The following is a 65,780-nucleotide window of genomic DNA, read 5'->3' as shown; positions in this document are numbered from 1 at the left end:
ACCCTTGAATGTTGTAAATGCAATGTTGACCTCAATGTAATTAGGCAAATCTCCTCTTAGCAGCAGTTGTGATGCGTATGCGTTAAAAACGCATGTGTTAATGCCACGTGTGAACACACTATGCAGCAAACACCCACCTATATAGAGAGGGCTCTATGTAGGTGGATGCTCTCTCCATACACTCATTGCTGCAGGTTTAATGAATTATATTATAATTAATAAAATAATTAATTCATTATTTTTTACAATATCTAAACAATTTATTATTATAAGGCCATTCTTGAACAGTGCTAAGAAAAAAAATGTTTGGGCAATAAGATATAAACAAGCTTTGTAATAACGGGGAAATCCAGCCTAATTTATTGGAAAATGTATCATTTATATAATTTATCCAAGCCTTGCCGAGAGCTAGTTTTGTAGTGTATTGAAAGCTAAAGTCAGCGAGGTAAAGATAGGAGACAATATGGCCTTCTCAATGGTTGGTCTTTTCAGTGGCTGTCCAGTTAAAAGGAGAAATGGATGCACATGTAAGACAAACATGTACTGGCTTAAAATTGTCAGAAGAACCCATATATTTCATAGAGACGATTAAAAAACAGCAGATGCTTTCATTCTCACATCAAGTCTGTTAAATTTCTTGTTTTTGGACAACAGAATTCAACCTAAAAATACAATGTTTACACCATAGATTACAAAAGATACAGATCCCAGACAATTATAACTCACTGTGAAAAGCTATAAATATATTCCATATATTGAAAACAACAAACTTTATGCCACCTCTGCTTTCCAAGCTACAGATGTAACAATTGTAATGTATTGTGCAGTTCTACCAGTGTCACATTACACTGGAAAGTAGAAAAAAGATGTGAACGTAGTCTTACACTTTTACACTAACAAGTGAGCGGGTTTGTAGAGATTTGGGTTTAACCAAACTCTTGGACCCAGACTTGACCCTGAACATGAAACTTATTGAAGTCAATAGTGGAAACGAATTTTAACACCAATAAATGGCTGTAAAATGGAGGTAGTATGGGGTAGAGGGCTGAAAATTGTGGTAATAACAGAGCAGTTACCCTGTAAAAATGGGCTAGAGAAAGTACTTTAAATCATAAAATAAACATTTAAATAAACAAAGAAATAATAAAAAATGTTAATGCTGTTAAAGGTAAGGTATGGTTAGGGTAAGGTTAAAGGTATTTCCTCTCATTGTGGTTAAAGGAGCTCTGGTTGTTTAGACCCAGTTATTCTAAATGTAACAATGGAAAAGCCACACACCCTTCCTCTCATTTTGAATCCAACAAATGTGAAATTTCGGGCTTGAAGGGAAAAAAAACCCCGGTACTTACCACCTGCACTCCTTCATCCGCCTTCTCTTCTCAGCTTCTGCTTGCGCGCACCTGATATGATGTGGTGGTGAAGGCGGCTGATTACATTATAACAAGTGCGCACAGGCAGAGAGCATAGACATGCCTCTAGCAGTACTGCCAGGAACCTGAGACAAGAAGTTAGCCAGAGCCGCGGGTTCATGAAGCCAGAGCTAAGTATTGACTTAATTACTTTTAATGGGGATGTGCTGGGGACATTTCAATGTGGGGAACTGCTGGGCACACTTTAAGGGGGGCTCTGCTGTGGACATTTCATTAATGGGGGCTCTGCTGTGGACATGTCAGTAATGACAGGGGCTGTGCTGTGTTCATTTCATTAATGGTGGTGGCCATTTTATTAATGAGTTGAGGCTACTGCTGGAAATTTTATTAATGGGGGAGGGCTCTGCTGTTTACATTTCATTAATGAGGGGAGGCTGCTGGATATTTTAGTAAAATTAGAGGTTGCATTTCCCACCTTAGGCTTATACTTGAGCCCAATTTTTTCCAATTTTTTTTAGCTCAGCTTATACTTGGCTACCTTACACTCAAGAATGTGCACTATGTATAATTTTCTTTCTCACAGTGAAAATGCCAAAGACAAGGGAACATTATAGGTGCGTGTGGAGGGGCTATAGAAAAAGGGGTATCATACTGCCCCCTTTACTGTAGCCCCCTTATCAAGACATTAAGGAGGATACAGAAAACAGAGTAGGTTACAGAAAAGGGGCACTATAAATGGGGGTTACAGAAATGGGTGCAGCTGCTGGAAAAGAGGCATTTTAGATTGGAGGCTGGGGTGCAGCGAGTACCCGGATACAAAACAGTTTGGGACCAGTGCCATATGTGACCTGACTTGGATAAAATTGGTACTAAGAGCACTCTTTAGGGCTGAAATAAGCAAATACACTGGATGCTTGGGGTCATGACACTGTCAAGCTACAAACCTATTGTCAGGCTTACGGGATGTGGATCCACTGGACCACTGCAGACGATGACTCAAGCCACTACCTGGGACCGGAGTCTAAGTGGTACCCGGTTTTCACCAGAGCCCGCCGCAAAGCGGGTTAGACAAGCTGCGGCGTGGTACAACCAGGTCCAAACCGGGGTCAGCAACAGGAGGTCCAAGCAGAAGGGTATGGGAACACAGCACACACGACAGCAGAAGGGTACACGGGAACACGGAGGAGGTCAGGCAACACAGGGACAGACTATATTTATCTACTTCTAGCACACAGACACTCACTGCCTATTGCTACTACTAGAACGCAGACACTCACTGCCTATAGCTTCTACTAGCACACAGACACTCACTGCCTATAGCTTCTACTAGCACACAGACACTCACTACATATAGCTTCTACTAGCACACAGACACTCACTGCCTATAGCTTCTACTAGCACACAGACGCTCACTGCCTATAGCTTCTACTAGCACACAGACACTCACTGCCTATTGCTACCACTAGCACACAGACACTCAAAGCCTATAGCTTCTACTAGCACACAGACACTCACTGCCTATTGCTACTACTAGCACACAGACACTAACTCCCTATAGCTACTACTAGCACACAGACACTCACTGCCTATAGCTTCTACTAACACACAGACACTCACTGCCTATTGCTACTACTAGCACACAGACACTCACTGCCTATTGCTACTACTAGCACACAGACACTCACTGCCTATTTCTACTACTGGCACACAGACACCCACTGCATATAGCTACTACTGGCACACAGACACCCACTGCATATAGCTACTACTAGCACACAGACACTCACTCCCTATAGCTACTACTAGCACACAGACACTCACTGCCTATTACTACTGCTAGCACACAGACACACATGGCCTATAGCTACTGCTAGCACACACACATGGCTTATAGCTACTGCTAGCACACAGACATGCACAAGGTAACAAGGCTTAGCAGTAATTGACGTATAGTAATGGGAACGTATAGAGCACAAGGAAAAAACTTATTAATGGACTATTTAATATGCAAAATAGGCACAATGATTAATAGTTACAAAATGGTAAAAAAAACCAGACATACATAAAAGCAAACAGCAAAATAAAAAGGGATAAAATAAAGAAAATACAGACCTCTAGCGAATTGGAGTGGCATAGAGATTCGCGGTGGAGAAATAGTGAAAACCCTAGAAAGTCCTGCGGCTCAATGCATCTCCATAGACTAATGAGAACTGAATGGTGGCATGTTACTTTTAACTAACCACCTAAACACCTAATCCATCCCCTTTCTTATGTGAGAGGGGTGTGGCTATACCGTAATCAGGGTGGAAAGATGAGGACATATTTCCTCATTATGTCATAACTTCTCCTAAGGGTCTTCTGAGAAGAAGATATGCTCACCACCAGGGGCGTTGCTAGGGTGGTAAAAGATCCGGGGCATGGGCCCCAATGCACATGTATCGAACTTTCAGTAATGCCCACTCCTGTACATGTGTGGTTGGACCTATAACTACTGTACCTAACATATACAGCTCTAGAAACCACAGGAGAAATCCCTACCTGTTCCATCCAGTGACTGCAGGTGATATGTTCTCTATCTTCTCCATTAGGCCCAGCATCACCACGTCTCCTCAGCCACGTGTCCTCCTTGTTGAGTTCACCACACAGACATCTTATGTTCTTCATTGTCCCTGCATCTTGGGCCCCTAACAGTGTTATCCTGCTGCTACCCCTAACACTCTACCGCCTTTATTGTAAGGCCCCTTTCACATACATGTATGCTCGCTCAGTCCAGGACTGCTTGCAGGGGAGGTGCAGGGTTGACCGCTCCTCACATTCTCACGAAAGATCTTTTTTCTGGTGACACACAAGTGTGCTCACTGTACTGTGAACAATGCTCTCCTATGGTGGCCGTATGTTAGCTACTGTTCATATAGCTAGCATACGGCCAACACATACAATCATGTGAAAGGGACCTACAGATACACAGAAAGTCCTCCTGAAAATACTGTTATTACAGAAATAAATGCTTCCTAATATAACATATTGTAAAAGCCATAAAACATATATATATATATATATATATATATATATATACATATATATATATATATATATATATATATATATATATATATATCTTTAACTGTGGCCCCCCACTAATTTGCCCTCAATATGACCCTAAACTAAATGATGCCCTGCCTAATCATGTCCACATAAAGGGGCAGTCTGCACACTCCCCACTAAGAAGTCCCCCTCCAATGTCCACCAGAGCCCCCTGCAATGTCTAAAGAGCCCCCTGTTATGTCTTCCACACACCCCCCTGTGATTTCCAAAGAGCCCCCTGTTATGTCCACAGATACCACTCTAATGCCCCTCACAGCCCCCCTGTAATGTCCCCCACAGCCCCCCTGTAATGTTAAAAAAGCCCCGTCTAATGTTCACCACAGCCCCCCTGTAGTGTTTCCAGAGGCCCCCCACAGTTTCCCTGTGATGTCCCTCACAGCCCCCACTAAGAAGACCCATCACAGTTCCCAGTAATGTTCCCCCACAACCCCCCTAATTTCCTCACAGGCCCCAGTGATATCCCTAGAACTCCCTGTGATGTCCTGCACAGCCCCCCGGTAATGTCCACAGAGCCCCCTCTAATGTCCCTCACTAAGAATACCCCCCACATTTCCCAGTAATGCCCCCCCAATGCCCCCTAATTTCCTCACAGGCCCCAGGAATGTCCCCAGAGCCCCCTGTAATGTCCCCCACAGCTCTCTATGATGTTCTCCAGAGCCCCGACTAAGAAGTCCCCCAAAGCTCCCTGTAACATCCCTACAGCCCCAGGGATGTCCCCAGCGCTCCCTGTAGCCATCAGCATGACTAAGTCCTCTGACTGTGCCTCTCTCCCCTCCCCCACTGCATAATAAAAAAAACAAAAAAACGCTGCCACTCACCTCCGTCTCCTCAGGCTTGTTGCTGTTCTCTGCAGGACCGAGTCGCGGTGACGTCATCACCCGGCGTCTCCTGCTCCTGGCAGCTGTACTGAGCTGCTTGAAGCAGGAGACGCTGTGTGACGGAGCCGATGGCTCTGTTGACCATTACAGGGTACAGAGAGGGGAAATCTGCCCGGGCAGCAGGAGAAGTGTCCTGCTGACCCGGGACATTCGGGGCACAAGGCAAAAGATCCGAGGCAAAGGCCCCGGATCTTTTGACCTAGCGACACCCCTGCTCACCACATTTCCCTGCATGAATTAACAAATATAAAAATGGTGTAATAGCCATTTACTTGGTTCCCTGCCTCTGAAATTGTTAGTGCTTTACACCCAGGACTGTTAGAGGATGCTGATCCAGATTTGTTGACCAGAAATTGAAATATTTTCTTTATGTTTTCTTTGAAGTATAATTTTGCGATATCCTTAAGTAGCCATCTTAAGGCACATGGCTGGCATCACATGCAAGCTGGAGTCATGTTGTCTGGGTCAATTAATATTGTATTGAAGGCACAGAGGAAACCAATTACCAATTCTATTGATTAGGGAAGGGAACTCACAGTGGGGGTGGGGGCAGTTGGTCTACAGACCATGTGCTAATTATGTTTTCTCATAAGACATGACTGGCAGATACGGTGCATTCCAATCCATAATTTATGACATGCCAGTTTATAAGATTCCGCGGCATACCAAGTAGTTCCTATCATGTCACAAATCTGTTTTAGTTCTGCCCACATAACTCTGATATTATTTGTACACCTTGTTGTAGGAAGCTGGACATGATAATGCTTTATGGTATAGCTGTATGATTCTGAAAATGCTTATTATACTAACACTGGACATGCACTATAGCAGTCTATGATAGCCTTTAATAGGGCAATTATTTCAGTTTCCACCTTTTCCTAATCACAAGTTCCTCTACCGGCCTTACTGAGAAGGACAATGATTAATTTTTTCTAAATGACTGCCTGTCTGACCGACCCAATCAAGATCAACAGTTGCTCCCTAGCTCTGTTTTTTGTCTGTAATGGCGCCTGGACATGTAACTGTGCCTCTTATACTACAGGGTCACATGTCCCATCTAGCCAATCACAGCTATGCGAAATGTGGGTATGGCTGTGGTTGCTAAGAGGCTGCCCGCCTTTTCCCTGAACATGTACCTAAAGTTTGAAGGACAGCCTGTTGTTAGTCTCCATGGTTGTAGGTGCCAAACCCGCCATGCTCGGTTCGGATGTGAACTTTGTGAAGTTTGGGTCCACCTCACGCTCCTAGCAATACTACCAAAGTATAAAATAAATCACCTATTGGAAAGTATTCAAAGTATTCATAAATCTGTTGCACATCTGAATTCACATGATGAAACAAATTTAAAGGACACTTGTGATCAGGTCACTAATCTTGTCACCACTACCTGTTGGAGCAGCACACAAGGATTCCATCCCAGCCTTTATCTAGTTACTTCAATCTAAAACGATATTTTGTTTATTATGTAAATTACCCCGGGCACACTCCCCCTCCTCCCCCTGCTCATGTCTGTGTGTAATGTATAGTAAAGCATTGCTAGTGTCTGTGCTTTATCTGCTGCATGTGGGAGGCACATACATCAGCTACACATGAATCTGACATGCTATGTTCTCCTACACACATATGTGAGACACAGACATAGGCTACACAAGTACATGACACGACTACAGTATACACATGTTAGAGACACAGACATCAGCAACACAAGTACCTCACATGTTCTGCTATACACATGTGTGAGAGACAGACATCAGCTACACAAATACTTGACATGTTCTGCTATACACATGTCAGGGACACAGACATCAGGTACACAAGTACCTGACATGCTCCCATCTACCATACACAAGGCTGCATCCTAGAGTAGTTGAATTTCTTATACACACTGGCTGCCAGGGGCGTGTCAGCCAGAACCAGAAAGCACATAGAGGAGCCAGCACCAGGAGTGTCACATCATTATACAGGCTGTCAGTCATGTGTATAGGAGTATTTCATACACACACAAGCTGCAGGGGGTGTGGCCACCAGAAGCAGTAAGCCCATGGAAGCAGCACATAAAACCAGGAGTGTCACATCATTATCATCATTACGGTGCAGAGGTGTGGAGGCTATATGAAGAGGACTCACGGGCTGAGCCCTCTTCTTATAGAGGTGGGGTTTGCTGCATATTGCAGCAAACACCAACCACAAATTCCCGCTACTGGTGCTAGCACTGTTTTCTGGTATTAACAATTCCGATACTGCTGGCAAAGCAGCCAATGGCATTTTAAAGACATGAGTGTCTCCCACTCATGAAAAAGCTGGATAGGTCATTTGCATACAGCCTTTTTTACAGGCACGTAGAGGGAAAATGTAGGGATGTTTTCTAATGGCAGTTTATGAAAATATATTTAGTTTTGGGGGTTAATTTGCCTAACAGGTTCCCTTTAAGTGGAGTGGGTTGGCAATATTGTTGCATATATCCAAGTGCACCAAATTTGCGTCATTTGTGTGACCTTTTGCCAACCCACTCCACTTACACTTGATTTATCATTTGAATCCAGATGTGTGACAGATTTATGAAGTGCAATTTTTCAAAAAGTCATAAATTTAGGCACATAATAGGTCCAATAACATTGTGTCAAAGTAGAAACTTAGGAAATAGTTGCGCCAAATTGGTAACTTTAAACTATAAAGTTACATATTCACTGCTGTTATCAAGCGGTCTCATCCACTGTAATAACTCTAATGTCCAAAAGATCTCCTAGACACTCTAAAATAGTTAAAAGGCTATTCTGATACAACTGCCCTACTGTTTCCTACTCTGTTCTTGGATGCTTTCTCCTCTTAATACAGTGTTACATAGTGTCACTATCTTAATTTTTTTATTCTTCTTTCACCTATTGTATATACTATTGATAATCAGAACTAAAATTCTGGTCCTTAAGGTATTTCCTTTACTGTTAACCTACATGGGACCTGGAAGTTGTTTTTTCAAGTTTATTGAAAGAGAACCTGCCAGCAGAAACACACCTAATAAACCACTTCCCTGCCTCAGACACCCACTGTGGCTGTGATTGATGTACCTGCATCCTTCAGGAGACCCAAAGTATGACACCCATATACTGGGGGGGGGGCATGTGTCATTGTTTTTTTTCTTTTTTGAGTTTTTTTTGGTGGACAGAAGTATATTTATGCAAAAATTTGCAACTTTTCATCTGCCTGGTAAAGTTTTCCAGTGCAGCACCTGATTCATCATTATAATCCGTGTATTTATATTTGAAAAAGTCCCACATTTTTGCACAAAAACCCTACTCTCCTGTTGGTGTAGGAAAAAAGCTTAGAATGTGTAGTAGGATTAATGTGAACAAGCCCCCCCCCCCCTCCTCAAAAAAAATGGACACAAATTTACAGACTAAAGTTAGGAGGGGAATAGAAGAGCTTGAGTTCATGTCTGAGCTTTCCACTTCCATCTAACAAATTTGATTATATCATAAAAAAGTTGATTTCCTTGACTATGCCACCACTTAAAGAAGACCTGTCACCAAAATTTTACCCCACACATCAGTAATACCTGCTAGTAAAGGGTTAAAAACACTCACCCTAAAACTTAAAATAATCTGCCACTGAGTCACTGTAACTTACTTACAGCCGTTTTTCTGATAAGCAAATGAATATATAAAGTCAAATTGTGACGAGAAGAAAAAAGACAAAAAAAGCGCTCCTTTATACAATAGCTATTTCCAGATGTGTCCAAAAATGTACAAGGGCAGCAAACCTCATGTTGTTGTGCTACTAGAGGCACAACTTTTAAGTAGCACTTTTTTATGTTGGGGTCCCGTCACCTCAGCATTGAAACATTTGCCAAACAGACTCAATATGGATCGGACATTGTTTTGGCACCTAGAAACTTCACTCAGGATGACAGGAACTCCAATCCACAAATAACATCCAGCTTTTATTTATATATTCGATTAAAAGTGACAAAACAAAAAAATATATAAAAACATGATTTTAAGAGCACCTTTTGTGTCCGGTCTGGACATTTTGTCAGGGTATAATGTCCAGACTGGACATGAAACGCCTAGGTTGCTCTTAAAATCATGGTTTTATAATATATATCATATAAATAAAAGCTTGAACTTCACACAAGCTGTCATCCTGAGTGAAGTTCACTCCAAATCCAAACCATATTGAGTCTGTTAGGCAAATGATCCTATGAAGAAAAGAGTCACAGTTTCTCCAAGCTGCCAATTAATCACACCTCCTTCTTTTGATTGACAGCTCAGTGTCTCTTCATATCTCAGCTTGAGCGGACAGATAGTCGTCTCCCTGTCCACTTCCTGACCTTACCAGAATGCTGTCCCTCTCACCACATGGTGTATATAGCAGTGAGCACTGTGTGGGAAACTGCAGATATTCCCACCATTTCACACATTTCACAATCGGTGGAGCCAAGTGGCAATGGGCAAAGCCAACATACACATAGGCAGAAAAAGTTTGGGGAACAATTGTACTAATGGAAGGTGGCAGGTTTAATCTGGGACCCCTGCACTGCAATCTTCAAGACAGGCACAGGTAAGTAAGGTTTATTGTGCCTGTACTTGATGTACTTCAGCCCATAAAAGGAACATGATACAGAAAGTTTTATTCAGCTTGATGAAATAAAAGAGGTTAATTTCTGCTGGTAAGTTTCCATTAAACAGCACCATTTACCACTAACATATCCGCTACTATCTAAAAACAAATACTCAGAACTAGTAGCACAATATCAATGTCTCCTCTTGTGTGCTGCCAAGAGACTAAACTCATTTCTCATGGAAACATTTACATCCAAATGTCTTCAGCTTAAAAATATTATTTTCCTCCTCCCTTTCCTAATTTTGGACACTACCAACATGCCAACACATGCCCTCGTATCCTGATTCTTGACTCCCTCTCCTTCCTGTTTGGCCTGTCATTATACAGGCTGGCAACATATCAAGACACCAGAGCCTAAACAAACTACTTCTGCCCATTCCTATGACACAATTTTTTCTCATACTGTATCCTGCTCTTACTGCATACTAAGCAGCAAACTTCAGAATATTACAACTTTTGCACTACTACTTGGCCTCCTGATCGTTCTACCATTACACAACCTTCTCCTTCCACCTCCTTAACCATTGACACCCCACCCCCATATTTTGTTTCTTATATTCAGGACCTCTCTCTTGGAGAAGATAGCTGTAAACCTTAAAATGGATTAGCTGACAATTGTGCTATATTAGAATCTCGGGTATCTATCCTTTCCCCTTTACCCCTGCTTTGTAGTGTTTTATGAAATATGTAAGCATCCTACAAGCCAAAATGCCCATCTCCACCTTCATTTTAGACCTGACTGCTTTTTGTAATGGCTTATAGATGGAAAGAATCTTATTATATCGCACTACTTTTCACCAACAATCCTTATATTTTATTCTCATGAATAGTGTTGAGCGGACCTGAACCGTAAAGTTCGATTCCCCCGCATCCGACCCTGAACTTTATTGGAAGCTCAGATCCAGGTTCAGCTTAACGCCCCCACCTGCCAGTAATGACCACAATAGCGGGTGTTAACTCTTTATAAGGCCTCTTTATAGGCATTTAAATAAATGGAGCACAAGTGCAGAGTGATGCCACTTGGGGAGCATCGTTTCTCCCCCAGACAGAAACATATTTTTAAATTTTGGGTTTGGCTTTAAAAAATTTTTAAAAAGGGTTCACTAATTCACTGCTAGTACTTTATGAAGCAGTTATATGTTTTCCTAAACAGGTTCCTTTTATGGCCCATTGTGGTGACATCAAACAGAAAATAAACTTTGAATTAAAAAGCAAATTAACTGCCAGAAGTCAGAGGCAGAGAGCTCAGCGCTATTATGTCAATGGGAGATTTATCACCACATTGTCTGTTTGTCAAAAGCTGCCACATCTCTTGAGACCCCTTTCACATCCCTGCCCATGGCCCTGCCAGGTCCTTAGTGGCAAATAATATATTAAAACCTCGGGTATATAAATGCCATTGAAAACTTAGTATGGGGTATTAGCAACTTATTATACTTAATAAGCCATATGGTCAAAGAAAAGAATGAGCTGGTTATAGACTTAGAACAAGGAAGGTATCAAAAGCCACAAACCCCCATATCCAATAATCAGAGCTTCTTTAAAAATGCAAAAGGGAAGTAAAATCTTTTTATATATAACGAATATGTTATGAGTCTTCAAGAAATTATAAGCATATCTGCCTTTCTATTGAAGGGACATTAATGAGTCTTGATTACAGAACATTGCCAAAAATAGTTTTTTGCAGTTTAATAGGATTGATGTGTCATTACCAACACTTGGATAGATCACATTAATGAGTTAGGCACAAAAGCTGGAAATATGAAAATGTTTAAAGGACAGTGTACAATTGCATGCTAGAGCAAGGTTTATAATTGCTTTCTATGATGTCTTTGCATCTGAAGCATAATCTTACTGACAAGTTCAGTGGTTTCAGTATGTTCCTTCACCAATGTACAAATGCTTTTCAAATGGATGTTTTGGTTCACAGGATCCATTCAGTGATCAAGCAAGGACACATTCTGCTTTATTGTGCCATGTTTTCAAGACAAACATCATAAGACAAAAAATTACTTAAAAATACAAGAAGTAAAGTTAACTGTAGTAATAACCAGTTACTAATAATTCATATAAACAACAGAAACATAACACAGGCTGTCCCCTGGTTACGTACAAGATAGGTTCTGTAGGTTTGTTCTTTTTTTGGCCTCTGTGATAATTGGATTTTAAAAATGTTGGAGTGTCAAAAAAAACAGGATTAACAATAAAGCTTAATTGCAGACACCTTTGATAATTGTTAAAGACTTTTATTGTAGTTTAAGGCAAAAGTACAGTAAATTAAAGAGTGCCATCGTTTTTTTTTTTTTTTATTGACAGGGACGAGTGAGCTTTTTTATGAGATAGCTTTAGTTTCTATTGGTACCATTTCAGACTAGTGTATACAGAGTATGAGTGACTTGGGGGGAGGGAGTTGTTGCAGAAAAAACCCAAATGGGATTTTCTATTTATTGGCAATTATTAAACTTGGTATATGTATAATCTAAACAATAACACTTTATAATCTTGGATTGAAACATACATGGGTCCCTGCCAGATGTCAGCTCACCAGAGCAAACAAATCTTAGGCGTGCATGGTGAACTCTGTACATGTAAACTGTGCTTTTGGTACCTGTTATCACTGAAAAATTAGCTTGGTGATGACAGGTTTCTTTTAAAATGTTGTCCGATACAATATACACCATGAAGTATGCTCTACATAAAAATCCAAAAAACAATAGTAAACTTAACTTTACCGGCTGCTGGGGCATTATTGTGACTACTTGGGGCAAGCACTGGGAATACTGGCTACAGGGGGAAAACACAGTGGTTATTGGAGACTGGGACTACTGGTTACTGGGGTCAGGCACTGGGAGTATTGGCTACTGCGGGGCAAGCAATGTGACTAATAGCTGCCAGGGGCTGCAGGTGTGACTATGGGGCTGTTGCTGTGACTACATGCTCCTGTCGATGGCTGTGACTATTGATTACTGTTCAAGTGGAACTGTGACTGTTAAATGCCATATTAAGGCACTGTGACAAAATTAGCTACTTTGGGTGGGCACTGTATTTATATTTGCTACTCTATGGGAACAGCTTTGCTACATTGGAATTGAGGAGCCTAAAATGTTTTACAGGTTCCCCATGTATGGTCTTTACTTCGTATGAACTATGCCCTATTGTTTATTTTGTGTAGTCCAAACCATGTAATAGTCTGTAATTGTGCTATCATTTTATCACATGTTTGTGAACTGTATGTTTTAAGAAGTGTTAATAACATTTGGAATATATTTATGGAATGGTGAAGTATATGACTAATTGTTTTGAGAATTAATTTATATTATACATTGAGTCTGGTATTTACTACAGTACGTTCTGGTAATGTACTTTTTTCTTCTGACCAACATTTCTGGTACTGTTTTTATGTACTATACTTGGTTCTGGTGCTGTAAATGTGTACAAACATGGATTGCATGCTGTATTTAATCTAAGTTTTGGGCTTGGTTGAGGTGCTGTATTTATGTATAGAACTTGGTTGTAAGGTTGTATTTATGGTATGATCATGGCTCTGGTGCTCTATTTAAACTTGGTTCTGGTGTTGTCAGTGTTAGACCTTCTGCTTGTCAGACCTTCTGAGTCTATGCAGCTAACACAACTTTTTTATATGTATGGTTTGGTAAAGGGGCTGTATATGTGTATATATGAGTTAACATGTTAATTAAATAATTTAACATAAAAAGGGTTAATTTTATTAGTATACTATAAAGTACATTTTAAATATTGGAATTGTTGATTAGAGTAGGTATCATTTTTACTTGTGCCCCGCGTAATGACTTCTTGATCCCACCCCTGAGTACAAATTTAGTTAACTATTGCCAAATGTATTTTTTTTATAAATGTCACAGATTAGGTAAAAGGGTTGTCATCTCCTGGAGTAGACAGGAATTTTTGTGAGGCACAGCAATGACGCCAGTCCATTTGGTACAACTGGTCACAACCTGTTTTATTTTCTTTACAAGCAACAGAAAGACAAAAGTAAAATAATGCAAAATAAATAAATGCAAAAAAAAAGTCTTTGGCCATCTGGTCACCCACTAAACAACAAGCTCTCCCGAACTATCAAGAGGTTATGCCTAATGCGCAGCCTCCCTAACAACACACAGTAAGAAAAGCTCACAGTAGTTTTCCTAGGTGCAGAGAAAGCCCCCGTGCTTCTTCAGTGCTGACCTTATATAAAATCAGCACAACTGTGGGTAATAGAGTAATAGAGACAGCCCAAACCCCAGGCTGTCCGGATGGAGTGGGACCCACCCTCTTTTCCTCACTTCAGTAACACAGGCCCATTTATAGTGTACCAGAGAGCAATTCCTGCAGTTGGGCCTGGAATGGCACCTGTACACAAGTGGTATTTTATATGTTTTATGAGGTAACATGTTCTTATGTAAACTGTGTTATGTATTCCTTGCAACAGTGTAATTAGTAAGCAGAGAATGGGTTAAATTGAAACTACACACAAACTGGCAACAGTGGCACCCGCAGTCTGTGGTGGGGTCTGCTTTAGGTAGTGTTAATCAGGGCGGAAGCAAAAAATTGGACAGATAGGTGGCGTGTAGACATGTACTTCAAGGACTTCAAAGGACTTAATCATCATAGGGAAAGTCTGGATTACAGGGCCCATCAGCCACCTACTCATATTGATAAACTGGGGTTTCAGAAAACCATTTTTCTCTCCATACACCACAACAGTAACTTATTCACAGCCACCATTATTAAGAGTTATATTCAAGTGTCTTGAAGTTATCTGTAAAATAATAATTGCTACACCACCTCCCTCCTTCTATCCCTGTTGCCTGGTCCATCTGCATCTCACCATCATCAAGGGCCATCTTTCATGACAGTAGTATTGGGGGTTGGCCCCAGGGAACAACAGGTTTACATTGTTGACCACAGCAAACATTGGTGCAGTCCCCCTAAAACCTCTACAGTGGCCCCAGAAGACAGAGATTAGAGAGAAGTACCAGAGAGTAGTCTGTTCCCTTGGAAGCCCTCATGTCCACCTGAGACTGTGACAACTCAATGAGTAAGTCCAATGTGCACCACAAGGCCCAGCCATCCCACAGGTAACAGCAACACTCTCACCCTGCAGGTCGTTGTATCCCCTCAACCCAGTGCTCAGTGCTTTACACACAGTGGAGAGAAACCTAAACACCCACAGTCAGCCACTACTAGAAGCATCATCCTTTCATTCCACACCCCAGCACACTGCATATAGTGGATTTCATATAAAACCCTAATGCAGAGAAATCTGCAAAGATCTGGAGTACAAATCCTGGTTTCTTTTTAGCAATATGTAGATGTGAGGAATCTTAGGCAAATATATACCCAATCTACAATTTCTCCAGACACGGTGTCACGTAAAAAAGCCATTTGGATAATTTGTTATTTTCTTTCCATTTTTCCCTACCTCACTAAAATAATTAGTAATAACATTAGGTAGCACACATCTAATGCAGCAGCTGCCATGCAGGTGCACTCTGTGAATGATGGGGCCTTGGCACAATACCTTGCTAACCTTGTCTATACTAAAATGTAATTTTTCAGTGATCCCAGCTGTTGCAGTATAGGTCAGTTGTGCTATAAGCTGACATCAGCTACAGATTATAATAAGTTCTTGTGCTGAGCATTCTGTACCTTAGCCATCATCATACTGCCAGAGTGGCTGGCTATTGCGGCCTTGGGAAGGTTGTGATCACGGTGCTTGGTATAGCGACCGGAGGGCTGACCTACAGCATGGCAGGTCTCAAGCAGGTGGTGCGTGCAATAAATATGGAGGGAGAGGCTTTTGTAAAGGTCTCTCCCTGGGCAACCCCTGAGGTGTCTGTAGGATGAGTCTCTGGGTGATGGATGGGGAACCCATGGTGGTAAACAGCTGTATCCAGGAATCAGATGGAGGTGACGTTGTGCAAATCAACTTGCAGTTCTTTATTGAATGGCAGGCAACGGCCAAAATGATGAACATCAGATTCCTTAAGCTGGAAAGGTCATGGAGAGCCGGTCCACAGGAAAGGTGCATGAAGCCTGATAGTAGATGTAGGCTGGGCTGGTTCAGATGGAAATGAGTCTGGATGGTGGAGCTGCAGTTCTGGGCTTAAGTCTCCAGACTTGCCCTGTGTGCTAGGCAGTAGGTCATAGGCACTAGAAATTCCTGAAGGACAGAGGCTGTGGCAGACAGACCTTGAGGTCTGGTTCTGTCTGCAGCCTCTTATGAACAGAGAGCTAGGACAGACCTTGTCCTAAGAGTGAACCATGTGCTTTCACCCAGCACAGGTATAGATATTCCCCTGGTCAGGTGGTAGCACCTCTCCAATCACCTTCCAGCTTGTGTTACAGAAAAACCATTGGATAATTACATATCACAATGAACTGTTTACCTTGCCAGGAAGAAGCTACAGCAACTACAACTACATCCCAGATTCTACAAACTTCCTAGAGAGGTGATCAATCTCCCTAACAGCCCCTGACCTGGAGAGGGCGCTATTCGCAACTACCAGTCTTCCTATGAATTGGCAGGGGTGTTGCATCCATAACAAGCTTGGCAATGTTGCCAAATCTTTTGGTCTGGCAGAAAACTACATATTCAATTTTAGCTCATAGTGGTTGTAGACAGGAACTGCTTATGACTCCAGAACAAACCACACTTTGGAAATGGAACAGAAATAACAGGAGGTTACCTTTTCTAGGTTTAAAAATATATTAAAAAAACGTTGGTGTTTGTGTACGTACAAGATAACTCTATTATTCTATTTTAGAATCCCAGCATTGCACAGGAGATACAAACAAGATAAATACAATAACAGAAACTTACTATTATGGAAAAAACTAATCCTAAAGCACTGTCAGCTGTCAATCATGCTATACATAAGATGAGCCCCACTTTGCCTGATGTATTGGATTTCCAACTACAAGATCCTTGCGACATTACTACTAATCATCAAGTTACAGATGTTGATCTAAGGGATATACAACATTTACATATGTCTTGAGAGAGTAAACTGTCCTGCGTCCTTTTTCACTGCCTTTCTTTAACAGCTAGCAGGTAATAAATGTGAAGCTGATAAAGTTTCTAATGAGGTAACTCTTTACAGTCCCTGGATAGCGTAATCCCCTTACAGAGCTTAAAGGGGTATTCCCATCTGGGCATTTACATTTAATTAAATTCATTTGCCTTATGTAAACATTTCTTCAATTGGATGTTATTAAAAAAAATGTTCCTGTGTGAAGATAATTTCTCATAAATGTAGTTATTCTGTCCCTTAGAAACGAGATACTTTCCTCGGATACGACCACGTCATACTCTGGCAGCAGTGGCCAGACTTGCGCTATAGAGTCCTGCCAAACCACCAGGATTCAGCAATCACTACCACAGGACGGCTGTGCGACATGTAGTAACTCCCGGACATTTTATATACAATAACCTTTTGTTTCTTTGTGCACTCAATCTATCAGACGTGGTCGTATCTTAGGAAGCTATCTCGTTTCTAAGGGACAACATGGTTACATTTATGAGAAATTATCTTCACACAGGAACATTTTTTTTAATAACATCCAATTGAACTAATGTTTATATATGACAGATTAATGAAACTGAATGTAAGTGCCCAGATGAGAATACCCCTTTAATTATCAAGCAAAGTAATCTCTAGGTATTGAATGAGTTAATCTTTAGCCTCCTGCCCTTATCTATCTGCTGTGTACAGACTTGAGGAGGATCTCAGAAGCATTACTCACTAGATGACACAAAACTTTTTTCTTTAAAGGGGTTTTCCCATGATGGTTGTGGGGTGGGACTCTCTAAGCAGACACTTCATGATTCCGCTTTGCTATGAAATGCTGTGTGCTGACTATGTGCTTAGATTATCAGAGTCCATGTTTATATACACTTTCTTTTACCTTCTGAACATTCACTAGTATCTGACACATAGAAAAACAGATGAGACAAATCAGAGATGATGATATCCATGAGATGCATATTACACATGACTCTACTATCACAGCCATAACATACACAGCTTTGCTATATCTCACCTATAACACATACTGTCAGATCTGCCGTGCCTCTCCCCTGTATAAAGATCTTATCCATCTGTAGCTTTACTCTCCTCACGATTTTCAGGGGAGGCCTTATATTTCTAAGTGTCAACAAAATAGCACGTCTTATTTTTGAGGGGTGTCTTATTTTCAGGGAAACTGGGTATTACTAATTTCTCTATTCATTTCAGAAAAATAAATGCTTCAAAGGTTTAGTTACCCTTTAATGTGATGAATGTTTTCTACAGTTTATTTCCTTACATCACTTATAATCTGCAATTCCTGGCCCTAAGCATTTCATGTCTAAAACATTACTGACAATATCTTAACCAAAATGGATCTATATGCTGCAGCCACATAGATCTAATAGTTTCCTGTACTGAAAAACTTGCTCTAAACTAATTCACAATTCTTATTCTAAAACAATAATAAGTCTTATATAGCTCCATTATATTCTGCAGGTAAATAAAGTACAGTAGTCATGAGATGAAACTATAGGAATGAGGACCTTGCTAGTCACATTGTGACACATTGCGAAATCCTCAGGGTTCACCTGTGACTTCACTTTCTGCCAAAGCAATTTTGGTCTTGCATAGGGAATTGGATATTACACATGCAAGAGGCAGAATGTAGTATATTTGTTGAAATGCCCTTGTAATTTTTATGTGTTTCTATAATATATAGCTCACATAGGATATGTTTGATGAATTGTGTACAGTGACCTTGTTATGTTAGGTTTTGAGTTTAGCAATATGATAGATACAGGGGTGGGTATATAGACAACAGCCGTGGACTTTGCTCACCTGGATGCCAGTACAAGTGGAAACTGTGAGAATATTATATCTGATTTATGGACTTTAAAAGACTGTTTGGGACTTGGTATAAAGTAATGAAGGTATCAGAGCCCAATGTATGTAACAATAAGATGAAACAAGATAAAGATAAAGTTTTGATTAACACAGACAAGTTGGTGTGCATTTGTATGTTGAAAGAAGATGAGAGGGGCCACAATATGAGCAGGGCCGTGCGCCAGTTTTGATTAATCTGCTGCACTCAGGCAAACTGCACATAGTACAGACTGCACTAGTTTAGCTAAATGTGGCCCAATGTGTTTGCACCTCAAAATACATCTGCGTTTTTTTCCCATCATTACGACTGATGTTATATGTGATGCATTTTATTACTGATGCATTTGCTGTACCTCAAAATGTATTGAGTAAACAAGGCCTAAGTAATTTTCCCATGTAGCAGTAGGGGGAATCAATTTCACTGGTGGGCACTAGGCCCCCCAGGCAAACCTTTTACAGTGATGTCGCTGCAGATTAGTGGCTTGTCTATAACAAAGAACAAATAAAGTATAAACACATCATGTACATACAGTACAGTGGCCCTGTAAACAACATGTACATGCACATTTAATATAGGCAATATACATGCACATACAGTATATACACATCATATACATTCACATACAGTATAGACATCATACACTCACCGGCCACTTTATTAGGTACACCATGCTAGTAACGGGTTGGACCCCTTTTGCCTTCAGAACTGCCTCAATTCTTCGTGGCATAGATTCAACAAGGCGCTGGAAGCATTCCTCAGAGATTTTGGTCCATATTGACATGATGGCATCACACAGTTACTGCAGATTTGTCGGCTGCACATCCATGATGCGAATCTCCCGTTCCACCACATCCCAAAGATGCTCTATTGGATTGAGATCTGGTGACTGTGGAGGCCATTTGAGTACAGTGAACTCATTGTCATGTTCAAGGAACCAGTCTGAGATGATTCCAGCTTTATGACATGGCGCATTATCCTGCTGAAAGTAGCCATCAGATGTTGGGTACATTGTAGTCATAAAGGGATGGACATGGTCAGCAACAATACTCAGGTAGGCTGTGGCGTTGCAACGATGCTCAATTGGTACCAAGGGGCCCAAAGAGTGCCAAGAAAATATTCCCCACACCATGACACCACCACCACCAGCCTGAACCGTTGATACAAGGCAGGATGGATCCATGCTTTCATGTTGTTCACGCCAAATTCTGACCCTACCATCCGAATGTCGCAGCAGAAATCGAGACTCATCAGACCAGGCAACGTTTTTCCAATCTTCTACTGTCCAATTTCGATGAGCTTATGCAAATTGTAGCCTCAGTTTCCTGTTCTTAGCTGAAAGGAGTGGCACCCGGTGTGGTCTTCTGTTGCTGTAGCCCATCTGCCTCAAAGTTCGACGTACTGTGCGTTCAGAGATGCTCTTCTGCCTACCTTGGTTGTAACGGGTGGCGATTTGAGTCACTGTGAACCAGACTGCCCATTCTCCTCTGACCTCTGCCATCAACAAGGCATTTCCGCCCACAGACCTGCCGCTCACTGGATGTTTTTTCTTTTTCGGACCATTCTCTGTAAACCCTAGAGATGGTTGTACGTGAAAATCCCAGTAGATCAGCAGTTTCTGAAATACTCAGACCAGCCCTTCTGGCACCAACAACCATGCCACGTTCAAAGGCACTCAAATCACCTTTCTTCCCCATACTGATGCTCGGTTTGAACTGCAGGAGATTGTCTTGACCATATCTACATGCCTAAATGCACTGAGTTGCCGCCATGTGATTGGCTGATTAGAAATTAAGTGTTAACGAGCAGTTGGACAGGTGTACCTAATAAAGTGGCCGGTGAGTGTATATACACACATACAGTATACAGACATCTTATGTACACATACCTACAGTATATATGCATCTTGGAGATTCACATACAGTGTATTGACATCATACATACATATAAATACAGTATATACACTTACACACCATCATTCTCATCTTCACCTTATGCTGTCACCTTCTCATTATAGTAGGTGGATCAGAATTAGTGGGGCCACAGAAAGCAGCTCAGTAAGGCCCCTTTCACACTTGCGTTTTTCACACACGTTTTCTGCGCGTGCTTTTGACGTGCAGAACTTGCATTGCACTCTGACCCATTGTAACCAATGGGTCTTTTCAGACTTGCATTTTTTTTCACACACACAAGTTTTTTTTAACGCGTGTTTAAATCTCGACATGCTCTACTTTTGCAAGTCACGCGAAAAACGCGTGAAAAACGCACCATGCAAGTCTATGGAGATGCATCAAAAACGCATTGCACTCTGAGACACTTGCAGGTCCAACGCAAGTGCAATGCGTTTTTCACGCATCAATTGCCATAGAAAAGATAGAGCTCAGTCCTGAGTCCATTTCACGCGCATTTTCTGTGCGTGAAAAACGCATTGAAATTGCATTGCAATTGCATCAAAAACGTGCGTGAAAAACTGAGACACTGAACAAACTCTGACTGAAAACTGATTGCACTCTGATGCAAAATGTGCGTTTTTCACTGACCAAACCCTGATCGCACCCTGATCAAACTCTGACGTTATCTGCAACGCAAGTGTGGAAGGGGCCTAACTGCTAAGCACATGTAGACTGCCGCCCCAGCTCAGACTGTTGTGCTGTGGGACCTAGTCCTGCTCTCCTTCTGCCCCTCCCCCAATACTTCTCCTCTGAGCTGACAATGGCTCAGATTGTTGTGTTGTGGAAGATGTTCAGCTGAATATGTATACCTGCACGCATCTTCCATTCTCAGCACTGTTTTAGGCTGGCTGACCTGGCCCCCTCACACTCCAGATCCCGTAGGAGCTGTTATGGCTGAGATCCTGGTAGTTATTCCACAGAACAAAAGGAGGATATGCCTTCTTAGATTTCCAGGGGCTGTGTGCATTTTTCCATGTACAATGCTGTACAATATCTGCAGGATGAATTGTACTTCCAAGTGTCAGTCTTTAACATTCCAAGCTATGTACTGGGAAGCAGTAAAAAAAAAATCAAATGCAGTATGATTGTCAGAAAACCACAACTGGGTCATTTCTTAGGAGCTTTGTATTTACCGCTTCCGATGTGTGGTCCAAGTGACACCTCTCTTTTATTCTTTGTTTCATTATGTTTATATAGTTTTTGGGATTTTTTAATATCTTAAAAAATTAAACCTTTCAAAAGCAAAAATAAGTTGGCAGTTTTACCATTGATGCCAATAACTTTTAAATATTCATTACATATTATTTTTCATTGTTTTGTAAGGTGCCATTTTTGCAGGACGAACTAATGTTCATTAATGATACCATTTTGGGGACAGTACACCCTTTTCTTCACTTTTTATTACCAGAACTCTGATGGGCAAAGAAACCAACTCTTATGAGCCATTTTAGTTTTTTGCATTCCCATTTTTTACTCTGCATCTTTAAAAATCCATAATTTTTTTTAAAAATTTCATTTACAGAGGTAGTGACAGCAATTCATGTTTTATGCCAGTTACTGGTAAGCTGGAAAAAAATCTAAATGCACTAAAAATGTTAAAAAAAACAAACACATTTGCATCATTTTCTTGTGGACACTATTTTCACTGTGCACTCCAAATGACCCTGCTAATTAATTTCTTGGGTCGATAGGATCACAGGGATACCTATAAATTTCTATAGGTTTTTTTTTATATTTTAATAGGTTTAAAAAAAATTGAAACCTTTTCTTCATTTCTCCCTATTCTGATGCTAATATCGTTTTCATACTGAGGCATACAGCCTTTACAAGGGGTCTTTTTTCGTGGGAAGTGATGGAGTTAATATTGCTACCATTTTGGGACTGTATGACCTTTTGATAATTTTTTTAATACATTTTTTATGTGTTGCCAAATGGCAAAAAAATGGTGTTTCTGACATTTGGGCGCTATTTTCTGTTACAGGCTTCACCACCGGGATAACCCGTTTTCATCATTTAATACATCAGGCATTTTGTGGTGCAGCGATACAGAAGATATTTATGATTTTATTTATTTTTATGTCAGTTCTAGAAAAAGGGGTGATTTTAACTTTTTTAATAGGTTTTTTATATTTTTACTGCTTTTAAAAGAGGACCTTTTACCACCTCACTTACACGATTAGCATTCGGTAGGGGCTGCCACACCTGTTCAGGGGCACTTCGAAGTTTCTTTCTAGCCCCCACAATGGCAGAGATATCAGTTTCCATACCTGACCATCACAGTATAATCCTGCATTCTGTCAGAGAGGAGGAGCTAAAGGCGTGTGTTATGCTAATCTTCTCTCGTACTGTCTAATTAGCAGCAAACAATTTAAGAGAAGTTGCTTTGAACAGCAGTGATCCCCAATTTCTCTATACTTATATTCCACATATATTCCGCTGACGTTGCATTTATACCGCGTTTACAGACCCAACGCAATGTAAATGCAAATATGATAACATGATGTAAACATGATGTGAACACAGACACGATGTAACTCAAACACAATGTTTCTGCAAAAGTGATGTAAACATAAAATGGGATTTATAAGTATTTACATTAAATTAACACATGCATGGTGCTTACATTGTGTTTGCGCTTGTGTTTATGTAGCGATTGCGTTGACAAGGCGCTTGCATGGCGTTTGGGGGCACTTGCTTAGTGCTCACATTTACCTGGAGCTTGCTGTTTGTGCCCTGTTAATGTTTACGAGGCACTTGGTTTATGTAAAAGTTGCATTGTGTTTATACTACGTGGCGCTTGCGTTAACCGTGCAGTTGGGTTTAGTCTGTTAAGAATATATTGATAGGAATTAATGGTGTTAGTCACCAGTGTTAATGTGTGTTGATGACAATAGATATCAATCCACCCACCTAACACAACCACTGTTCAATTGAACGCCAGCAAACAGCATTGCCAAGCAGCTGGATGCCTGTGGCTCCTATAACTAGTGAGAGCACAGTGCCATCTAGTGCCTTTGTTGAAAAGTCGAATTGCTAAGTATCATAATTCCACAACTTGATGATACACTTTGTTACTTTACTAATAATAACAATTTGTGGTTTAAACTAGTAATCCAATTCACACCTCCAATGATGGTATTGTTAGACTCCACCAATACCATCAATAATAAAAAAAGACACAATAGCAAGAGTTCTAGTTGATTTTATCTTTATCAATAACTGTACACAAACAAGTCATTTTATACCCCACCTAATAAAAGTTAGATTTTAACGGTTACTTGGCAAGTATAGGCCATTATTAAGGTGTTCTAGAATAAACACCCTTTTCCTGTCTACAATGCATTCACATCACAGTTGGCATGTTATGTGGTGTTTGCGTCGTCCCCTCCTCCGCTCGGACAGAAGACAGATTACAATGGTCACATACTAGGACTGATATCTCCACAACCGTGGGGGCTACAAAAAAAATTCAAAGTGCCCCTGAATCTGTGTAGCAGCCACTAAGTCAATCTCCATATGTGAGAGGTGGTTAATGTTTTTAAGATCCCCCAAGGATACTTTAACCCTTGATGGTCTGATCATTTCTACTATATACTGCAATACGTATTGCAGTATATGGAGAATTTGCTATGGATCTAGTACACTGTGCCTCGCCACCAGCATTTACTTGCCGGTGAGGGCTTTGCTGGCAGCAGGTAAATTGTTAACATCACTGCAAGCTGTGATTACAGATGTGCGGTGGGTGTTGTCCAAGACATAAAAAAAACAAAATCGAAGTGGTCGAGTTGGCTGCATGAAAAAAAATGAATAAATAAACAAGTACTTATGTACTTCCTTGGGCCCTCCTGATTTTCATGCACCATGTTCTTCTTTTCTGAGCGCAGCTTCCATGCCCCTGTAAGCAAACAGGGGCATGTAGAGACCTGAACACCGGGAGGGAACGAGGAGGTAAGTAGGTGTTTATATTTTTATGCAGCACCCTCGGGCCACGCCGCTATTTTTTTAAAAAATCTCTCGGACAACCCCTTTAACAGTATTTCAATGTACATGTACCTCAGGTACATCATATGTGTTTCTCAAGATTTTGAGTTATACCTACCTGGTAGTCTCAAAAGCCTGCTACTTTCAGAATTTCTTTTTTAGTCAAAAACAAAGTAAAACAACTAGATTTATAGATAAAGAACCACCAAAACAACAAGCCCAAAAAACAAATCAAGGGAGTATCACTTATTATAAAAGATTGATTATTTATTTGAGGGTGCGAATAAGTTTACAGTGCCAATATTTACAAACTAATATACAAGAACTTGGTTTACTTCAACACAAAGCAGGAAAAAAAACAACATGAGCCTTTAATACAAAGCTATCCAGTCACAGTCAATGTTTTAAAGCCTAATGCACTTTGAGTGTTGAAGCCTTGTAGCATTCCATTTTTCTATTACCTAGACTTCTGCTTTTATGCATTTATATTGTATTTCTTGTTTGCATTCTGCAGGTTGTACACAAGATAGCTTTCAAGATACTCTGCAGTGTTTGTGTGGAATAAACAGAGGCGTTTTCTGGAGTCCAGATCTGGAAACAAGCGGAACCAACAGTTGACACTGTCACATCCAGGCTGACAAAGTGGATGACTCCTTTTGAGGCTAAATTAAAGAAAGAAACAAAAATATTATTTATATGCATACATTCAATAAAACAGCTTCATTTTGCCCTATGTGGTAAAACCATATAAGTGATAAAGATTCAGGTTATGTACATGTTTTTACAATGTCTTGGGGCTATGTAACATAGACTGATCTTTATGTTTAATATGCTACCATGAGAAAACCGACCTGACAATGTGTTCTCGGAAATCAACCAATATTTTTAAACAAAGGACATATTATTTTGATTGAAAAAGGCTTCAAGGCTGTACCACAGCACCTTCCCTCATGCAGACTATTCCCATGACCTCAGAATTGTTTGTTTTTAACTTTTCATTTTCCAATGCTAAATTGAGAGATGCAATATCCAGTATGAAAAAGTGTATTTCAGACTATTAAAAACGTAGTTAGTGGGCGAGATTTACCAGGACTTCTACACCAGTTTTTTGCAATTCCTTGTGAACCTCCCCCTTTACAACACCTCTATGCCAAGTAGACATAGATGGGTGTGAAGGGATCGGACCTGTCCTGCGCACTCACTGTAGCCTCTACCCATTCAGGTTTGAATAGCGTAATTCTAATTGCACGCCAACACAGCCGGCCTTCTGACGTATCCGTCACGTAGGAGGAACATGGCTTATATCCAATGTCGATGCACAATGTCCTCAAGTGTGTATATGTTATAGGATAGTGGGAAGCATAGAGGGTTTATTGCAGTATTGCAGATTGAAAAAATAATTTAAGGACATTCAAAATAACATATTTCAAAGAAAACAAAACAGTATCAATAGTATATATTTCACAGATACGTTTAGACAATTTTAAAGCTATTGTCCCGTAACATCACTTGCAGGGTACCTACACTATACATTAGGAAAAAGCTGACATCTCGCTAACATTAGTTTTGCTTCGGAGCCTACCAGAAATCTACCACAGTCTGTATTACACATCTTGTTATTGGTTCAGGTTGCTGCTTTCTTCCACCCCCAGCGATGCTGCATCTTCAGACTGGCCACCTGACCCTATTTGTCTTGCACACAATGCAGTGTGGAGGAGTCTCCAATGGCACTGCACATAGCCTTGCCATGAATTAGTTATCTAAAAAAAATGTTAAAACTGGAAGTCAAATAACGTACAATTTAAAAATGCACAGTACCTTTCCAAGCTCAGGGAATATCTCAAGGAGAACAATATCTAGTAGAACATAGGACAGCTGAAATGACATGACAAACTTGGTGTTAATGTAAAGTTAGATATCAGAAATTAATAACATACAATATATATTGTTATATTCCAAACTTTCAGGGTAAAAATGGATCACAAGACCCTCTGAAGCTCAACACTTGCTTCAGATACACTTCTATCACAGCATCTATAAGGCTTTGAGTTTACTACATAACATAGAAATCTGTCCCGATTCAACTTGTCCTGGATGCTCTGCCCCAGATGCTAAGCTACTCCATATACTGTGGGAATGCAGGTATTTGAGAGGTTTTTGAAATGAGGTGCTACTCCTGATTCGAAAGGTGCTATCTGATGATCTAGAGCCGGATCCAAAAACTGTGTTTATAGAGAAAGATGATGTCAATAGCATCACTTCACTGTGTATCCAATAATTGCTATACCTGGCCCGGAACTATATAGCAGCCAAGTGGATCCAGGCCTCCTGTCCACATTATAGCAATTTATAAACAAGAACAAGAATATAATATGACTTAAATGGGATATGTATATGAAGCGGAAATGGCCCAAAAAGTTTGAAAAGTTTTGGGGTTGCTTGTTGGAACTGCTCGGACTTCTAGCCCTGGTAGACTTATGTGGGAGCATTAGCCGTATGTCAGCACCAAGTAATTAATAAAAAAGTGTGTATCATTTTGATATTTGCTGTATTACAAGAATTGTATACTGCCTTGAATGTTTGATATTTTCAACTTATAAGGGAGGATGTATTAATGAGTGGTTCTTTAGACCAGTGCAGAGTAGAACTATACAGTTCTTTGCTGGGCCACATTAATGCTATATATGATGCTGGATGATTATTCTGGTGCAGTATAAGACTGGCGAGTCATACTATTTCAACAGTTTTGACCCTATAACTACTGACACTGATGGTGTCTTAACAAAATATTGTTTATATTAGAGGTAGCAGAATTGCTGGCCTTGTTCCAGACCTTAGTAATACTCTGAGGGAGGCATTTGCATTGCTCTTTGTTTCACATACCCATTCCTATGCCTGCAAGGAACCAAGGAGAAATGCAGATAGTGATTTAAAGGGAAGCCGTCACCACACTAACGCCCCCAAAACTACAAACAGTACCTTCTTCTGTAATATACATGTCCCCTGGAGGTCATAGTTCTAGGTTGCAGCATTAATGAAAAACATTTTTTATTCTTTCGTACAATGCAGTCAAGCGACCCCGCCTCCTGCATTCAGGCAACCCCACCTTCTGCAGTCAGGTTGCCCTGCCCACTCCATGCATCTGGTATACTGCCTCCTAGATCTCCTGACATCACTATTAGGAGGCAGGGCCGGGCCAGATGCATGGAGAGTGCAGAGCAGCCTGACTGCACGAGGCGGGGGTTGTCTAACTGCATTATACAAAAGAATAAAAGATTATTTCTTTTATTCATGCTGCAACCTAGAAATATGCTAAAAACAACTCCAGGGGAAGGACAGATTACAGAAGAAGATATTGCTAGTGGGCTTGGGGGAGAAGAGATATTGTAGTGAAAGGTTCCCTTTAAATGTTAAGGACCACCCTCAGAGTACTTGCAAAATTTGCAGTTCTGTATCAATAATATGCTCAAACAGCTCCACTCGTTTCATTTATTTTTGTAGAAAATTTTGAGGAAACTTTGTCCTGCAAACATTACAAAAACCAACTGCAATTACACAGAACTGAATGAAAATAACATTATAAGACAAACCTACATATTCAACATGCAGTCTAGCAAGAAACTAAAGTTCAAGGATTTGAAATATAAGAAATATTAATGCTGAACCAAGAACACTTGGGCAAGGATTTACTTTTGATTGTTTCAGTCTCGCAAACGTATTTTCTTTTTCTGATCCGTACCAAACAGGTATGTGTGAATTTTCTGGTTTTCATTTTAAATCAATAAGTATAGAGAGAGAAAATGTAGAGCTTACAACATAAAGATCAATTCTACTACTGGGATATAAAAAAGTTTGTATTGTGACCACAAGACTATTTCCAGCTATGGTATTTTAATCAGTATAATTACACATCAATAAATACCTGCTTATTGAGCACCGGTTGCTGAAGACCATCAAATAGTAACCGAATCCCTTCAAACTTCGCTTCATCCCCAATACACTTTCCTATTAAATCTAAAAAAATAATTGATGAAAAAGAAGTTGTCGACATGTGATGTAGTAATAAGTAATAGCAAAGAAGACAGCACAGCACAGAACAGAATTTAAAAAGAGTGCTTTATTCCAACCAAATGCAACAGTTCGATCGCATTGCATTGCATTTGGTTGTAATAAAGCACTCTTTTTGAGTTCATCTGTCCCTGTGCTTTGCTGCGGTCTTCTTTGCTATTATTGGATTCATTAGGAACCCCAGACTGGAGGGGGGGCACTTTATTACACTTTATACATTGTTCACGTGTATCTACAAAATGCATAATATGCAGCTCTGATTTTTAAATGCACAACGTTGGGCCTACAACATGCAAACTATATCTGAAATCAATCTGCCAACTCACACTAATCTTGTAGAAAGTGCTTCTTCTAATAAGTACAGTATTAGATACTGTAGCCTAACACTTGACCATTCAACTTAGCCCAGTCTTCTCACTGTAAAGTCCTAAATATATGTTCTATCGCTGTGTGTAGGTGGCTGAAGGCATTTCTCATGCCTTCAACAGGTCTTTTACTTCTTTTTGACTAATGTTCTTACAAATGCCACAGACCTGGAATGTAAGCCATCATTTCTGTAAAGGTCTGTTGTGCCCTTTTTTGCTTAACTGCTGCAGATCGTGGTTCAGTGGTCTCACAAAACACAGCATCTACAGAAAATACAAAATACAAGTTCAAGCAATGTTGAAAAAGATAATCAGAGTACAGCGCTACTAACATATATTGTAGAAACAAGTACAATCACAGTTCCAATAAAAAAATCAATTTTATCACCATTTTTTAATCACAATATTGGAGAAGCTTGTGATCCTTTAACCGGAGAGTACATAAAGAATGTTTGTGTATGATGCTAATAGAAGGAAAACTGTGAAAAAAATATTTATATTCAAAGATTGTAGCTTCTCCAAGTGCAAAGGGACATGTCCTTACACCATGGTTAGCTTATAGAGGCAGGTACTTCCAGTCGCACGGTACAGCATTAGATTCAATGCTGTACCAGGCACATGACACTAGATGGAACCCCTGTCTTTGTAAAAAATGTTTTATATATACACACTTCATATCTCCATATTCTGTAAGTGTGAAGTTGTAACTGGGACCGAAGGTTGAATAAGTGTGTATATATACAGCTATAATAACTAGGGGCTAATTCCTTAATATGTTTCTGTAATGTTAGAGGGCTCTGCTCTTCATATTTAATCGGGGCATTAATAATAATACTGCTTTGTTGTTACCTCACACATAAGCAGATAAAAGATAGAAGTGTACGTACCCCTAAGAAGAGTAATTAAAGAAACCAGTCGATGCTCTTGGCTTAGTTGTTCAAGTTTACGCTGCAGGTAGTGGTCTGTATAGGTCTCAAGGGTGTTTTTGAAAAGGATTCGGCCTCCCATTAAAAGGTGATGAAACCAATCAGAAATGTGGAAAACAACACGTCCTGTTGGTAATTTGAACAAATATATATTTTTAAAAAATAATAATTTTAGTGAATGATACTTTGAAACTACTTTTCAATGAACATATGTATTCATATACTCTATAAGTGCACTACAAACTCACAGCTAAGGTGCAGAGATGAAAGCTGCAGGAAAAGCAGGACTAACAAGTCGGACATGATTTAAGATTAAAGTGGACCTTTAACCACCTTCACCAAACTCCTTCCATTCTATAAAATTAGTGGTTCCACTGATTCAGGAACAGTCAGATTATCTTCTCTAGTCCCCATTGTTCCTGAGAAGTCAAAAATTTTAGATCTCTACTGGTGGAGCTAAGCTTTCTGTCCAAGAGCACCTGTTTTTGCACAGGAGAGCCTGATTAGTATAGCTTCAGGATAGCTTTAGGGGGGCTTAGGCAGGATTATGTTCTATGGAAATGGGGCCGATTTGAATTTTTATTTTACTAAAAATGTTTACTTTTTTTATTATTCTTTTTTTTTACTATTTTTCAGACCCACTAGGGAACTTATACAGTATGGCAGTATATGGGGATTTTACAGATCATCTATAACAATGCGCACTGGCACATTGTAATAGATCGTGTGGAACTAATCAACTGCGGCTTTATAAAGACCTGAGGATGTAATGGCGACCGATCGTCGCTCCCCGATGAAGTCACAGGGAGCGACAACCAGAGCTTACAGCAGCATTCAAAACGATAACCGTCAATAAACAGCAATCAAAAGGATAGCCTGTGAGCCCTCTCCATACACCCATAGCGTACACCCTAATACGGCAAACTTAGGGATGGGGTTAATGAAGAATACAAAGCAAATGATATTGGTGATAAGCTCTAGAATGGTTCTGGAGAAAATAGAAAAACAACACATATGACAAGAATTTACAGCATTGTTTTAACTGGTTCATAGAACTAAGAAAATGTATAAATACTTAAAAGTCTAGCAGTGATATTTGTGCTTACTTACCAATATATAAAAGATAGTCATAGACCCCTTCCACAGTCATGACATTTATAAAACAATTCGGGTTTGGCTTCCTCTCTACATTTTCAGGGCGGTTGGCATTGTTCTTGTACAAATCATTGAAAAGCTACATATGAAAAAAGCAACAGACAAAATATTGGGGGAGATTTATCAGATGCGTCCGTGAGCAAAACTGTTCTTGTTGCTCATGTCAACCATCCATAGCCCAGCTTTTACTTTATAAACTGCTGTGGGAAAAAGAAAGCCGAGGTCTGATTGGTTGCCATGGGCAACTAGAACAGTTTTTCCCTCAGACACTTATTAAGAGTATGATGTATGTGTGTACATTATTATACACACCTGTCAGTCTTACTCCATACCTTTTTGTCATTTTCTGAGGTAGGGCTAAGTATTGTCAATTCAGGTCTGCTTGGCTTGGGTTTTGGAGATTCACAAGAATCAATAAAGTTCATTATGAAAGGCTCCAGATGTTGCCCTTTCTGCAAGGTAAAAAAAAACAATTACAACTTTTGGAAGATGTAAGAGAAGATGAATATGCCTCCAAAATGTATATGCCGTCACCTCTTTTATTAATTTTCCTGGCACAGACTTGATCATCTTTCCTGTAAGTTAGAACAGAAAGATAAGAAATATTTACACTGCAGTTTAAACATTTGCCAAAGAAGCAGTCACAAATATACTGTAATCTTTCCTAATTTAAAGAGAACCCGTCATGCAAAATAACCCCCTAAACTAAATATATTTTCATAAACTGCCATTAGAGAGCATTGCCTCTATCCCTTCATTGTCCCTCTACATGCCTGTAAACCTAAGCAATGAGGTCCTAAAGCTGTATGCAAATGACCTGTAAAATGTCCAATGAGTCATTAGCATATTCAAGCTGTCCACCTTATTCATGAGTGGGAGGCACAGCCACACCCCCAGTGCATGACTGACAGCCTGTATAATGATGTGAGGCTGTATAATGATGTGCTTCCTGGTGCTGGTGGCCACGCCCCCTGCAGCCTGTGTGTGCATGTGTGTGTGTGAATAGGAGAGATACAGCAGCTCCAGGATGCAGCCATGTTACAGCAGAACATGTCAGATTCATGTGTAGCTGATGTCTGTGTCTCTCACCTGTATATTAGCAGGATGCAGCACACACACTCACACATTTGCAATACTTTACTTTACATTACACACAGACATGAGCAGGGGGAGGAGAGGGGAGGAGTAATAGTGGTGACATCACTGCCTCTGACCATGTGACCAGCCTCATTTACATTATAAAAAATAGATGATTTTACAATGATTAATGTATGAAATAACTAGATAAAGGCTGGGATGGGATCCTTGTGAGCTGCTCCAACACGTAGTAGTGACAGGACAAGTGACACAGACCTGATGACAGGTGTCCTTTAAAATAATCATTGGCAATGGGCCAGGCCACAAATAAAGTTATACATTTATATGCACTTTAATGGCAGACCTTCACCTTGATGTAATTCTTCCAAAATTCTTATTTGCTATGATGGCTAAAATGCCAGAGGAATCAAATGGGTGAGAACTTAAAAGGAAATCTACCATGCATATCCATACCAAAGATATTCACTCATAGATCCAGGCACCATGACTTTGGAGATCTTGTAAAATAAAATTTTGCAGCCGTGCTAATGAGCCCAAAGGGCTCTGGTGGGTGTTATCGGAGGCTCTTAGTGCTGTGGTTTCATCGGCTGTTACAATGAGCAGGGATCGCTCCTCCCTCCTACAATCTGCTGAAATTTCCTGTGTTGCAATGAGAAGCGGAAAGTGCCAAGCAGCAGCAGAAGGAAGGGTGAGACCCTGTAACAGCCTGTGAATCAGCAGAATGGAAGGGCTCTGGGTACCTCCCAAGTAGCCCTTCAGGCTCAATAGCATTATTTTAAAGTTTATTTGAAAGGCAGGAGGCCATGGATAACAAATATAAGAAGATTATGATAGTAATGGGGATTGTTTCCCCTAAATCCCTTCCTCATCCAATCCCTACCCTTCCTTGGTTGAACTTGATGGACAAGTGTCTTTTTTCAACCGTATAAACTATGAAACTAAAGGTACCTGGATCTATAACAAAGTGTGTCCCTGGTTTACTCATGTTTAATTTGGATTTTTTGTGCGCCTTATAGTCCGAAAAATATGGTACACATATAATAATAAAAATCAAGAATCAAATACCAAGGTTGACATCTGGAAGGATCTTGTCATGAAACTGGGTTTCCAAACTGTTAGGTGACAAAAAATCAGCTAATAATTGGCTATTGCTCAGCTCTGGATGTTGCAGCAGTTTCTGTAACAAAAAGAAACAAAATATTTACATCTTCTGTTTCTTACTCCCCTCATTCCAGAAGCAATAACTTTCTTTATTTTTCCGTTTACAAAGATGTGTAAGGGGTTGTTAGTGGGGTACTTTAATCTTCCATGCATTATACTGGAAAGCTGAAAAACCTTGTGCAGTGAAATTGACAAAAAAAAACATACATTTACAGAGTTTTCTTGTGTGGCAAGTTTTTATGACTATCTTTGTGCGCACCTTTTTATTATTTGCTTCAGTACTATTACAGGGATATCAAATGTATATATGTTTAATTAGATCTTTTTAAAAATGTAAATCTTTTGTACAAAAAATTGCCCCTTTGCCAAATTCTGAGGCCAATAACTTTTCTAATACGTTGGTGTACGGACCTATGTAAAGTGTCATTTTTGTGGTACATGCTGGTTCCTTCATTTAATTCACTATTTATTTCAATTTAAATATTTCACGTTTCTCGTTGCTACATTGGCGTACACAGCACCATGGTTATAGGTCCAGACTCTAGGACGCAGACACTAGGTAGAAAAAAAAAAAAGTGTTGGCTCTTATTTGATGGGCTATGCCCCCAACACACACTCTATGCCGATTAGTGCCGATGAAGCATACCGTATTTTTCGGACTATAAGGCGCACAAAAAAATCCTTTGATTTTCTCAGAAATCAAAAGGTGCGCCTTATAGTCCAGTGCGCCTTATATATGAACCGTACTTATAGACAACAGCTGCCTTGAACTGTGCACAGGTCTGCCACCTGCTGGTCATTCATTCTTATAATCCTGTGCACCTTATAGTCCGAAAAATACTGTAATTATTATTTTTGCACACCAATATTCAATAGATAATTAAAAAAAAACTGCTAAAAAAATCAAACCTGTAAGTATTCCTGAAATTCTTCTCTTTTTGATTTTAGAAATTCATAATTTTTAGGTCCAATAATCCTTTTTGATGGAAGCTGGGCATCTGGAAAAGTACCTACATATGAAAGATATATATGAAACGTTACACACTGTCAGGTCATTTATCATTAGCCTGGAAAGAAGTGCCTTTTATTTTTGTGTTTGGGGCTTGTATGATTCATCTTAGAGGGCAAGTCTTCTGTTTTTGGCAACTTTATTAAGTAAACCATTCTGCTCCCTTCCCTTCAGTTTTTTTTGCACAGAAACTTGCAAATAAATTGCACAAATGCTTGCAAGTTTTTTGCATCTACTGCACGTAACTTTACAAATTATTTTAAAATCAATATCTGAATTCCAAAGATAAATCGGACAAAACACTGGAAAATTCCGTTATGGTGGGTTGGGTAAAAAGTTGCAAAAATAGGCGAAAATCCCCCATTGGAAGGAAGTGGAAAAGAGGAGAAAAGAATGTGATAAATCCCTGCACTGTGCCCTTAGGAGTAAAGATTGTTCACCTCTCTTATGTTAAGCTTATTCACTGTGGGTATGTCGAGAGTAAGATTGGTAATAAAACCTAACTTTTATTAATACATACTGATAAAAGGATAGAGACAACTAAATTATATACGTGTTAAAAACATTAGAGATCAGATCCCGGCTTCAGGAGCCAAGCTTTTGTAAGGAGTCCTGCAGGTCATACAAGAGGTTACACGAGGCGGCTACTCCACGCCCCGGTAGCCTCTTTTCTCCTCCTACTCACCATCTTCGGCGCGTAGCTGCTCGTAGCTGCGCGCCCTTGTCCGACGATCCTGCAGTCTGCATGCGCGGACGAGGGCGTGCAGCTACGAGCAGCTACGCGCCAAAGATGGTGAGGAGGAGAAAAGAGGCTACCGGGGCATAGCATAAAAGTTTGATAAAAGTTACTAAAAAAGTGCGGGGACGTGAGGATTAGCCCTTAAAAGGGCTATCCTCACGTCCCATTGATCCACCTACCACCTGATCGACCTTTATAGGTAGATTTGTGGTGGTTGGTTCCCTTTAACTATTAACTTTATCAGACACTTGACATTTTAGGCACACTGAACGGACATGAATAAGGAACTGTGCAATAATATTTCAAAACATAAGTGCTAGCTCAAAATAGGAATAATACCTACCATGGAATTCTGTGAGTTTCGATTCCAAAACATAAAACTCTATATATTTCCTGTACACGGACCAATGTTCTGCCTCATGTCCAACTATAAAAAAAATGTAAGTGCATTATTAAAAATAGCAACACATCCATAATCTAAAGGGTTGCCTGGGGAGAAATAAAATTTGGTATCTGGCGAGGGACTTAAAAAATACAAAAATTCCTCATGTTCTCCTGCAGAGCGGCCCGTCACTGTCGGCCTCTATTTTCAGTGGCCGGTGGAGCCGTTCCGACAAGTAGCATGCGACTGCTGTGACAGGAGTGTAGACAGTAGCGTCCGCACGGCGGTGTTGGTAATGAAACTGCCAGCTTTTCTATACAAACAGAGGCTGGCAGTGTTGGGTGCCGCGGGAGAATGGGAACGCCGAGCCACCATTTTTCTCCCTAGACAAGCCCTTTAAACATAAAAACAGACATGCAGACTTTTTATAGAATAAACGACACTTTTCATACAGCTCATTACCTGCTTTTCTGTCATTTCTCTCAACATCTATGCAAAACACAGGAATTCTTTCTTTACGATCTCTCTTTTCAAGATCTTCAAAAAAATCTACAAATGGAATGCTGATTTTCCATGCAGAGAGATTGCGAGGTGTATTTGGAGTGGTTGCAGTGAGAGCCTCTACTGGAGAGTCATCTTCTACTACCATAATGCCTTCTTCAATCTGATGGAAGATATATATATTGACGTGTGAGCCAACGTAGTAGAAGTAGAAAGGCATTTTCATGTAAAAGGTTTTTTTCGTATAAAAGACTTAAAGGCATTGCGCACCACTTACAACTTTATTTTCCTAACTCCCGACTTTTTAATACATTTTAGCCTCTTCATAAATAATGGCAGGTAGTTTGCATGAAAGGCTATATACAGAAGAGCTCTACATCAGCTACAGAGATGCAGTAACCAGTGAGTTTAACCACTCCCCCGTCTCACAGCAGCAAGCTCAGTGTGATATAAAGCAATCATGCCTTATGTCACGCCCCTTCCCCCTGTCCTGGTATGTAACAATACACTCACTAGACAGTCATCACTCTTATCTACTGACTCTGCTGGACATAGAAGACATGATCTTATGATGAATCTCAAAGTCTCTGTACATCAGTGTAACACACTGAAAAGGAGGAGACTTGAGTTTTATCTAGTAACATAGTAGTTATGCAGTGTTAATGAAGAAGGGAGGGGGAGCAGGTGCTATGGGTATTCATGTGAGCTCCCGACAGATAGCAGAGAACATGTGACCCGAGTTATGGAACGTCCACAGTGCCAAAACTAAGTTAGATTAGAGGCTGGTGTATATAGCCTTTAAATAGTGATTACCTGATGAAATATCATGATAGCGGATAGAATAAATTCTTTTCCATGATATAGATTACAACATATAACCTGATCCTGGCTGGATATCACCTATTGTGAGCTTCCCAACAAAACAGATGGTATTAATATAGTCATGGAAAGGTAACTATAACATCTGAGACAAAGGCTGGGGGATTAGGGTCTCTGTCCTTACATTAAGTATTGCAGATACTGTTCCAATAACTAAAAACATTCAAAAAGTGAAGCCCAAGGACTACTATGATGCAAAGGCAATCTTTTATTTGAAGTAGACAAGTAATTTTCACTATTACGCCGAGTTACACTCAACCGGACTTGCCTATGTCAAACACAAGGAGCAGTGGACAGCAGAAAGTAGGAATAAGTAGAGAGAGCAACTACTGGTAGTGTACATCAGCTCAAACTAATGGCGCGCTTTGTACTGATATACAACACCAGTAGCTGCTCTCCCTACTTATCTCTTCTTTCTGCTGTCCACTGCTCCTTGCGTTTGACAAAAGCCGTCTGGAAGAAATGTTATGCAACACACCAGTGCAATAGTGGAAATTACCTGTATACTTCAAATAAAAAAAACTTTTGTTCACTTCAAAGGAGTGCTTGGTCTTCACTTTCTATACTTTATTGGAGTAAGTATCCGAAATCATACAGTACCCGCCCCCTTCGATGTGCGGCTGCTCAACTTTATAATTAAAAACCTTGAAAACTTCAGAAAAACAGAATTGCAATAACCATATGACATTGAGTTGTTCATAAATATTTCAGAGCACATGAACTTAATGTTGATTTTAAGATGAATATATATTCTATGGGAGAACCTGCATTGTATTTAAACATCCCTACAATAGTGTAACAAAAAAACAGGAGTACAGATTTTAAAAAAACTTTACGTACTGCATAATCGTCCCCCTCTGCCATTCCATAATTTGGCAACATGGCTCCCTCCATCGTTGTGCTCTTAAATACTCCTTTTATCCTACTGCCAATCTTCCCGATTCCTGAGGGTTCCCCTCCTCTTTTCTGAGTTGTCCTGAGACACATAAAAATTACATTACAATTAGGATTTATATTATTTAATGCTGCTACATAGAGGTCTTATGCATGCACATTAGCCCCTGGCCCACCATAACATTAGTCCCAGCACCTAATATGCTATTTGGCCTCTTTAAAGTCAGATGGCTAATCCTTGGCTAGAGAAGACTGCTTGATACCACCACCCTTCCAGTAGGAAGTCAATAAGAATATTGGGTGCTGAAACTAATAGAAATAAGGGGATAATATAAGAAATATATGGGATCAGGGATTGGTGAGAGAAATAATACCAGCAGCGCCAGAACAAACATTTATAATAGTGCTGGTGAAACATCCTGTGAGGATTCACAAACAAAAACCTTGGACACTAGTAGCATGCTTGCTGATGCCGCAACAGCAGAACATTGCTGCTCAACAGAAGCCAATCTACAATCCTTTGGCCTTGGCCCCTATAACGGGAAACTATGGGTAAGTTTAACACAAAAATGATGCAGAACAAAAAAGGCAGCCTAGAATGCCACTCCAAACATCTTTTCCAAATTTGAACAACAATACATTACCTTATGGGATCGTGCCTGAAAATAGTTTAAAAAACATTAATAAAAAAAGCAGTTAGTATGAAAGGCCACAAAGGCAAGACTACAGCAAGTGCCACAAATACTTGCAGTCACAACAACAATCTGGAACATGTGTATACAGACAACATGTTATGGGACAACTGTGTCATCCAGGCAGCCATGTTAAGACAAAAGATGCATTAGGGGAACAGCACTGGGCATGGCATCTATTTACTGGTCATGCATTGTGCATCATGATGCAGGAGCCAGACATACTGCCTTCACTGGAGTGAAATGTTTAAAGGAGTTTGCCACCTTTAGTCTATTCCAGCTAAACTGCTGTAAGTATATGTAACTTGCACAGATCTATAAAATTATGCCCACAATGTTTAATTTATTGTGTTGGCAGAGTGTTGTGAATATTTTTAGAATATACCTTTAACCCCTTAAGGACGCAGGGTATTTTCGCTGATTTCTCGCTCTCCATCTTCAAAAATCCATAACTTTTTCATTTTTCCGTGTACAGAGCTGTGTGAGGGCTTATTTTGTGCGTAACAAATTTTACTTTCCCATGATGTTATTTATTATTTCATGCCATGTAGTGGGAAGCCGCAAAAAAATTCCAAATGTGGAAAAATTGAAAAAAACTGCATGTGCGTCATGTTCTTGTGGGCTCAGTTTTTACGACTTTCACTCTGCGCTCCAAATAACATGCCTACTTTATTCTTTGGTTCGGTGTGATCGCAGTGATACCAAATTTATATAGGTTTTATTGCGTTTTAATAAATTTTCAAAAATTAAACGAATGTGTACAAAAAAGAAAAAAAAATTTTTGCCATCTTCTGACGCTAATAACTTTTTCATACTTTGGCGCATGGAGATGTGTGAGGGGTCATTTTTTGCGAAATGAGCCGACGTTCTCATTGCTACCATTTTGAGGACTGTGCAACATTTGGATCATTTTTTATTGCATTTTTTATGTCATCTAAAAAGGTGTAAAAGTCGCATTTTGGACATTTGGGCGCCATTTGCCGTTCCGGAGGTCACCGCCGCCCGTAACCGTTTTTATATTTTGATAGATCGGGCATTTTGGGACGCGGCGATACCTAATGTGTCTGTGATTTTTACTATTTATTATATTTTATATCAGTTCTAGGGAAAGGGGGGTGATTTGAACTTTTAATATTTTATTATTTTTTTACATTTTTTAAACTTTTTTTTTTCTCTTTTTTTCCACTGTTTCTTAGACCCTCTAGGGTACATTAACCCTAGATGGTCTGATCGCTCCTGCCATATACTGCAATACTACTGTATCGCAGTATATGGCATTTCTGCACACTATACATTATAATGAGCCACAGGCTCATTGTAATGCATGTGCAGAAGCCATGTATCCTCGGGTCAAACGAAGACCCGAGGCTACCATGGCAACCGATCGCCGCCCCCCGATGACGTTCGGGGGAGCGGCGATCGGAGGTAAGATGGCGGCACCCACGCGCCGCCAAATTTAAAGTGCCGCCGGCGACTTTGCCGGCGGCAAGGAAGAGGTTAACACCCGCGATCGGTGCAAGCACCGACCGCGGGTGATAGCGATGGGTCTTTGCTGCGATATGCAACAAAGCCCATCACTGTATGAAGAAGGCTCAGCCCGTGAGCCTTCTTCATACAACCTTCACAGCTCCGTGGCGGATATATCCGTCACGGAGCGTGAAGGGGTTAAAAACATAACAATTGTTATTAAAGAGAGACTTTGCACCCTTTAAAAACTATAGCATAATTACTTAATAAAGTATATTAGAAATATGTTCACAACACTCCTCTGTCACAATATTACAAATGATCTCAAACAGCAGTTACACTTTAAGGCAGCCAACCCTTCTGCTTATGAACACATATTTAATATCAAATCGAATTATATTGTTACTTTTATAGATAATACAATACAATATAATACAATGGATTGAAATTATTTCTTTATCTCATACAGTTCTATGTAAAGGCAGTATATGGCTGTAAAATAGGGAGCTGTATCCTTTTTTTACCACTGGTAGCAAACATGACAGTATTGCCGAACACAAAAAGTATCTTCTCAAACAAGATAAACAATAATTTGTGTGACAAGAATCTCAATCAACTTTCTGGGCATGTAATGTAATTCATTTAACTTTTGTAAATATTCTTGGTAGTTAACTAACCTTTGCATGCTTCAAACTCTCTACCTGTCCCCAGCAGGTATAGAGTTATGACACGGGGACATATTTATTAACCCCTTAAGGACGCAGGGTTTTTCGGCCGATTTCTCGCTCTCCAACTTCAAAAATCCATAACTTTTTCATTTTTCCGTGTACAGACCTGTGTGAGGGCTTATTTTGTGCGTAACAAATTTTACTTTCCCGTGATGTTATTTATTTTAACATGCCGTGTACTGCGAAGCTGAAAAAAAATTCCAAATGTGGAAAAATTGAAAAAAAAGTCACGTGCGTCACGTTCTTGTGGGCTCAGTTTTTACGACTTTCACTCTTCGCTCCAAATAACATGCCTACTTTATTCTTTGGTTCAGTACGATCGCGGTGATACCAAATTTATATAGGTTTTATTGTGTTTTAATACATTTTCCAAAATTAAACGAATGTGTACAAAAAAGAAAAAAAAATGTTTGCCATCTTCTGACGCTAATAACTTTTTCATACTTTGGCGCACGGAGATGTGTGAGGGGTCATTTTTTGCGAAATGAGGCGTCGTTTTCATTGCTACCATTTTGAGGTCTGTGCGACATTTTGATCATTTTTTATTTCATTTTTTATGTTATGTAAAAAGGTGTAAAAGTCGCATTTCGGACATTTGGGCGCCATTTCCCGCCTCGGAGGTCACCACCGGCCGTAACCGTTTTTATATTTTGATAGATCGGGCATTTTGGGACGCGGCTATACCTAATATGTTTGTGATTTTTACTGTTTATTATGTTTTATATCCGTTCTAGGGAAAGGGGGGTGATTTGAACTTTTAATATTTTAGTAATTTTTTTTATTTTTTAAACTTTTTTTTTTCACTATTTTTTAGACCATCTAGGGTACATTAACCCTAGATAGTCAGATCGCTCCTACCATATACTGCAATACTACAGTATTGCAATATATGGCATTTTTGCAGGTCATACATTACAATGAGCCACTGGCTCATTGTAACGAACCTGCATAAGCCATGTAGCCTCGTGTCAAAAGAAGACCCGAGGCTACCATGGTAACCGATCGCCGCCCCCCGATGACGTTCGGGGGCGTGGCGATCGAAAAGATGGCGGCGCCCGCGCGCCGCCGTCGACTTTGCCGGCGGCGTTGAAGGGGTTACTAGCCGCGATCGGTGCAAGCACCGACCGCGGTTATTAGCGGTGGGGGTTTTGTGCAATATGCAAAAACCCCCCCCTTTGTATGAAGAGGACTCAGCCCGTGAGCCCTCTTCATACATCCCTTATACCTCTGCGCCGTAGAGCTACGGCGCAGAGCGTTAAGGGGTTAATAGCGCCTAAAGGTTACAACAACAGTCCTAGGCTACCTGCACACTAACACTGTTTTTCAGTGTCCGCAATCTGCAGCTGCAATGGTTGTATTTGTTGGCTGTTGGCAACTCGTGTTTTACCCGTGTTATAGTGTGTGTCCACAAAGTTGATCCACATGTAATCCGTGATAGAGTAAGGCCAGTCCATAAGGTCATGTACTTGTTGCCTAACAACCAATGAGAAAAACGGACAGAAAACCTAATACTACTGTGATCAATCCATTTTTTTTTTTGCAGCCCCTTTGATTTCTATGGGAGTCACAAACATGGATTAGAATAGGATGTGCTCACAGTTTTTCCTTACGGCACTAGGTTTAGTCATGAGGCTGAGAAATCTAGTTGTCCAGGCAGGAATAGCAGTGCTCCAGGTACTATGGTAATAAATTGGTACACCACCAGCTTCATTAGCATGTATATTAAAATATAGAAATTTCTCAGACATAACTTAATGAACAGAAACAATATATCAAAATTATAATACTTGGAGATGCTAGGGTCCCTTCAAACTGTGGCAGATGTATCAAAGTATCTCATATTGAAGGGTAAATCTATAATTTATGTCTGTAACTCTAAATAGCCACACATCCTATTTGTTTGCTTAGTTTACATTTACAGAATGTTGATGAATGTGCCTTTTTTTGGGTGCAAGTTAAACCATACCCCTTCCCCATAAAGCCACAACCTTTTTAATGCGGCCATGCCCCATTAGTGTTACAAGTTGCAAAGGTCTAAACAAAAATGCCTTTTACTGGTTGGCAAATATGAGATAGTTTGATCAGTGGCACCTTCTTTTCTCTGCTATGGCCCAAAAATGTGCTACAATGAAGACTCTGACAGCTAGAGTGCAATAAAATTGGGAACAAAAATCGAACTTAATTGTTGGTACTACAAATAGACCTACAAACATAAAATGTTTCAAATATTTATAATTAAAATGAAAATAAAGATAAAAAATAAAAGGGTCTATAAAACAGATTAAGAAAAAGTTTGTGTAGATAATACCAAAGATTATAGGTTGAATCCAGGAGGACAATACAACTCAGAAGTAGGACCCTACTCCTACGTGTTCAAAATGAATATACATGGTGGTCTTGTTAATTTAAAGCTATATACTCTCTCTTCCTTTTGAAGTCATTCAATTCCATTTTTTATGCATCCATGATATAATCGGAAAAGTCACAATATTTACAAATGTAGATGGTATATTGATGGTACATGTATGTATATTATGCTCACGATTTCAGTAAATGTACATTGTACTCACAATCTAGATGGATATGACGGGGGTGGCGCTGGGTCTGGATGGTCAATAGCCAGCTCCTCCAGTGGCTCTGACGTTCTGAGTTACTTGGCGCACTTGTGCCTGGAGTTTTATATATGTATGTACACAGTTAAAAGCATGCACAGCAAGTTTTTGTTAGGAAAAGCTTCTCCAGATGTTTGCCTTCCTTTTGTCCCCCAGCTCATTACATTTACTGTAATTGTGGGCACATATACCTGTCTCATCAATATACCATCTACATTTGAAAATGGTGTTACTTTTCTGGATGCATAACTGCAAAAGGAATACAGAGTATATAGTTTTACATTACCAAGACCACCGTATACATTCATTTTGACTGCTTAGGAGTAGGGCCCTACTCCTGAGCTGTTTTGTTCTCATGGATTCAACCCATACACTGTGGTACTGCTTACACATTTTTATCTGGTTTTAATCACTGTTTTTTTACAGTTCTATAAAACAATTGATTATGTTTGATCAGTTATAGACACTGGTTAATTTTTTTATCTTCATTTTTAAAATTTGATACCAAGTCTAATAGTAGTGGCAGGAGTATGTTAGGTTGGCAAATATGACTCATTATTGTCAAAAAAAAAATGTTTAAAATGGAATTTTATAAAATGATATTCTGCTGGGACAATGTGGGATCTCCACAAATAAAGTAATGAAGTAACCAAGGCTTCTACGTCACTTGTACTAGTCATTGGGGATATTTACTTTACCTTTTCTATTAGTTTTCGCAAACCTCCCCATCCCCGCCAATTCTGGGGCTTTTCTGCCCCGCACACTACTTTGGGGAATGTGTGTGAACTTTAGAAGAAATGTCCGTCAGGCCCAGTCTAAACAGGTTCAACCTAGTGGAGATTTAGGCTGGATCTACTAAGAGGCCAGAGACTCTTAGTAGATATGGGCACTGGAGTGTGAGGAATGCTAAGACTGGCATTTAAATGCCAGGATTGATCACATTGTACTGATGGTGATGTTTTTGTCATGAATGCATTTAGTGTAAAAGGTATAAAATAGGACACAATTTCCAATGGAGACCAAGAATTTACACAAGAGACATAGCACAGAAAATGCGACCACATAACTAAACAGTGAAGCAATCCCAACATGCAGGGTGAGAACTCACCGTATATCCTCCAAACTGAGGCTATTTCTGCAATAAGTATATATAATCAATATGTTAAAAGCACGGTTTCCTCTTTTCTTACAATGGGAAAGACATGTCACCATATTAGTTTCAGAGGTTTAGCTTGGACACCAATAAAAGTAAAAACATGTTGCTAGGCAAGAACCCCGTTAATTGATGTCTCGCAACTTCCGGTGTCACAGTAGTTTTTTCTTACCAATTCAATTTAAATACTGAACAAACGTTTGGAAAAAGAATAATGATGTAGCCAAGTAGTTTGTTTTTATCTGAAAGATGAACCTTTTACACACAGGTCCCAAATGACTATTTCTTATGTAATATAATAAGCCTAAAACATACCTGTTAAATTTTGAACTGCGTGTCGGCGACTCTGCACCTTCAAGCAACTGCCTAAAATACTGGGGCAAAAAGACACAAAATACTTTGGAATTAAAAAATAATAAATAAATGAATTTTACTGCAGGCTACAAAACTATTGCTGGGCATAGACATTAGGTTCCAATTTGCGATCAAAGTATGTTTGTTTGGTTGGATGCTAGGAAAGTGCCATCATGGCAATTTAGCCAACATTTTCTGTGTATCACCCAGTCATTCTTCAGTTGGCCCCCATCTACACTATTTACACTCCTGCCAGACACAGAAAAAGCCATTTGCTTAATAAAAAAAATACTGACAGAAAATACAGAGAGATGCAAAAAGGTAGCAAGAAATAGTGATTTAAACTTATATCATATACTCTGATCTAAACTCTGTTGTTGTTCATTATGCAAACCCAAGCTAGGCTTTAAAGGGGTTTTCCCACAAACAAAGGATAGGCCCAATCCACAGGACGAGGGGTCCGACGGAGGCACGTGGGACCCCATCGAACCCCTCGTTTTCGTGATCTGTGGGGGTCATCACTGAGCAAGTTAGGCCCTATCCTGTGCAGTAATTTCTGGAGATCAAAGAGAATATAGGGAGACTGAAAGCAACTATCAGAGAGGCGTCAGATGAGATGTGCAGCAGCACCCATATAGACAACCTGTAGGTTTTAACCTTTGTGCTACTAAGGGAGAAAGGTGTTAAAATAGGCGTAAAACTAGTAGCAATAATTAACACTAGTGCAGTAATGTCCATACCAGGCTCCAGATATAATTATCTTTAATAAATTACATACTGCATATACAAATTAAATATATATTTTTTAATGCTGATAATCCTGCATTCTATAATAAGGTGCCTATCGATCCACTTTTTGATAGAATGCCATCATTTACCTCATCGCTGTGACAAAACATGGGCGTGAAAACATTTTCAAGGAGGGAGAGGACGTGCTCATAGGCTTCAAACAGGCATCTCATAGTCTGAAGCTTCACCACTTCATTGTAGGGGCCTTCTGCAACTAAACACAAAAGTTAAAAGTTTACAAATCCAATGTAAAAACAAACAAACATTACATTGATACTAAGAGGCAGAAATACACACTATAAAAACATTATGGAGGGAGCATTTGTGAAATATCTTTCAGATTTTGACAGGGATTTAAAACATAGAGACAGAGACATTGCAAACTAAATGGTAAGATTGCTGCTGTGAATATGGCTCCTCCACATAACGTATTTGACGGTCGAAGTATATTTTTGTCTTCACAAGGCAATATGCAGCCCATAATACTGCCCTAAAAATGCAATAAGCGGGGAAACAGGCACTGGCTTTGTATATAAGCTGAAGTCAATTTTAGGAATCTACACACAATGTAACCTGTCCAAATGCTTCATAATAATAATAATCTTTAATCATATAGTGCCATTATATTCCGTAGCGCTTTACAAATCATAGGGGACATACAATAAAATACTACATTACAGAGTACAAACAGACATAAGGAAGAATAGGAGTGAGGGCCCTGCTCACAAGAGCTTACAGTCTATGAGGATGAAGGTGTTGACAAGAAGTATAAGATCTTGTATAATGGTCCAGCCATTCTTTATAAGGGAACAGAATAAAATCATTTAAATAAATAAATAAAAATGCTGATACTTGAACAAGTCATCAACCGCCATCTTATATACAAAGTCCTGGGCCAGTGGGACTGCAGAGAAGCCTGGGGCTTGGTATATATCTGGTGTTTGCTGGATAACAGACGGGAGGAGGACATAGGATGGAGTAGTAGAGAGAGATAAAATTCCATGCAGTTAGCGAGTGTGATAGTTCATGTGCAGTTTTGTTAAGCCACATTTGAACTTTATAAGCTGCAAACACACATGCTATTATTTCTAATAACAAGTATAGGGGTGGTTAGGACTGCACCATGATCAGGCTACCTTACACCAGCAAATTAACAAGAGCTTGTGTTCCTACAAACATTTGTTCCTAAGAATGGGCATGAAAATCAGATATTTCAAGATTTTTTTCTATTCCATAAAAAATACACTTATCCCTTCTTCTCACTAATTGGACACCCACTTATTTAGCCCCCCTAGAAAACTGAATGAAATATTAGGTCCCCCATTCGCTGGGGGTCCCAGCATTTGAGAAACCAGCAACCTGAAACCCATCCTCCCAGTGGATAGAGGACAAGACTCTTTAATGAGAAAGCTCCTCTAAGCATTTGGTAGCTGACAGTTTTATATTTTAAACTGTGGATGTGAAAGGTCTAAAAAAAAGTGGGAATCAAGGACGCAGTCCTATTTTATTCCTGAATCATATAATGCAGGCAGGTCTGTAGAACAGGTTTTCACCAATTGTATCTAGTGAATAGGAGTTTTCACACTTAATATTATTTTCCAGTTTTATTACTAATAAAAGTTACAAACTCTTTGGTTGTAAAGCATTTTAATGAAACATGTATAACTTACTTCTTTGGATTTCATCCACAATGAATGGGTCAAACCTGATCTTGTCAATACTTTCTTCCAAGCAATACGTAAGATAGATTTTTTTCACCTCTTCATGGAGAGACTGCATTTCAGCATCTGACAGCTCTGGCCTTAAAATCTTGTCGTTAAATTCCTCTATAACAAAGAAAAAAATATCTATTAAGCTTAATGGCAAAATATTTAAAAGTAAGCACTAATTTAAAAATGGAAAAAACACACCAAAGCCCCTTGACATTCTGACCTAGCCCAGCAATGACTTACTAGCATTGCTAGCACTGACAGTAACAGTGGTAGCTCAACACTTCCAAAATCCAGCATGATAAACCATGGACACTTACCCATAGATCTAGGCACCGTGACTGTGGTATAATCTTCTTAAATTTGTTATCCATAGCCTCTTCCTTCTAAAAAAATCAATTAGTAAAATTATGCTAATGAGACAGAAGGGCTTTAGGGGAATTACCAGAGCCCCTCCGTGCTGCACTGTCTCCCCTTCCTCTGCCTTCTGTGCAGGGGGAGGGGGAAGTACTCCTGCACAGTATAACAGCCTGTGAAGATACAGCATGGAGGGGCTCTGGTAACATCCGCAGAGCCCTTCTGTTTCATTAGCATATTTTTAAAAGTTAAATTTTTAGAACGAAAAAGACCATGGATAATGAAAGAAAATTACCACAGTCACAGTGCCTGGATCTATAAGTAAGTGTCCCTGGTTAATTATGGTGGATTTTCAAAGCAGATTTCCTTTAAGAGTAATAAAACATCCATCCAACCTTCAATAAACACAACAAGTCGTCATTTTCCCAAACTTATACACTGCAAATTAAACAGTATTGGATTACACAAAGTATTTATGATCACTTATCTCTTAAAACTACAGTGTATGTTAACGATTATCACTAAAATATAATGCAGAGATATCACAAAGAAGGAATATGAATTACAGCCAAACTGTGGAAAACATTAACAGCCACACATCACATTTGTAAGAATTAAAACATTTCTAAAACTTTAAAGCCAATTTCTTACTTCAGAAGTGAATAATGTAGTGCACAGTACATTTTGTAATATACTTCATCAAAAAAGTCAAAGCAAGCGCTTACCCTGTTTCCCTGAAAAAAATAAGACACCCCTTGAAAATAAAGCCTAGTACAACGTTTTTCAAGCTTGAAAATGAGTCCGAGCTGCAGTCATTGCTAGGCCAGGGGACTTGACTCCACAATAGCCACAATGAAATTGTCTATTGTAGTTGGGATTTATACAAAGTCCCATCCACATTCTGGATTAAAAATCTGCAGCAGAAATCTAGTTCCACTGTCTGTTCCTAACCTTAGTTAGTTTCTAAATCATAAATACGCAAAACCTTGAAAATTGCTTCAGTAGACTTTTTTTTAACAATTACTTACCTACGGTCAAGCAAAACTGTAATACATGTACAGCACCCTCTTGTTTCAGGAAATTCATAAATCGGAAAAGAAGGTCCTGCTCTGCCCTGATCTCCTTCAATTCTAATTTCAGTACCTTGAAAAGAAATCCACTCAAACTATTAGAAGCCTGTTACCTGAAACATGAAAGGCAGTAGGAAGTCAAACAAGCATGATGTTGTAATGTACTTAATGGGAATGGGAAAGATTGATGCATGGTGCTCCAGGATATGAGTCTCTGGCCTCCGGCAGTTCTAGGACAGGTCTGACTTTCTGTAGAATTGTGCCTTAGCTTGCACCAGTACCTGGCACAGACTATGTGTATTGCGCAGGCATGGGGCAGGAACGTCCTGAGCCAACCCAGTTCACCACCGGGCATGGAGGATGCATGAATTAACGCCTCTTGCGTGACGTTACCTCCCTCTCAAGCTTGAAGAAGACCAGTGCAGGGATAGAGGTGAAGAGGACGATAGGCGAGTATGTTTAGTTTAATTTTACTTTATTTTAGTGGTAGAGTTGCTTTAAGGCATTCAAAGCTAGTAACGTACCGAAGGATTCTTGTTTCTGGACTCTGCAAATTTCTGGAGGAATGGTACCAAGTTGGAGGTTGGCTCTGTCGCTTGTTCAGGCTAAAAGAAAATTAAACGGGCACATATTCAAAATAAAGGAACGTAATAAAAAAAAAAAAAAAAAAACACATACTGAAAAGAACAAAAGTGTAACTAGTATGGGAATACTTACAGGGCTATTATCAATGTAAATAAGCAGTAGCCGATTCACATTATCCTAGAAAAATATAAATATTCACACAAGTTACACATGGACAATAAAAAAATCTCACACTGTTCTATCAGAACAGCTTATGCATTTTGAATTTTTTTCTTAAGTAATGTAAGAAACAAATATATCACATCAAAGCTGTTTTTATTTCCCGATTGTAGATTTTTTTTTATTTTTTTGTGTATGGGGTGTCAGTCTATTAGCCAAAAAACATGTGTTTCACATGAAGTCATATTGTCAAAGAAACCTACTGGATCCGCCAAGAAGTCCATTGAGGGAAGCAACACAGAACCGGAGAGAATCTCCCTCAGTAGCAACGTCAGGGGCCTGAAAATATACAAAAAGTTTCTGCAATATCAATTTACACAAAACCAGCTATAGTAACATTGTCACATAAATACAAAATAACCAAATTACCCTTTAAAAAAAACAATTTCAGATTCCAGGTCACATATAGGCTAAATACATGGCCCAGTGAACCCTCAAGGAAGGCAGATTGGAAGGCACCACAAAGGGAAACTGGGCAAAAAAGGGTGAAACAGAAGACATGGCCTTGTGGTCTGTGCATTCAGCCAAAGATTATGTAAAGAACATGATTTTACCTGTAAGACTGTATGTTTAGTTTAAATAGCACATAGATGGAATGTAATATTACATTTTCTCTGCAACAGGAAGGGAAAAAATGCTTGGACAGAAGCATAAAAGTCTCAAAAGATTTCAATGCCCAGGACTTCAGGCCTGCACCAATGGAAAACATGGTTTCCAAAAAGAAGAGTTTGCCTTTAAGAGACAATACTTTCTTTATAGCCATATGAACTGACCATGGAGAGTACTTAAAGGGGTTTTCCCATGAAACAAGTTAGGCCCTATCAGCAGAACAGGTCCCAACTTGCTAATCGATGGGGGTCTCAGTGAAGGCACCCCCACAGATCACTAGAACTAGGGTTCCTGTTAGATCCCTGGTTGCTCTCGGAGACAAGTGGAGCAACAGGACGGCGCTTGCCAATCTCCATCAGCTCCATAGAGATGAATGGACCATACATGACCTGCTGCTCCACTCATCTCAGTTATAAAAGCAATAACAATAGACCAGAATGTTTATTAACCGAATGTCATCACTTAGGTACAAAATATTCAACTACAGCATTAAACAAAGTGGTAGCCATTAAAATGCACAAAACTTTATTGAGAAAGTCATTAAAAAGTGGGTCAACACCCACACCTAGAAAACAAAACGGGTTTGCAAACCTAAAAATTACCCAAAAATGGATGAGTCTACAAAACTTTAACGCAACCCAAATCCACATGAACAAAAAAAACCTGCTTAACCCCTTAACATATCACCGACACTAGTTTTCAGCTCAATGACCAGACTCGATTTTTCAAATCTGACAAGTCTCACGATAATTGGTTATAACTTCGGAACGCTTTAACATATCCCGGTGATTTTGAGAATGTTTTCTCGTGACACATTGTACTTCATGTTAGTTATAAAATTTAAGTGATAAGTTTTGCGTTTAGTTCTGAAAAAAAGTGAAAATTTGGCAAAAGTTTGTAAAAATTCTTCATTTTCCAAGTTTGAAATGTTCTGGTTTCCAGACAGAAAGTAAAACTACCCAAAAAGCTTGATAATTAACATTTACAGCATATCTGCTTTATGTTGGGAGGATATTTTATGCTTCCAGTCATTTTTCTAGGATGTTATGAGGTGCAGAACTTTAGGTGCGATTTTTCTTATTTTCATGAAAATTGCCAAAACTCACATTTTGAGGGAAAACTCAGCTTCCAAGTGACTTTGAGAGGCCTAAATAATAGTAAAACCCCATAAATTACCCCACTATAGAAATTTCACCCCTCAACATATGTAAAACAACTTCTATTAAGTCTATTAACCCTTTAAGTGTTTCACATGGGTTAAAAAATATGGACCTGCGATTTAGAAACTATAGAATTATTTTGGAAAATACATTCATTTAGGCCAAAACTGACATTTTCAGAATAAATTAAATGATGAAACGCACTGCAACGCTTGATGCCCAATTCCTCCCGAGTGTACTGATACCCCATATGTGGTGGTGACTGCTGTACGGGCGCACGGCCGAGTATAGAATGAATGGAGGCGCCATTCACAGCAGATTTGTATTGTCGCATTTTTTTGGTAATGCGAACATATGAGGGCTTATTATGTACGGGATGATATACAATGTATAGATAATTTATTTTGGGAGTCTATAGCTTATTCATGAGATTTAATTAACTATTTCAAGGGGGACACAAACAAAATCATCAATTTTTATTTTGGATTGTTAGCATTTTTTTTCCCCCACTCACCGTAACGTAAAAATAATATTTTATCTTTATTCTCTGGTTCACTACGACTGCGGTGATACCTCATTTATAAAAACAAATCGCATTGTTTTTACTATTGACAACTTTCCAATCCCGGGTGTTAGTGCCGGGTCTGGGCTGTGATATCACAGCCCGACACCGGCACCAGCGAGACCCGGTGTCCCGAAATCTTCTTATGATGCGCCGCCGTAGAAAGGCGTACGCGTCAGAAGAAGTACCCTTAATGACCGCCGTAAAAACCCGATAGGGCTGTCATTAAGGGGTTAATGGCAAAAAGAGATAGTAATGAACATTCTTACTCGGTTTCTGATGAGCCAATGTGCAAGCAAGGTCTGGGCAGGAGTCATTACTCACAAATTGGAGCCGCAGACGGGGTATATTCTGAGCATTGGGGGAGCACTATTCTGCCCCAAACTTATCCCCATGACTCCCGCCCTTACAACGGCAGTCCCCCAAACTGACCCTTGATTAGCGTGCCTACTAGCACCTCCCTTACATGTTTCATCTAAGACTAGACTCCTCAGAGGGATATGGTGAAGCAGCAGTTCTTCTCATAGGGTTTTCCCTGGCTAGGCAGGTCAAACAGGCAGTGGTGACTGTGTGTATGGCATTGAGTGTAGAGCCTGGACATTGTGTTGTGCATGTTCAACTCATCTCCAGGAGCAACAAGGATTCCAACTGGGGCACATCTGTGAGGTCCCATTACTGAGACCCCCACCGATCAGCAAGCTGTGGATAGGGCCAAACTTGTTTACTGGGAAAATCCCTTTAAGTACTCTCCGTGTCTGTTCTTTTGGTTATAAAGAAAGGATGGTCTCTTAAAGGCAATCCTTTTTACCTTTTTGTATTAAAGTACTAACATTACAAAGAAAGGGCAATCAAGTCATAATTAGCATTCCAGTAACACAAGTATACAGACCCTGCGATTATTTACATTGATGTTATGTCACCTTTCCTCCCGAAAGCTACCCTGGAAAATCAGTGGTGTAAACTCCCCCCTCCCTACTTCCAGTAATACCATTGGGCCCCAAGGGATAGGTGAGCGAGGTAAGTGTACATTTGTTCTCGGTGGTAACTGAGGCAGTAGGTTAGAGAGTGAGTCTCGGTACCTGCGAGGGGAGAAGTTGGTACGTGCAGAGTCGCACCAGACTCCCCATATATGATTCAAGTATTTTCTCCATGGGAAGGATAGGGCCTAACTTGTTTCGTGGGAAAGCCCCTTTAAAGGAAATCTAACATCAAAATCAAGCATGAAATCAGGGACACTTACTCATAGATCCAGGCACCGTGACTGCAGTCTTCTTATACTGTATTAGTTATCCTGGATCTATGACTAAGTGTCCTTGGTTTATTAAGATTGATTTTAATGGTAGATTTCCCTTAAACTTTTCCATTTTCTTTGTGCAAGTTCCAAGTTTTCATAACTAATAAACACAAACAGAAGTGATAATTTTACTTTTATCATAAGTTACATCATTAACATATAGTTTACCTGCTATCTGTTGCTTTTGGTGGAAGAATAAAGGGAAGTAGCAGTTCGGTGAGTTTCCTTAGGTAGCAAAGTTCATCTCTACGACTTCTCAGGGCAACATGAAGGTCAGCTCCATATTCTTCTAATGCAGCTTGCTGTAAATACGTGGAATTGTTCACTAATTTGGACAAAATAAAAACAAATTAAAAAATATCAGTGATTTCAACAGATAGCATTTCCCCAGCCGTTACATATACTGTAATAATCATTCAGAGAAAGGAGAAAACCTTTGGATGTGCCACCAAAGCTATCCAGCTCTGAAGTGAACTGCTTAAAAATTCTTATTAGACCCGACAGGACTGGATTTTATTTGTCCAATATCAACCACTTTTAACATAATGGCTTTGGTGGCAAGATTTTTTCCTTTCTTCTTAAGACTGCTCCTCAGAACTACAAATCACTGACGTCAGTGAGATGTCAAATACAAATAATTTATTTCCTTACAGCTTAAAAATTGTGGATTTTATTCCCAGCTTCCCAGTACATTAAAAGGAATATTAAACGGAGCCAGAAGAAAGTGAAATTTGTCCATCAGAAAATATTCCCTCCCACATTGGTAAAAAAAAGGAAAAAAAAACAAAAAAACTAAAGCTTTTTGATTGCACCAAATAAAAAAAACTGAACTCCCTTGGGAGCATGTGGACAAGACTTTTGTAGTAAACAACAAGGTTACATATACCTTTTTGTCTGGCCCTGGAAATAATTTCTATATGTTTCATAGCAGCTTTCAATAATTTTTTTGTTACAACCGCTGGGATATCCACCTAGAAATGAAAAAACAGAACTGATTTTGGTAGTCATTGTATCTTTCTTCACTGGCTCTATAGAGCATGAAAATGTTTTCATTATGCAGAGGAGAACTGGCCCATTCCACACTCTATCGTGGGGTCAGAGATGATGAAATTTAACATACCAATCCTTTTTTTCCCCTGACATCTACCATTGAGAGAGAGTTAGGACTCTCCATACAAACAGTCATCAGGCGAATCAATGCGTCGCTAAATACTATAGGTATCCTGAGCAAAAGCCAACTACACAACATGTCTGATCCAAGGTTGGGGAAAAAAGTTTTTTTTTGAAAGAGGGAAGGGCGCAATAGAAAATTACGGCAATTCTTCTTCTTCATGAATCTTGTATTTTTTTAGTTCAGGGGGCAGTGTAAAGGACATGGAACAGTTTTTTCAAGGTCACAATTTACATTTTCTTTTTTAATTTAGCCTTTTTAAGGTTCTGCCAGTTCTTCGGGACACGGGAATTTTTCAAGTCATTCTAAAAGACATACCGTAACTTTTTTTTTTCTATCCAACTGGCTGGGGATTTTAAATTTGTAAACTTTCACTGTAAACACTTTTCACATCTTGATTGGAAGCCATTTAAGACAGAGCTGGAGGCCTTTGTAAGACCCCTGGCTGCCAGAACAACCAGCAACAAGCTTGTGAAGTTCAGGGGTGACTAAGATAAAAAAGAAGGTGTCTTGCTGACAGTCCTGAGCTCTTTTAGTAATCATGCGATGCCATCATCCCACAGTAACTGTACTTCAAGCTGCTCATCTAGATCGGCAGGTTAAAGTGGTTGCATGGTTTCAGCAAATTAATGTTTCTATTTTTTTAATATCTCCATATCTCTGCTTGTTGTTCTTCTATAGAAAGCTCCTATGTTTACTTCTGTCCATGGTCATGTGATGTCACATAGGTGCACTAATCGTTATAACACACAGCTCTGATTACTGTAACGGGCTGTGCACCTGTGTGACATTACATGACCATAGACAGATTTCTATCCACAAGAAGTAAACATAGAAGATTTTTATAGAATGACAGCCAGCAGAGATCTAGAAAACCATGAGGAATTTATTTAGAAAGAATTGTGGAAATTATGACATAAATATTATTGTTTGTGTAATGAAAAGTTATTTGTGGAAACTGGACAAACCCCTTTAACAGATCTAGATCTAAACATGCAAATGACAAAGGATCAAGGCATATAAGGGAGAGGGAAATAATGCTGTTATACTCTTATCTAAGTATTCTACCATCTTGGCAAATTATCAGCTATGGAAAAACAGCTGATACCCCCCGCTGTATCTACACAATACATTTATGGCACTATACAACCAACAACATTAATTAACATAAAAGTGCAAGATCTGTTTGGGTGGCTTCATGTGTTTGTGGAGGTATATGTCAAAAACTATGTGAAGGCATCGATATTTGAGTGAATTTTTCTGGCTATAACCTAAGAGGAGTTGCAAAGTTAGACTAGGCAGTCTTATACTATGCCAGATTTATCATCCTGCTCCAGAAACTGTGATGACGCTGGAACAACATAACGCTCTCTAACTTTCGATCTAAGTTTAAGATACATTTGAAAAAAAATCTGCTCTTTTGTCATCACCTTTTGTATCCTTCTCACAAGAACTGAGGCAAAGAACCTCAATGTCAACCTCAGTTCGTCCACAGATGATTCATCTTCGGTTATGTCACTGCCATGAGGGAAAACAGGTAAAAGTAATACTGTACAAAACTGCAATCAAATCATTGACATGTGGAAAGCAGATGTGACATTACACTAGGGTGACATAAACCACTCTCCACTAAAAACAAGAACATATCAACCCTGAGACATAACCAGAAGTGCATGGCGGGAGGTGCGTTCCCACATTTTGCAGTACTATTACGTTAAGCTTGAATGTAGCCGGCACCAGAAGCTGTGGGTGTCAGCTTTATTTTATAGCCGACACCTGCCTCTAACACCTGCGATCAGTGATTTGGACGCCCCCCATGGCGCTTACCCAGAGGGTCCTCTGAGGGTTAATCTAATAAATTAAAAAAAAACACACACACACAAAATCACCAAAAGAAACCATACATATTTGGTAACAATCTGTACAATAACTCACATAACATAACAATAACTCATAACATTATTGGACCCGCCCGGTGAAAGCCGTAAAAACAAAACACGAAAGACCCCTTCACAAAAAAGTGATCAAAAAAAGTTATGTGCGCCAAAATGGTACCACTGAAAAGGACAACTCAACAAGTATAAAAAAAAAAGCCCTAAACCAGCTCTATCAACCAAACAAATGAGATTTTCTTTATATTAGTTATTTTTTAGTAAAATTGTAAAAATACATAAAAAAAACTATATAAATGAGGTTTCACCATAATCATAGTGATCTATAGAATAAAGATAATATAGTATTTAAGGGTATGGTGTACGGCCCCCAAGAAATACTAAAAGAAAGGAAATTAAAATTGACAATTTTCTTTTCCTCCATACATTCAAGAGTTAATAAAATCTCATCAATAAGCTATAGACCTACTAAAATGAAGGATTTGTAAAGTGCATCTCATGTCGCAGGAAATAAGCCCTTATATGTCCAAATTGCCAAAAAAAAATAATTTGTATAGCCAATAAAAAGTGACAATGCATAATCTGCTCTCAATGGCGCAGCTTCTCTTCGTGTGCCTGGCGTCTGCCCATACAACAGGTAACCACATATGGGGTATTGTTATAATCGTGAGAGATTGGTTATCAAACTTTGCGGAGGGTTTTGGTATGTTATCCACTGAGAATTTGTACATTTCATAAAAAACACTTTCATTTAGCAAAAAAAAAAAAAAATGCAATTTCAAAATTGCATCCGATTTTGATTTAACCCCTGTAAAACAATTAAAGGGTTAACATAAAAGTTGTTTTACACATGTTGAGGGATGTAGTTTCTATAATGGGATCATTTATGCGGTTTTACTTTTATTTAGGTCTCTCAAAGGTACTTAAAATCTGAGCAGGTTCCTCATTAGCACGATTGTGCGTTTTTTTTTAAATAAAAATGTGAAAAATCGCACACACAGTAAAAAGCCCCACAACATCTTACAAAAATGAACGGATGCATAAAAAATCATGTCAACAGAAAGAAGACATTCAGTGAATGTTCGTTATTAAGTTTTTTTGCTGTTATGACTATGTGTGGAAAAATTAGAACATTTTGAATTTCGAAAATTTTTCCAAATTTTCACAAATTATCTGATTTTCTCATAAATAAATACAAAACATGCCACCAAAATTTTTCAACTAACATGAAGTACAAAGTGTCACAAGAAAACAATTTCAAAATCACTTGAATATATCAGATTTGTAAAAAAGGGCCATGTCAGGAAGGTGATAAGTGGCTTCGGCGGTAATGGGTTAAAGCAGTAACTTATTGCTCCTTTCCCAGCGTCCTGAGACTGTGTTAAATGCCTTAAAGGAAATCTACCATCAAAAATCCATCATGTTAAACCAGGGACTGTGCATTTTTTAAATTTGTCATTAATGGCAGACTTCCTTCAAAAATAATCTTTTATAATTATGCTAATGCGCCAGAAGGGCTATGGGCATGTTCCAGAAGCCCTTAGTGCTCTGGCTTCACAAGTTGTTATTACGCTGCAGCAGAAAGTCTCAGCCTCCCCCTCCACTTCCTGTGGAGCAGTGAGTGAGGGGGGATGTGCTCCTTTAGAATGTAAAAACCTGTCAATCTGCAGTAGAGAGGGGCTCGGGCAACACGCCCATACCCCTTATGGCTCATTAGCATATTTTATAAATGGTTCCTGTCCATGGCTGCAATGTTAAATGCCACATCCCATGACTTGAATCCAATGACACCGAGTCCTGCATAGAAGGGTTCTCAGGGCATAATGAGAGCCCCCTGTGCTGTAGCTTCAAAGGTTGTTACACTGTGCAGGAGCACATCTCCACCTCCCCTTTGGAACTCTCCCCTCCCTTTGCCTGCTGTATTCTCACACAGTATGAGAAGGAAGGGGGGGGGGAGTGGAGTTCTCCTGCACAGCATAACAGCCTGTGAAGCTGCAGCATTGAGACATCTGCTTGTACATCAGAGTGGAAAACCATTTTAAATAAACCGAGTCATCAATGCACAACTTTGTAGATACATACCGATACCAAGGATAAACAAAGTTTTCCAGCACAAGTTCAAACACCTATAAATAAATAAAAAATAATGGAAGATCAACCAATGCTGTGACCGCATAACTTGCATATGCACATATCTTGAGTCCATTTTCTGTCAAAAACCACCCCTTTAAAGACTCGACAAGTTTTGACCACATTGCTACTTGAATGCAAAAGTACTAAAATTATATTAAAAAACTGAAAGGAAAGTAAGTAATTGTACACAGAAACTGACCTCAGAGAGTGATGCATCAACTTTGGAAGGCACCTTCAAGTCCAGCCATGGCTGATAATTTTCCAGCTGAAGAGTTGGTCTGAAATCATTCCATTCCATTACAGGAAACCATAGAATAGGATTGTAAAGCTTCATTTCACATTATTACTACACTTACCTATGCCTCTTGCATTTCACTTTACCACATACTGCACAGCTATGGCCTTGTGGAAAAAGCTCTTGTAGTTCTGTCTGGTTGGGACAAAAATTGCAATAAGTAAAAAAGTAAATTAAAGAAATAGAAACACAATCATATGCTTTTTAATGGGGTTGTACACAAAATACTATGAGTTAAAGGGGTATTCCTACAAAGACAAAATATATTTAGGGTGGCAAAATAACACATTCTCTAATTCAACTTTATGAACAAAAATACAACATTTCACATATTCTAATCTGTGTCTATGATGTTGTATTTTCTGGTTGTCTTTAACCATGACTATGGTCTCGCAGATATCCTGTCTTCTCGAATTCCTCTCACATGCGCACACGTCTCCTGTACTGCAGGAGCAAGGGAAGAGGGAGGAGGCTCCTGTTTTAAGGGCGGGGGAAGCAGAGTGCAGAGTTAGACTAGGCAATCTTAGGCAGCATTCACATGAAGCATTGATTTCTCGAGTCCCGTATTTTCGTGCCGTATGAGACCGTATATATATGTGACGTTTTACATCCACATAGACTTCTAAGGGCATACGGAACTGAAATAAGGGAAAAATAGGACAATCTCTTTATTTTGATACAGTACGGTACAGTGTTAACACCGGCAATATAAATGGTTGGATGTATTGTCCATTAAAATGAATGTGGTGTATGTAACCCAAAAAAAAAAAAAAGGGTACAGTACGGGTAGCATACGGCCATTTTCATACGGTCGTGTGAATGCAGCCTTATTCTGCACCAGATTCATATAAGCGTCTGGTGCTGGATGGTAAATCTGTCCTAGTATAAGACTGTCTAGTCGTACTCCGCACCTCCTATTAGTTGGCTTACTTTACGCTAGAAAGTTAGGACAAAATTCTGTCCAGTGATTTTTGGCGCAATGACCTTTCTGTCACGAGGCCCGCCCCTTTTGTCAAGCTAGTCATAGGAGAGCCAGAAAACTGTCTAAATGTGGTGCAGACACCTTTTTTTTAGTACAAACTACAACATAATTCTGTACTAGACAGCTTAATAAACCTCACCCAATGTCAACACACAGCATCTCATGCATAGCAAAGGAATAAGGAAGGGTCTACTCAGCTAGAAATCTCCCCCAAAGACAAATACTACTTTTTTCATAGGCAAGAGTGAGATTTAGATAGGACGTCTATTACTCTAACTGAGGGGACAAGTAGTTTAAATGGAAATTGCTTAATATTGTGAACAGCCTGCATGATGTACATGCCACTGTGTAGAGAGGGCTCAGCCTATGAGATCCAGAGCACAGGCATTCTGAATGTCGACTGCCCAAGCATCTTTACTCTGAATTTGGGTTGCCCTTCAACCACAGAGAATTTTTTTGACTACACTTGGAGGACAGGGTGCAAGGGTCCACTGAGGTGTGCGGATTGTTAGATGAAAGGCACTGAAATCAAAAAGCACAGAAACAGAGAGCCACACTTGGTCCTTTTAAATTCTACAGGAAAAGGGTATAATAAATCCATACACCTAGGAAATTGTTATTGAGGATTTTGGAAGCGTCCACAAGGCTAAAATCTCGAAAAAGAGATCAGATCCCATAAATAACTCCGATTTTGGCAACTTTCTTTAAGACAGAACCTCCCTCGATTGAATGAGGTGTTCGACAGGAATCTGGAAGAGTAATATAATGGCTGGGGCAAGGTGATCAAACCCTGGGTCTCTTCAGAGAATCCCCAGAAGAAGTACTTGCCTCTTCTGGGGATTGCTTTGATAAAGCCCCTTATTTTTTCCTTAAATGTACCAGTATGAGGACTGGCTGATTTAAATTTTTAATTGGGACCACTATGGGGTACATATAATTGGTTAATCTTCATTGGGGAAATTACCAAAAGTAACCTGCAGTTAACCATTATTAGGAGCTAAACTACAAAGGTCCTGATGTGTTAACCTACATAGACTGTTTGTACACCTCTTCCAACCCCCTCTGGAAGCAGCAACCCCATATTCAGGAAAGGGGGACCAAAGATATGCAGCTGCTCTGCCATCTGTCACACTGCAAGCTGCTATATACTTGCATGAGCTGGTTGAGAAGGGATTCATTTGTGTGGAAAGTAAACACATTGTTTGGTTTTCAACCTCAAAAGTGCAAGAACATATAATACTGTACCTTGGGCTTGTGTTTTATATTAAAAAGAATATTAGGAAGGAGAGTTTCAGGTTCTAAGGTGCAATATAATGTCACAACTCCGGCAAGAAAGGACCAGAAGATCATAAGAATATGGAGGTATCTGCAAAGATAAGAGCATGGTTAAATGAAACCTACCACCAGAGGTCACGCTAACATTTTTCTGACATACGAAAAATACTTCCCTTAGCATTTCTAAGGAGTATTTTTGGTCAAGGAAAAGTATGGGATTTGTAGTAATATGGCGGCTGCAGACAAATGAGCTTGTTACGTGGAAATAGGACTATGTGCTGGTCAGATCCCAATGAGTGAGCAAAGGGCAATGGACTCCTGTTACAGCAGTGGCATTGCCGTTTGGCTAACAGACAGGGAGTCCTAGCATTATGTTTCTCTGTGATGCAAGTACTCCAGTGCACTATGCTCGTTCCATCCACTTGGCTGCTAATGGAAGTCGTAGCAGATTAGACAATTGCTATACGGTTATCCTGCAGCCATGTCGCCCCATGTGTCTCCTGGACTAGAGCTGTTCTTACATGGAGCAGTAACCATGCACTTTATAATGTAGTGGCCCAGATACAATAAGGGCTTATTCACATGGCCGTCTGCGGGGACGTACATGCGGCCGCAAATTTGCGGCCGCATGTACGTCCCCATAGATGACAATAGCGGCACGGCGCAGATGCGGTGCCACACATGTGTGGCACCGATCCGGCCCGCACACCGCAAAAAGATAGAGCATGCTCTATCTTTTGGCGTGTGTGCGGCCGTGCGCCGCTATTCTCTATGGAGGGAGGAGGGGCCGCCTCCTCCTCGTCTCCAGCACACGGCGGTATGCCCGCACGGCGGGCATACCGCTGTGTGAATGTACCCTAAGATGCACATCCGCATTATACAATTATCTGTTACCAGATAACAGATAATTATCTAGTCTACAATAACAAAATAAACTGGAGGTTCTCACTTTCATTTTGATCAAATTGCAAAAGCAATAAGCAAGAGTCCCAACACTAAAGGATCCAGCATTATTTGGCATCCACCATCGATGCAACAAGACCCAGTAGTATCCCAGTACCCACACTGGCAAGCCCCATGGCTTTGAACCCCAGGTCCTCACCAGCACTGCACCACAGAAACAGTGGACATCATGTAGTATTGCACTATGTGAACAGGTCTCTAATTTTCACCAATCCATATGGTCGCAGAAACTGACTGATAACAAGTAGTCGGACACTTTTTACAGACTCCTGCATATAGTATAATCTTTCTTTCTACAAAAGTTGGTACAACTTAAGATGTACCTGGACAGATGCTACATTTTAACAATATTTGGAATTTTATAGAAAAAAAAAATGGATATGGCTTTTGGTAGCTCTGCCTACTTTGAACAAGCTAAAGAGAAACAGCATCAGGTCAGAGTGCTGCACTGCTCGGGCTCACACACAGAACAGGTCCTCTATATCATGCCGCCCTTAGTCACCTCAGATAAGGTGAAAACTAAATACATGTTTTGACGCTTAGGGAATTTTTCAAGGAGTTATACTGTGTATAGAAGCGTCTATGACGCTTGAGGAGGGGTTTATGCGACCTCTGCCTACCACATGGATGCAATGTTGCACACGTACATGCTGGTGTGTGTCCCCTGAAACATAATCTGTTTTTCCTAATGGAAAATAGCACCAAATTGATACAAATTTATACGCCAGCACGTACCACAAAAAATAACACAAGCATAGGTCTATACACTGAAGTGTGAGAAAGTTATTGGCCTCAGAATTTGTCAAAATGGCAAATTTTTTTTTTTGTACAAAATTCATTTTTTTTTAAAATCTACTAAAACCTAATAAAACCAATATAGATTTGGTATCCTTGTGATCGCATCAATTGATAGAATAAAGAGGAGATGTCATTTGGAACACAGAATGAAAGCCGTAAAAACAGAGCCCACAAGAATACGGCGCAAATGTGCTTTTTTTTGTCATTTTCACTGCACTTGGAATTTTTTTTCCAGCTTTCCAGTACATTGCTTGAAATATTAAATGGTGTCACTAAAGTGTAAAATTTGTCCCGCAGATAACGAGCCCTCACACATGTCTGTAAACGTAAAAATTAAAAAGTTAGCGCTTTTAAAAAAAAGGGGTCCTAATTGATAACATATATTATACTTTTAAGAACAGGTTGGTGCAAGTTGTTTGGCTCTGCTTACACTGGGATCATTACATAAGAATAGTCTTGTCCCCAGTGTATACAATGTATGATGCTGAATGTAGATATGCTCTGCTGGGATGGATGCAGCACCGCTGAACATCATTCGTTTCAGTTTCGAAAAAGATGTTTTTCCTCTTTTTGTGTTTCGCAAGAATAAGTCAGGAGATAACTGTAGTGTAGGGCCTATGCAGCTCGCCTGAAATGCTAGTCTTATGTGCAGTGCCTTGTGGGAGAACAGGAGGAGCGCTCACACTAAACTATTGGGCAAGATTGAGGGCACTGTGACTCTCTAGGCCAGTGATGGCGAACCTTTTATCGCGAGGTGCCAACCAAAAATAAAGTAGTAATTTATTGCCCTCTGTTCAACTACTTTCAATCATACCGGCCTCCTGAGGACAGCAGCACAGTAGAAAGATGGAAAATTTTCATCATTTTAGCTTCTTTCCAGTGTCCCTCTGTACACGGAGAATCGTGGGGCCAACAGGAGGTCCTCCATAGATAATTTGTCCCTGTCTACTCATTCTCCCTCTTCCTACAGTCTCAAGTAGCGAAGGAAGTATCAAAATATGACTGAAAGCAGCATCTTTTAAGTTGCTTGGAACTGCAGGAAGATTCTTTGAGTCCTGTCTGATGTGCTTGGACGATCTCCCGGATGCCCACAGAAAGGGCTCAGAGTGCCGCCTCTGGCACCTGTGCCATAGGTTCGCCACTGCTCTAGGCCATGCTAGTCACTCAGGTTATAAGACAGAGGGCAGGATTTATTATGAGCAGAAGTATTGTGCGCATGTTGCAATGAATATAACTGGCTCCTATTGCAATAATAAAGGATTTATTGGGGAACAGCTGTTAATACTCTATCCAAACACAAGTGTACAAATGGGACTCCGCGACCCTATCCGTGGTTCATACTTCATTCTAAGGCTGGGTTCACATCACATTTTTTTGCATCCCCCTAATGGACACATCCTTGACTGGAAAAAGATGTATCTGAATGTGTGCTATGGCGTATTAATTAATGTCTACGGACATGAGGGATACCCAAACAGTGTACATTTCTTGTCCTGTGTCTCTGTATCCTTTTTTCGGTTGAGAAAAGCGTGGGCTGCTTCGTTTTCCATGTCCTTTTTAAAAATGTATACTTTTTTTTTTTTAACATTGGTGTCTGTGGATGACGTATGCAGACTGTCACATCTGTTTTTAAGCCCAAAATTGGATCTTAAAAATCCCCAATCTTAGTAAGAACACATGGGAATGGCTTTAGAAGGTGCAGGAAGCGGGAAAAAGAATGTATAAGTAAGTGGAAGAACGGATGCAAACGGATGTGACAGACGACAGGTTTATGCCTCAGGATTATGGCGGTCACACCCGGAAAACATTATGATATATTGCTGTTTTGGAATTGCCGTTTCCTGTGTAGTGACCAGGTTTGGGAGCACTGAGGTAAGTGAGCCGCCATTTCCCTCCATATATGCCATGTTTTGCCGTCCTACAGTGACGTTCTCTGACGTCATCACTGCTCATGCCCCTGTGATTGGCTACAGTGTGTGATGAGGTCACCTGTTTCCCGTCCTGTACAGTACTACACTGATGTAATACATTCCCGTCCATAGTAAGACCCCATAACATTGCACTGTGCATTGTCAGCATTACCTGAGGAGCAGGACGGTGGACAGTGAGAGGACGAGCAGAACAAAGCAGAGCAGCGGATACTGGCGGCACACGTCCCGCACAGCCCCGCTCCGCAGCCGCTGCCTCACGTACAGCCACATCTTCCAGGCCGCGGACATGACGGCAGCTCTGGGCTCCCGTCTTCTTCCTGGAATGTGACAGAGCACGTGACTGCCTGAGCGCCGCCCCGTGCAGTGGTGGACCCGCAGAGCTGCCTCATAGTCATACCGTGCACTGTGCAGACACGTGTGGCCGTAATCCGTGTAGTCCTGCGGGGATGTGTGTGGCCATAATCCGTGTTGTCCTGCGGGGATTGTGTGTGGCCATAATCCGTGTAGTCCTGCGGGGATTGTGTGTGGCCATAATCCGTGTAGTCCTGCGGGGATGTGTGTGGCCATAATCCGTGTAGTCCTGCGGGGATGTGTGTGGCCATAATCCGTGTAGTCCTGCGGGGATGTGTGTGGCCATAATCCGTTTATTTTTCAGCGATATGTGTGGCCTTAAAGGACACTGTCATCAGGTCTGTGTCACTTGTCCTGTCACCTCTACCTGTTGGAGCAGCTCACAAGGATCCATCCCAGCCTTTATCTAGTAATTTCATACATTAATCATTATAAAATCATCTATTCTTTATCATATAAATGAGGCTGGTCACATGGTCAGAGGCAGTGATGTCACCCCTGTCACCCCTCCCCTCTCCTCCCCCTGCTCATGTCTGTGTGTAATGTATAGTAAAGCATTGCTAGTGTGTGTGCTGCATCTGCTGACATGCTGCATCCTCCTAATATACAGGTGAGAGACACAGACATCAGCTACAC

At 40.0% G+C, this 65,780-nt stretch overlaps 1 protein-coding gene across 3 annotated transcripts; it reads right to left on the bottom strand.

Annotated features, from left to right (window-relative positions):
• Positions 1–25,062: 25,062 nt before the first annotated feature.
• Positions 25,063–65,164, bottom strand: SNX14 (sorting nexin 14). 3 transcript variants are annotated; one of them, XM_072142011.1, is made up of 30 exons: positions 64,945–65,164; positions 61,072–61,192; positions 58,906–58,979; positions 58,749–58,827; positions 58,499–58,542; positions 55,955–56,042; positions 54,240–54,324; positions 53,522–53,678; positions 49,932–50,007; positions 49,642–49,686; positions 49,449–49,529; positions 48,883–48,997; positions 47,459–47,614; positions 45,878–46,002; positions 44,961–45,019; positions 44,601–44,627; positions 38,638–38,652; positions 37,940–38,075; positions 36,182–36,383; positions 35,681–35,764; positions 34,499–34,599; positions 33,494–33,605; positions 31,865–31,905; positions 31,663–31,782; positions 31,286–31,409; positions 30,137–30,301; positions 29,418–29,513; positions 28,739–28,830; positions 26,635–26,691; positions 25,063–25,478 (listed from the first exon to the last, which is right to left on the bottom strand). In XM_072142011.1, exons 1-30 carry the CDS (start codon positions 65,079–65,081, stop codon positions 25,440–25,442), a joined length of 2,853 nt encoding a protein of 950 aa, XP_071998112.1. In that variant the 5' UTR covers positions 65,082–65,164; the 3' UTR covers positions 25,063–25,439. The 3 variants fall into 3 exon arrangements, with proteins under 3 accessions (XP_071998112.1, XP_071998113.1, XP_071998114.1); XM_072142012.1 differs by lacking the exon at positions 38,638–38,652 and having other exon boundaries at positions 64,945–65,163; XM_072142013.1 differs by lacking the exons at positions 38,638–38,652; positions 44,601–44,627 and having other exon boundaries at positions 64,945–65,163.
• Between the last annotated feature and the right edge of the window lie 616 nt (positions 65,165–65,780).

This window comes from Engystomops pustulosus, chromosome 3 (assembly GCF_040894005.1).
Source record: "Engystomops pustulosus chromosome 3, aEngPut4.maternal, whole genome shotgun sequence".
Classification (NCBI taxonomy): Eukaryota; Metazoa; Chordata; class Amphibia; order Anura; family Leptodactylidae; genus Engystomops; species Engystomops pustulosus.
This window is presented reverse-complemented; position numbering and strand designations above follow the sequence as displayed.

Excerpts from the sequence above, each read along its gene's own strand:
- SNX14 (XM_072142011.1), bottom strand. The coding sequence starts at position 65,081 with ATGTCCGCGGCCTGGAAGATGTGGCTGTACGTGAGGCAGCGGCTGCGG. Across the intron at positions 49,687-49,931 it reads TGGACTTCTTGGCGGATCCA|GATAATGTGAATCGGCTACT; the intron begins GTAGGTTTCTTT and ends ATATTTTTCTAG. Across the intron at positions 48,998-49,448 it reads CCAGAAACAAGAATCCTTCG|GTACTGAAATTAGAATTGAA; the intron begins GTACGTTACTAG and ends TTTCTTTTCAAG.